Genomic DNA, 53,248 nt, shown 5'->3' with positions numbered 1-53,248 from the left:
GCTCCCCGCGCCCGCGGCCCAGGCATGTCCAGCCGATCCCCGCAGTCTCGATCTCCACAGGCTCTGCAAGTAGACGCCAGAGCGATCGATCTTTCCAGCTCAGGGAAAAGCTCTCTCCTAGGCTAAGGGCTGAAATCCGGCCTCGTCCTTCCTTTGACACCTGTGGGGACGGGGCGGGGGTGGAGGATGTCTGCTCAGGGCGCCCCGTCCAGGCCGTATATTATACATTATGTATTATTTATTCTAGAAATCATTATATAGAATATAGTGTTATATATAAAATATGTATTAAAAAGCATGCATGTTACATAATATGTATTATACCGATATGTTTTTATACTACAATATTACATATTACCATATGTAATGTACATTATATATTACTTATATTCAATACAATTATATATCAGTAACAAAAAGGATAGGAGAATCAATGTTCAAGAAGTCAATGCTCAAGGATCTTGGGTTTTATATCAAGTATAGCATTTAAGGACTCATTAAATTTGTAATTTCTTATACAACTAAGTCTTAAGGCACAGGAGCAAATATGCTCATAAAGAATGAAAATCAAGATCAGTGAATTGACTGATTTGGTTAAGGAGGCAGGAAAAAGGAGCAAATACACATGTACTCATTACTTGACTTACCTCTCTGTACCTCACCTTTATAATAATTTAAAACAATAAAAACTTTAAAGAAAACAATAGTAAAAACAAGTATAATCAGGTTAATGCATTAAATGTGTACTGACTATTCCAATTATGGAATTATTTTTCTTCATGAAATTTTAATACTAGCAAAATTAATAAACGGTCCATGGGGACTTGTGTATGTGGCAAAACACATACAAATGTTAAGGAAAGATCAGCACCCACTTGGAGAGGTTAAAAGTGAGCCCTCTCTAGAGATCAGCCTTCCAAATGCTGGGATTACAGGCATATACCATCATGCTAGTACCTTTAAAAATGTTCCTTCCATCTTTTGTACGTGTGTATTTGGGTGTGTACTAGTATGCAGATCCTAAGACTTGAATTCATGCTTTGCATTCTTGCTCAGCTTTCTTGCTTATGGCTACCCCTGGAGCCACTGCCTCTTCAGTTTTGCATGTTGCTGGATAATTGGAAATGGACTCTTGCACTTTCCTGTCCAAACTAGCTTTGAACCATGATCCTCTAGATCTCAGCCCTCTGAGGAGTTAGGATTTGGGGTGAGCCATGGTGCCCAGCTTCCACCTTTTCTTTTCACCTGGCAATGGGGATTAAACCGAGTCTCATGTATGCTAGGATAGGTAGGAACTATCTGCTCAATTTATCCCTCCTACTAACAGGGATAAATTGCAAAAATGCTAGGGGGAGAGCAAGAATCTTGAGTATAGAGCAAACAGACTGAGGTATCTCCCACAGATATAAAGACATCCCCAAACCCAGATGTGAACAAATTGTCCTTCATATACATAATGAATCATCACTGATCTATATGAACTCTTATGAAATAATAAGGGAAAGAGAATTACATGGAGACTGGAAAACCACAATTTTAAAAGAATTGCCAAAATAGCAACTCCCAGGGAAATGAAAACTTCACAGGTTTCGGGAAACCAGGGAATTCTTTCGAAAAAATGATTTTTGCTGAGTAGACTAGTGAAGAAAGAGAATTCTACTTGGTCTAGAAGTTGGGACGTTGCATTTCTGTATTGATGGGGAGCTAAATGTAAATAAATGTTGGCCCCCAAATGTTCTGGGCCCCCAATTTACTGACCAGTGTAATAGAGGGGGCGGTTTAGCCAAGGGTAGAACCCTTGCAGATATAATTAGTCTTTTGTTTTATTGTGCCCGTCCTGGGGCTTGAACTCAGGGCCTGGCCAGTATCCCTAAGCTTCTTTATGCCAGGCTAGTGTTCTACCACTTGAGCCACAGCTCCACTTCCTGCTCTTTAGCATGTTAAATAGAGATTAAAAGGTCTCAGGCTTTGAATGGTGATCCTCAAATCTCAGCCTCCCAAGGAGCAGGACTTGCCAAAAGATGCAACAGCAGGGTGCCATCTTGAAGCAGAGCCTCAGCCCTACACCAGACACCAAATGTAATAATGGCTTGTCTTAGACTCCCTGGAACCCGATACTGGAAGAAGCAAATTATTGTCCATAAATTGTCCCAATTTGGTGGTTTTGTTATAGTAGCCCAAGCAAACCAAGAGAATGGATGTTTCTTCCAGCCCCACATAACCTGGTTCCATCCTGCCACAACCAGCTTCTGCATTGATAAAGAAACCAACACGATCTTCTTTCCCCACTGATTAGTTTCTGCAGATGAAAAGCCAGAAGGGAAATCCAGGAGTGGTGACTCACACTGATGTAACTCCAGCTTCTGGATTGGGGGAGATCAGGAGTATCCAGGTTGGAGGACAGCTTGGGCAAAAAAGCTCATGCGACTCCTGTGTTAATAATAGGTGGGCATGGAGGTGGCCACCGTAAGCACAACTACAAAGGAGGCTTCGGAAAGTAGTTCAAAGCCAGGTTGTGAAAAACATGACTCTATCCACACAAGTAACTAAAGCAGAGAGGAGCTGGTAAGTGAAGAGGTCCTGAGTTCAAATCTCAACTCTACCAAATAAAAAAAGTACAAGGGTTCCGCTGAGTTTTGCTCTCATTCTCTACCCAGCTGGACTTACGGGCTGCATTGCATATATGCAACTAAGCATCTCACTCTGGACAGTTTTTTTCTTCTGTTGGTTGTGGGACTTGAACTCAGAACCTGAGCACTGTCCCTGAGCTCTTTTTGTGCAAGGGTGGTGCTCCACCATTTGAGCCACAGTGCTGCTTGCAGTTTTCTGGTGGTTCATTGCAGGTAAGAGCCACTTGGTGTGCCGAGAGGCTGGCTCTGCCCACTGTGTCCTCCGCCTGCTGGCCAGCCCACATCGCTAGCGTGCCCACAGCGGCCTGGCCTCTGGGCAGGCTGGGACCATGGGGATGTGTGTGAACAGTTCTGCCAGCGCCAGGTCTTCAGCATGCCAGACACCCAGGCAATCTCTCCAAATGCACTGCAGACTCTATCACTGCACACTGTGGAAACCTCAAAGAGTGACCATCACGCAAAGAAAGGTCTCAGACGACAGATCATAAGCTTACACATTTATATATACAATATATTTCCAATATATTACAGCTTTAACTTGTGAACAGAAATATCCTGCATTTTCTTCTTTTTCTTTTCTGGTTTCTTTGCATCATTGATCTGCATTTTTACTTGATCTTGTAGTCTAGAGAAGAATGCTTGGGAAGACTTTAAGGCCTTGTCTTTCCGTTCATCCTGCCATAAAAAACAAAAATACACGAGCTGCAAATATGCTTATGAGTGGGGAAACCTCAAGTATAATATTACAGCACAGTATAGAAGAATAAATGACTAACTACTAGGGTTATAAAGAACTCAAGCAGTTTGCATAAAAGATTCTCTGAGCCAGGTGCCTGTGGCTTCCATCTGTAATCCTAGCTACTCAGGAGGTTGAAATCTGAGGATCAAGGTTCAAAGCCAGTCTAGGGAAGAAAGTCCATGAGTCTTTTACCTCCAATTAATCAAAAAAGCCAGAAGTGACACTGTGGCTCAAGTGGTAAGAGTGCCAGCCTTGAACAAAAAAAGAGTAGGGACAGCACCCAAGCCCTGAGTTCAAGCCCCAAGACTGGCACCAGAAAAAAGAGAGAAAGAGAAAAAAAAAAAGGTTTTCTGTACTTTCTGCTACAACATTCTTGTAACTTGTGGGGGAAAGAAGTACAAGGAAACTGCTGTCAGCCCTCTGGGCTCACCCCAGAAGCACACAGCAAGTCACCACTGGGGCCCGCAGTGGGCGACCCCAGGCTGTGGCCTGAGAGGAGTCAGTGGACACCGCACACCCCCAGCCCCCGCAGCCCTCCTCCCTCCCCACCCTTACCTTTAACAAGGCCACTTTGCCGGTCTTGGTCAGATGCTTTAGCTTCTCGGAAGCCGCTGCTCTGCTGAATTTGCCTGCCTGATCTGGGTTGTTCTTCTCCAACAACCTTCGCCGCTTCTCCTTCTCTTTTATTTTCCAACGCTTCTGGAGTTTCTTTCTCCTCCGTTCCCGTTTCTTGTCTGTAGCTGTTTTCTCAGCAGCAGTTTTTAGATCTCCACCTTTATTTTTCTCCTATTAGAAAACAACCCCCAACACACCAATTAAATCTAACTTCACATCTTCGCCTGGAGGCGAAGAGGGTGGGCAGTGCCAGGCCTGCACTAGAGCTTTCTGCTTTCTAACTCCAAACTTGAATGTGTTCTTGGGCAGGGCAGATTCAGCAACAGCACAGAGCTGAAGGAAATGGAGAGCCAGCGGGGACAGCTGGGGCAGCGTGCACGCGTGAGGTGCACAGCCTCGCTCTGGGCTGCTAATGGGGTCCTAGAGACCATGAGAGAAGCACAGAGAAGGGGGAAGCTTGCTGGCACCCGTGGCTCACGCCTGTCATCCTAGCTACTCAGGAGGCTGAGATCTGAGGACTGCAGTCCAAAGACAGCTTGCAGATAAGTCTTTGAGTCTCTTACCTCCATTTGATGTAGCAAAAAGCTGTGGCTCAAGTGGTAGAGCACTAGGTTTGCACAAAGATCAGGGATAGTGCCCACACACACACACACACGGAGAAGTAGTCTGAAGTAAGGGCAGATACCACTTCTGGTTTTCTGCTGGTACACACACACACACACACACACACACACACACACACACACACACACACACACACACACACACACACACACACACACACGGAGAAGTAGTCTGAAGTAAGGGCAGATACCACTTCTGGTTTTCTGCTGGTTCACTGGAGATAAAGTCTCACAGACTTTCCTGCCCCGACTTGGCTTTGAACCTCAGAACCTCAGATCTCATCCTCCTGAGGAGCTGGGATTACAGGCATGAGCCACCAGCACCTGGCCTAAGGATCTGGCTTCTTTTTTTGCTCAGGACTGACCTGAACAACAATCCTATTCACACTTCCCACATAGCTGGGATGAGATATGCACTACTGCACTCAAGTTACAATCCCCCCTAATCTCAGTGGGCTGAGCAACTGAGATCCAGGGGCAGGTCACAGTGCCTGGCTTCGCCTATAATTTACATCATTCTCAAGTTTACTTATAATATAGTTAATGAAATATAAATCCTATGTCCTAGTTGCTATACTATATTTAGGAATGACAGCAAGAAAAAAATTACCTGTGTATATATTCAGGACAGATGTGATTTTTTTTTGTTTTTGGTCTATTTTTGATCCACAGCTAGCTGAATCTACAGATGTCACACTCACAGGTATGGAAGGCCAACTGTACCTAAAACCCACTTGAACGAACTAGAATAAAAGCTGCGCACTCAAGGGAGATGACAGGACTAGAGATCTGGCTGTAACAAACCGACTTCTAAGCAGGGTGAGTTTTCAACACTGGCTAAGTTCTTACCTTGATTTCCTCTGGGGCCAGCAAAGCCGCGTCACTGACGCTCACCGGGGCCACTTCCTCCATGGTTATGGCCGGCAGATTCGACACAACCTTGATCTCAGGGACAGGCTGGAAGACACAGTGCTCATTAGAGGCAGTCAGAGAGCCCTTAGCATAGTGGTTTCTGTGAATCTCATCTGGCCTTCATGGGGGAATTGGAGAGGGAATGAGTAAAATGACAGACCACTTGATAAAACAGCATTTCTCATCTTCCAGCTCCCAGAATATCTTTATACAAAATGGCACTGGACTAACATGAAAAACTGGGAGAATTTCAACATAAATGGGAACAAAGGAAGGAGGGAAGCACACAACACCAAAAAGGGCTGAGCTATTTGGTGTTCTGCTAGGTTGGTTTCTTCTGTTTGTGAGGAAATTGCCCAGGACACGCAGAAATTACAAACGTGTCTCATGCTGGCCAGGACAATGGCTTATGTTCCTCATGCTGCATTCCTGCATGTCCCCCTGAGGATGACGGTTGAGCCCATGTGAGGAAGTGGCTGAGAAGCGGAGGGGAAGGCTGAGATCCACGCGCCCACAGAGCCTGTCACCCAGCCTCTGCCCACTCATTTCCTACCACAGTGATGTCACCAGGGAGGTATTCGCCTCAGGAAACTTCATAGAGAATAAGAGGGACCCAGAAACACGACAGGATCCCGGATCCCAAGGAAGAGAAAAATGCCAGTGGGAAGAAAAGAATTTCCCCCACAGGACCCGGCTCAATTATTGACTAGGAACACCGTGTTCCATTCTATAGTTTAAAAAGGAAGAGAGAGGGAGTGGAGACGGTCCAAAACACAATGGGAAAGGGTGGCTGGTGGCTGGTACATGCAGTGTGTGGAGACAGCAGGTAAACTGCAGACCTGAGTATGAAAAAGTCAACAGTGGGGACAACCCACTGGGACAATCATTTTTCTTTCTGAAGAACAGATCGGAACCACTTTTGAAGTGGGGCAAGTAGACACAAGTGCATTTGTTCCTTTAACCCACAAGATTCTGAAACTCTGACTGAGGGCTTGCTGCTCAGGCTCTGCGCTGGGGCAGGCACAGTTTGTACTCACTTGGGGAAGAAGAGTAGAGATGATGAACCACCAGCCAACAACGGCAATCGGGCAGGGACAAATGCAGGGAGGAGGGAGGGGGCACACTGCTCCAGACAAAGGGCAGGGAAAGTCGGCAAGGAGCAGAGAGGCAGGTGTGCAGCTGAGGGGAGAGGGGAGGGGCCAAGGTGCAGAGAACAGAGCAGAGGTAGAGCTCCCTGAGAATGTGCCAGGAGGGGAGGGCCTGAGCCTGCTCAAAATCCAGAAGACCAGGGCATCTGGGTGGCTCACCAGGGCGGACAGAGGGGAACATGGAAGCCAGAGGAAGCAGCTGTCAGGCTGCCAGGCTGGAGGACTCAGGTCATCTCAGAAAAACTCCCTCAGTAAGAAGTGCTGGCCAAGAAGGCTCCAGCAATCCCACTCATCCCTGGACAGTTAATTCCAGGCACCTGGGGCTCTAAAAATGGTTCCCACCACTGCAAGTTTTTGCAACAGTTTAACAGCTTGAAAAGCAACAGTTTAACAGCTTGTTTTCTGTGCAACAAGACAAAATATTGGTCCAGAAACAAGCACCTAGCCATCAACAAATCAGAACGGATCTTGGAAGGGACCTCTCTGGACAGCGGAAATGATTTGCCTATCACAAAGCCAGTGAGCAGCAGAAACCGTTTCAAGTTTTCGATTCCTAGACTACTACTCAGTTCCTTTCAGACTCCACAAAGGAGAGCCAAAAGCAACAGGCAAGCAAGTACCACCAGGGTGGGAGAAGGGGCTGAGGATTCTAGATCAGGCAGGTGCTGAACCCAGCCTGGGTCAGTCAGTGACAGGGAGAAGGGCTGGGCCAGACAAAGGAGCATCATGCTGTGGACAGCAAGGCCCTGTGTGTGGGACTTGACAAGGCTCAGAGTGGGCTCTGTGCCGACAGGAGGGATCATCGCACAAAAACTCAGTGAGGGTCATTTCTGCTGTGTCTGCATCCTGAAGGGTTCACACACGTACCGGTTTAGGGATGAAGTGGAAGTTTGACAGAGCATCCAGTTTTAAGAAGAGGGAATCCATCATCTTCTGAATTTCTACGTGCTCAGGATTTTCTTCTTCCTCTGTTTTTTGCTTAGGGAAAAAAGTCAATCTCATCAGATGAAGATAGTCATGCCCAGACTCTACCACTTAACAGAAAGAATGGAGAATGAACCTACATAATCCTGCCTGGAGGTCTTCTTACCTGGCTGAGTTTGATGTATTCTTGTTCATAAATTTCAGCGAGACTCAACTTGCTCTTCTCGTGGTCTAATGTTAAGCGCTTTTTATATTCGTATGCTTCCTCTTTAGGCTTTTCTTTCCTTACAACATCATCCCAAGCCTGAAATATAAAAGGTAGTTGGAATTTAAAATCAACAAAATCAGTCATTTGTTTCTAGGTTCATATGAGAATTATGGCAAACAAATGTATCACTGGTGCCCACTGGATACTACATGGAAAATGAACTGTACAATTTGTGGGTTGGAATGGGAGGGAAAAACTGGGAGAGAGCGAGGGAAGGGGGTGATGTTGTCTAAAAAGAAATGCACTCACTACCTAACTTATGTAACTGTAACCCCTCTGTACATCACCTTTATAATAACCATTAAGAAAAGGAGAAATATGTAGTTAAGTACACCCTTAAAAGAAAAACAAAAAAGAGTTATAGCAAAAACAAAGTACCTTTTTGTCAGGTGCTGGGAGCTCATGACTGTAATCCTAGGAGGCTGAGATCTGAGGATCACAGTTTGAAGTCAGCCTGGACAGAAAAGTCCATGAGACTTATCTACAAGTAACTACCCAAAAGCTGGAAGTAGAGCTGTGGCTCAAGTGACAGAGCACTAGCCTTGAGCTCAAAAGCTTAGGGTCAGTGGGTGCCCTGAATTCAAGCCTCAGGACTGGCACCAAAAAACCAAATGAACAAAAAACCAAGAAAGTACTTTTCAACTTGAGGAATGATTTCTCAAGTCACGAAAAATAAGCATTATGAAAAGGAGAGTGGCATTAAGTCCAACATTCTTTCCTTTTTTTAAAGGAGTCTTTCTTCTGGTTACTAACCTTAGTCCCACATTTCCTCCACACACTATTGAGTGTATCTCATTTGATTTCAGCTGTTCAGATTGGGTGCCCTCCCCCTCCTTTACTTCAGACACCAAGCAGCAGCTGAGAAGGTTATAAAGCCATTTCTTCCGCGCATGTTGGCATAAATCTTAGGTTTATTCTAAGTTTACAAGATCAGATCTGTTCTTAGGCAGCAATTCTTTGCTAGGTTATGGACACTGGAGAAAACACACTGGCTATGGTGCCTAGATCAAGGGTCACAATGGGACCACTGCAAGTCAGACATGGCCACCGAGACAGAGAAGGGCGGGCACAGGCCACAGCTTCCGGCTAGCTCTCTCCTCACCCATCCGCCTGCCTCTACACAGTCTAGTCTTAAGGCTTTAAGTAGAAAGAAAGAAAGCATGATTCCCACTCTCCAAATGCTTTCATATCATTTTCTCTAAGTTAAGCTTGATGTCACTGTCACTAACCTGATCTCGTATCCTCTGCTTGATAAGGTCTTCCAGCTGCAGCGTGGTTTCCTCCGTGATCACAGGTGCTAAGGGAAACACAGCATGCCTTCACTGGAACGTGTACATCAGCACAGTGATTCTCAAACTGCAGTCGGTCCGTGGACCCACACAATCAGTAAGACCTCAGAACTTGTCGGCCAACCCCTTGCTCCTAAGTCACGGTGTGGAGGGCAACTGCTATCTGCATTTCTTTTTGTGTGTGTGCCAATCCTGGGCCTTGAACTCAGGGTCTGGGCGCTGTCCTGAGCTTCTTTTGTTCAGGCCAGCACTCTACCACTTCAGCCACAGCTCCATTTGCCTCATTTTTTGGTAGTTTATTGGAGTTAAGAGTCTCCTAGACTTTCCTGCCCTGGCTGGCTTTGAATCTCAATTCTCAGCCTCAGAGCCTCCTGAGTAGCTAGGATTATAGGCATGAGCCACTGGCGCCTAGATCGAGTTTTTCTGAATAGAGTTGGGAAGACACAAACAGCATTGGATTCTATCAAGAGAAACCCAAGAAAAAGCATGGCCGCCAAGCCTGCAGGCCAGCCGTGCCTACCCATGCGGACGGCGTGGTCGAAGTGCAGCGTCTCCTCCAGGAGGCTGTTCTCTGGGCGCTTCTGGGCTGTCACTTCCCCCTGGAGTTGCCAAGGCTTCTTTTCCATCAACTCTTTCTCTAAAGAGGCGATTTTTTCATTCATCTACGAAAAAGACAAAATCAGACATTTGTTTAGGGGATAAGTACAGACGTAAAGAACGAGTAATATTTTAAAGTGGTATTAAAGTAGTATTTGAGAAAATGGAAAAGCAAGAACTGTTCTGCTCTTGCCAAGATAGAAGGGTGCTAACGAGTTCCTCTTCCTGTTGCTTGAGTGAACTGCAGATCTTTTCCCCATGGATTTGAAAAGCCATGGCATACCCAAATTCTACTCATTTCCAACTTCTAAACAATGATTCAAAAGACCTTAACAACGCTTTTAAAAAGCACTGACACTCAACCAGGCATCAGTGGCTCAGGCTGTTCAGGAGGCTGAAATGTGAGGCTTGAGGCAGAAAAGTCCATGAGACTCCTATCTCCAAAAAAAAAAACCCAAATAAGCCTGAAGTGGAGCTGTGGCCCAAGTGGTAGAACATCAGCCTTGGATGAAGAAGCTAAGAGGACAGACATTCACATCCAGAGTTCAAGCCCCACTTGGGTCACCAAATGAAAGCTATTGGCTAGGAAATGTACACAAGTCATTAGATGCTCTCCTGGTGGTATCTACACACAATACAGAGCAATAATTTTTTTTTTTTCAGGGCTGGCAAGCAGTTCTAACAGGTAAACCCAGGTATAGATTAGGGAGTTCCAGGGTCGTGGTCCTAGTAGTTACCTTCTCCTGTCTTTTCTCAAAAGAGGATTTAACGTCATCAGCCTCTTCCTTGACACGTGGTACTTCTCCGCCTTCTGTATCGTCATCATCCGGCAAAGCAAAGGTGACTCTTTTCAAGCTCTCTTTCGGTGGCTTGTCATCTTCACTATCAAACTCACTATCTTCATCCCTAGGAAATCAAAATGCTCATCAAAGGAAAACACCACTCTCCCTGGAAATACATGAACCAAATATCTAGTCATGTTCTCTTCTATTCCCAACTGCCACCAGATAGTCAGAACTTCTGAAATCATTAAGGTACTAAAGAATATAGCAGGAATTGTTTAGGTGAGATGCTATGTAAAGACAGAATATATTCAAATGCATGATTCATCAATCTGTATCACAAAATTCTTTTTTTGGTGGTACTGGGGAATGAACTCCAGGCTTCACACGTGCTAATAAGCAGGCAATCTATGCCGGGTTATTTTCCAGGTGGGGTTTCGCTCTATGCTGTCCTGCCTGCACTGTGATCCTCCAGTGTCACTGGAGATAACAGGTACATGCAACTGCACTGAGCCAATGGATGAAATGGAGCCTCTTGAACTTTTCTGCTCTGGTCAGTCTTAAAACTGTGATCCTGTGAGCTGGGCCCAAGTGGCTCAAGCCTGTAATCCTAGCTACTCAGGAGGCTGAGATCTGAGGATTGTGGTTCAAAACCAGCCCAGGCAGGAAAGACTGTGAGATTCTCATCTCCAATAAGCCACCAGAAAACCAGAAGTGGAGCTGTGGCTCAAGTGACAGAGCTCTAGCCTTGAGCTCAAGAGCTGAGGGATAGCGCTCAGGCCTAGAGTTCAAGCCCCACAACCGACAAAACCAAAACTGTGATCCCCTGACCTCTGCCTCTCCAAATAGCTAGGATTACAGGGTGAATCCACTGAGGCTGGCCAAAACTCTTAGCTCACAAAAATATCATGGCTTTACTGGAACAAATCCAAATCCAAGGTCCTTCACTGTAACACAGGTTTGCTACTGCTAGTGCTATTTTTCGTTATGAGATAATCCTCAATGTTCCTTTAAATTCAAAGACTTTCTTCTGGCTATCTTAAGACAGTGTGATGGTAGAAAATCTACTACTTTACTTTAAGGGGGGGGTTGGTTGGTTGGTTTTCTGCTTAAACTCAGGGCCTAGAAACTATCCCTTAACTTTTTGGTCAAGGATGGTTTCCCTACCACCTGAACCACAGCTCCCCTTCTGTCTTTTTGGGGGAGTTGGAGATAAGAGTCTCATGGACTTTCCTGCTTAGGCTGGCCTTGAATCACCTTCCTCAGATATCAGTCTCTTGAGTAGCTAGGATTACAGTTTTGAGCCATTAGTATTTGGCTACTATTTAGTTGTAAAGTTTAGGACTCCAACTTGCTATCAGATGCTTTATGTTCATTGGCAGGTACCCTACCGCCTGAGCCGAGCCATGCCTCCAACCCCTGGAGTCTTAACTTTGGAGAATCCATTACTATTATGCATATACACACATGACTGGCAATTCCATCCAATGCAGAGGATGATTTGCATTACTCACATTTCAGAAATGCTTCCTTCTGCCTCTTCTGCCTCTTCGTCAGCAGTGTCTTCCTCTTCTTTGTTTGAACCCAACTCATCACTATCAGCACTTGCCATGTCTCCATCACTTCCGACTGGATCAAAGAAATCTTTGTATTTCAAATCACGGGAGCTTTTACCTGCCTAAAACAATAAAGAACATTTGAAGACATAAAAATATATAAATAAGTTGATGTTAGGCGAGATGAACCCCAAGATAAGGACTCAAATAGTTTTTCTCTCTTGCTATTGTTTCTAACATATTTATAAGATGATTTCTTTGTTGCTTTCTATGTCCCTCCCCCACGGTATAACCCCTGTTTTCACTGTATTTGATGTTGGTATAATTTGGGGAGGGGAAGGGAAAAAACAAATTGTGGCTCAAGCAGTAGAGCGCTTGCCTTGAGCTGAAGAACTCAGGGAAAGCGCCCAATCCCAGAGTTCAAGCCCCACAACCACCACCACCAACAAAACAAAACAAAAACAGCATATAAAAACAATGCTATGTTTTCTGACTTTAACAATTCCAACCAGAAATAGTCATGAATAATGCTAGCAACTAATAATAGTTCCCTAAAACTGTAAGAATAACTGGAATATAAACTGGAAACATAAAATAAAAATACACTATTTCAGAGCTGTAATTACTTCCAAAAATACCCCTGCCTAAATCAGTATTAAATCTCTCCTTTTCACTTGTGTTTTGGAGCCAATGTCTCACTGTGTCACCCAGGCTGGCCTCTTATTCATGATCCTCTTGCCCCAGCCTCCCCAGTGCTGAGATTACAGGTGTGTTTACTACCATAGCCAGCTTTCAGAATTTTTAGTGTCTGTTGAAAACACATGTTTGAGGGACACATGTGTGATCATGGTTCTTGAGCTACATAGTTTAATTTCTTCAGTTAACTTCTAGATCTAGAATTTCACTTGGGCTTTGGTAAATTTGGTGGCACTTTCGTAGGGAAGACACCTAATTTGAGGAAGGAAATCTACTTTCTCCAAACTTTACCTTACGTTTTTTACTTCCAAACAATTCTCCCTCGTCATCAGAATCAATGTCTTCAAAAAGGTCCACATCTTCCTCTTCCACCTCTTCATCTTTTTCCTCTTCTTTTTCCATTTTGTCTAAAAAGGTCTCCATTTCAGAGAGTTTGAAGAATTTGTCATCAACCACAGACTTCTCGCATGGTTTCCCAGGCAGTTTCTTTGGCACCTTGCTCTGCTGTTCCAATTTGCTCTGCTGTTCCAATTTGCTGATATCAAAGTCAAGGTCAGAATCTTCATCACTGAACACGGGGCTTTCCCTGAGTTTATGTTGTCTTGATTTTTTCACCTTGCCATCCAATTTAGGATTGTCATTATCTACCTCTGACAGCTCCTCCTCCTCCAAATCTTGTTCTACGTCCTCCTGGCCGTCAGCCTCTGTGTCTGAGCCATCCTCTTCACACTCCTGCTCTCCACTCTCAGGGAGAAGGCTGATGTCCTCATCTTTCACCGTTTCATTGACTGCATTCTGGAAGTACTGTAAAACTGGCTTGTTTTGCAATTCCAATTGCTGCCAAATCTGCTCATCATCAAAACTGTCTATCACAAGTTTCTGTAAAGGACTCCCGGAGATCTCACCGTTCTCTAGTACTTTGTTGAAGTCATAAAGAACTTTTGTTAAAGAAGTGAAGTTTGTTGCTAATCCATCTTGAATCCTATTGGGGAAAAGGATTAAGTTAGAAATTAACACATAATAATATGACAGCACTATGAATTAGAAGAAAAACAAAAACTCCAACTCTTATACAAAGTAAAATAGTGAAAAAATTAAATACTATTTTTTGTGGGTGCCGGTACTGGGGCTTGAGTTCTCACTTGGTTGTTTAGTTCAAAGCTGGCACTGCACTTGAGCCACACTTCCACTTCTGCCATTTTGCTGGTTAATGGCAGATAAGAGTCTCACAGCGGACTGTTCTGCCTGGGCTGACTTTGAATCGCAATCCTCAGATATAAGCCTCCAGAAGAGCTAGGATCACAAGCACGAGCCACCAGCGCCCAGGCAAAATATTGATTTTTAAGTATAAGTTATAGCTCCCAACATCATATTTTGCTGATGAGCCAGACTGATATAGGAAATGTCAACTAAATGTTTGAGTTAACTGTATAGATTTTAGACAGGAAAACAACGAGATATATCTGCATAAAGAATATTCATAAGGAAATGCAAAGACTTGGAAAAAAAATTATACTAAGTGAAATAAGCCAGACCCAGAGAAACAGAAAGTTACATGCTTTCCCTCATTTGTGGTAGATACAAAGTTCCCATAAACCTGTAAGTAAACAACTGGCGGGTATGAAAGTGGTTGCAAATGAGTTAACTGAAGTACAATATACTCTATGGGAAGCTCAGATAGTGTAATTCTTTAGAAAAACTCAAGGCCCAACAAAATAAGTACCACAAAATGGGTACTTGCAAGAGAGAAACAGGGCCAGGGGAATAGTAGATAAATATAGAATTCATTGTATGTACCACAAAATTAAGAAAAATATGCGAAAGGATGAGTCGAAGGGGGGTGAAGATGTTCAAGGGATGATACAGATTAAGATGCATGGTATACATATAAACTCCTTTGTTAAAATGACAAAAAAAATTCAATACATATCCTAAAAAAATTTAAGAACAGTGAAGGTAGGGATGGGAGGGGGGAAGGGTGGGTGAGAATATTGAAAGCAGTGACAGTGATCAAGATGTCCTGTATTCATAAACTGCTTACATGAATGGCAACTCCTTTGTGCAACTATGTAATGATAATGACCTATAGTAAATTAGACTTACATTCTCAACTCAGCTACATTATATACTACTCCATTCATTCAGCTAGTGGCCAACATCTGCTCTGGCTAGAAAAATGGGGGAAAGCATCTCTGGGGAATGTGATACCTGACAGATTAAAAAGGTTACTGTTACGAAGAGCTAGTAACATGTACTCTGGGTGGAATAACCAGCAAGAACAAATTCTCCAAGATAGAATCCAGCCTGAAAAGCTTGAACAAGAAAACTGCCTCAGCTTCACTGTGGTGAAGGAGGTTAGGAGAAACTTAACTAAGCAGGTTTTTGAGGTTAGAGTCTGCCACTTTAACTGTACCAAGAAAGAATGATGATTTTTAGGTCAAAAAATGAAATGAGCTGGGTTGACACTGGCTCATGCTGGTAATCCTAGCTACTCAGGAGGCTGAGATCTGAGGATTGAGGTTCAAAAGCCAGCCTAGGTAGCAAAGTCTGTGAGACTTTGAACTCCAATTAACAATCAAAAAGCCAGAAGTGAAGATGTGGCTCTTAATGGTAGAGCATCAGAGATGTGAGCAAAAAATGACAGTTTAAGCCCCAGTACTAGCACACACGTGTATGCCCACACGCGCGCGCGCGCACACGCGCACACACACACACACACACACACACACAGAAATGCAATGATGATGACATACTCTGGAAAGTCGACCAGCACAAAAAGAATGAAGGTAGGGTGATTGAGAGGTTGAAGTAGCAATCCAAGCAAAGGAGGACAGAGGTTTTTGTTGGGAGTCAGAGCAGTGCATATAGCGACAGAAGAATCGCAGAACCTACTTTATAAAGGTAATACTGACAGGAAGGACGAACGGGCTTGCCGAAGAATCAGAGGTAGAACAGAGAAAGCAGAAGGCACCACAGAAGCAGTCTAGACTCCGAGTAACTAGAGCGACAGAACTATCACTCTGTTTTCCATCAGATTTGGGTATGTAACGTCTGTCACACAGCATCGAACAGTTGGAACTCTAGGAAGATCTAGGAGATCTTATTTAAACTCCTTCAGCAAAAATTAAGTCCGAAACATTGCAATGGCAAAGAAGGGTGGAAAAATAGTCGGAATACTCAAGATGCTAGGTCATGCGCGCGAGAGTGGGGGAGTTGCACAGAAAGCAGCAAGTTAGTGCGTTCAAGAGATCGGGGGGCGGCGGGCAATTCGAGGGGGGCCTCTGGGCCTTCAGGCCTGAGCTTGGTTCGATGTCCACAGCACTAACTGGGAACCTAAGATCTTGACAGATCACGGAAGCAGAACTGACTGAGATTTGGAGGAACAGGATCTAAACCCCCCTTTCATTCCCCCCAGTCCGGGTTCGGCCCTAGGATTTGCAACCCATGCCCGGGAAATCCGAGGCCGCCCCCGGGCCCCGGATCCGCGCCACTTACGTGAGGAAGCTCTCGGGCCGGCTGGTGGCTTTCCCGGCCTCCCGCAGACACCGTTCCAGGGTCCGTCGGCGCCAGGCCGGGCGAGCCATGGCAGCCAAAGCCCTCCACGCACCGCGCCGCGTGCGACCGGAAGAGAACCCACGCGAAGCCGCGCGACGAAGACGCGCCCGGGGAAACCCGAGCTCAGAACCAAAGGTTCCGCCGCACACTGCTTCCGGACCCACAGCTAAGCCGGAGCCAATGGCAACGCGAGAATTTCCATTGGAGGCGGGGACAGGGGCGGAGCAGGAAACGGAAACAGTACTGGATCAACCCGAGCACGCTTGCGCTTCCTCTAAATAGTGTTTGGGGCTTCCTCCCCACCACGGGTGATGCGTAGTCGCTTTGTGCTTTAGGTACAGTAAGTGGTCTGGCGACATTATAACAGAAGAGCGGGCCGCTTCCTAAATCCTTCGGAACGTAACCACGCTCGCCTTGCCCTCCGCCTCATGCCCCGCCCCCAGCCTCGTGCCCCGCCCTTCTATAGGATGCCCCGCCCTCCGCACCCTGCCCCGCCCTTCTATCTCACGCCACGCCCCCAGGCTAATGCCACGCCCTCTCGATACAATGCCTCGCCCGCCCATCTCATCACGCACCACGCCCTCCACCTTGCGCCACGCCCCTCTGTCTTACGCCACGCCCACTCCTCTGGCCGCGTCCCGGAGCCGATTTCCTCGCCAGCTCCTCCGGCTCTCGCGCTTTAGCCGGTCTCTTCCCCAAGATGGCGCGCGTGTTGAAGGCCGCGGCGGCCGCGGCCAACACCGCAGCAGGTGAATACGGGGCGCCCTCAGATCCCCGTGGGGCTGGGCGTGTGGGGCGGCAGGCCGGGGCGGAGGAGGCCGCGGCGTGGTCGGGGCATGTGGATGTGACGCGTCCGGGACCCGGCGCTGCGGTTCCCCCCGGCCCTCGGCCCCGGACCCGAGCGCGGGATCTCTGCGAGTCTGCCCGGCACCCCGGGAAGTTTTCCAGGGCCTGTGGTCCTTCTTCCCGCGGGCCCGAGAGACGAGGGGAAGCTGTCCGGGGACGCACAGGTCGGGGACAGATGTGAGGACAGGTTCTTGCCTGTGATCCAGCTGCTCAGGAGGCTGAGATCGGAGGACTGCAGTTCAAAGCCAGCAACAAACAGCACAAACAAGGGGGAAACGTGGATCAAGTGGTAGAGCACCAGCTGTGATCGAAGAATCCAAGCAAGAGTGCTAAGCCCTGAGTTCAAGCCCCAGTACCAGCACAGACAGACAGACAGACAGACACACACACACACACACACACACACACATAATGAAGGAAAGAGAAGAGACTGTTACTGTCTTGTACACCTTAAGGAGAAAACAAAAGATTTGATGGGTTTAAACTTGCTTGGGAACACCTGACTGTTAGCCAAGTATAAGATACAAGGAAAGAGTATTTTACTCATATATCCCAATATATGTATCATTTTGTACATAAACAAGAAAAATAAAGGCAGAGGGATTGGATGTACCTTAAGTACTCTTCACCTCGATTTTTTTTTAATAGTTAGAATCAGCAGTTAATGTCAGTTGTTCAAGTTTTCTAACTCCTGCACTTTCTCCTTTCTGTTTTTTCTTTTTTTTTTTTTTTAAATCTGAGCTTTCCTGTTGGGAGAAAGTGCAAAGCCATAAAACCTCAGAGTTACTCCGGAACAGTAGTGACAAAGCCTTCAACTAGTGTGTTTTAAAAACGTTGGAGGGAATGAATAAAGCTTTGTTAATCCCAGACTTTTCTCCTAAAAGGAAAAAATAAAATAAAAGGGATTAGCATAGGTGGCTCACACATAGTCCCAGCGACTCCAAAGGCTGAGATTTGAGGATTTAAGCTTGAAACCAGGAAGAGCCGACAAATCTGAGACTCATCACCAATTAAATAATGAAAAGCTGGGGTGGAATTGTGGTAGAGCACCAGCCTAGAGCACTTACTAAGGCCCTCAGTTTAAACCCAAGTACTGGCACAATTTTATTATTATTTTTAAATGCTCTTATCCCACCTGTTTTATCAGTTCAAGTCATCTTTTGAGACCCATCTCAAATTGAGTTAGTTACTTGATTACTTTAGTATTTTCCAACAATCACAACTTTGCTGAATTATCTAAAAGTTTACAGGGGCTAAGTGATGAGCCACACAGAAAGCAAAGTCTCACCCTATTAGGTTTAGCTATCTCCATACTTAATTCAGGTTAAAGAGACAATACATAACATCCGCCTAGATAGAAACAAATATTGTAATGGTCTGAAGCACAGTTGACACAGAATTCCTGAATAACATTCAATATTCAAGTTTTGATAATACGCTTTAGCCTTTGGTAAAAATCTAAGTCAGGATCTTAGTTTACATACCTTTAGGGAGGGGGTGGAGGAAGTACTAGGGGTTGAACTCAGGGCCTGGACACTCTTAGTTTTTGTGTTTGAGGTTGGCACTGTACCATACCACTTGAGTCGCAGCTCAACTTTTGTTTTTTTTTTTTTTTTGTAATTAATTAGAATTGAGTGTCTCCTGGACTTTCCTGCTGGGAAATTGTGAGCCTCAGATCTCAGTCTCTTGAGTAGTTTAGAATTACAGGCCTGAGTCACTGGTACCTGGATTCACATACATTTTGGGGGAAGGAAACACACACACACACACACCTCATGAAGTAATCTCTTACCTCTCTTATCAAGTAGTATTGCTCAGAGGACATATACCAGTAATATTAAAAATAGGGAATTGAAAGAATTATAAAGGTTAAGAGTGTAGATGGGGGAAATAGAGCCTTTCTAGAATGTACAGGGTCTGTGTTCAACCTCCAGCCAAAACAAATAGTTCTAAAGGAGTGAGAGTTTAATGATTGACTAACTCAACTGTGGTATTGACACATCTCAGCGTTGCTACTTGGTATGGCATTAAGGAAATGACTTAAGATCTGTCATAGAATTATTGGGGGAAGTAAGTGAAATACAGTGCTCACTGAACTCCTAACTGCTACCTCAATTTTTTTATGGCCTTGAAGACTGGTAGGACTATATCATTACATGGAGCCTTCCTATGACAAAATACTTGGAGTTTGTGACTTCACAGTTAAACATGATTCCAGATTGAAGCAAAGTTACATAGTAGCATCAGCATGTAATTCTAACTGAAGTAAACCCATAGGCATTATGGGAAATGTGAGGTAAAATCAAAGTTTTTGGGTTTTTTTAACCCATGAGATTCTGCCCTCTACTGACTATAAATCCTAGCAGGTAACAAAGTTAATATTTTTACATAATATACCCCAGTACATTTGACGATAGACTCTTGCAGCTAGATGTTTACTTTTATGCTTGGAGAAATTGACCTGAAATGCCAAATCTGAACAGGAAGAAAGACAGTACTTTTAAGTCAATACAGTAAAAGTGATTAGTAAGAACATGACTCATGAGACCCAATACTAAGGGAGAGGTAAGAATTAAGAGTGAATACACACTTTCGCATAACAGATAAGCTACAAAATGTTTGAAATGTTGGCTTCATGTTATGTCACAATGCGTTCATATATAAAATTGTCCATTGTGTGTTCAATATTTTTGTCATTACTCAAAATGTTTTTCATATAATATATAAAAATATAGCACATAATATAAATATAAACATATTATATAAATATACATTTAGATATGTGTGTATAATTTAAAACACTGTTCTTTACCCAGTTTTTGCTTGATCTGTAGGATTCCATCCACAGATCTTTCAATGCCTAGTGTCTCTTTTTCCTACTCCTTTAAAGTTTAAGTAGCATAAAATTAGCCATTAAAATGTATAAGTGAACTAGCATTTATTACATTTGCCATGTTGTGGAGCTATCACCTCTATCTTGTCCCGAGACGTTTTACATAACCCCAAAAGGAAACCCATTTGTATTAAGCAATCACTCTGCATCCCTCCCCTCCCCTCCCCTCAGCAGCCAATATTCTGCTTCTGCCTGTGTGTTTCCTATACCTGATATTTGATACTAATGAGATCACATGCTATAGGATCATTTGTGTCTGGCTTCTGTCACTTATCATAATGTTGTAGCACTTCTTAATAATAGTCCATTGTAAAGGTATGTGTAATGTTTCATTTTTTTGGCTGTTGGGGAATACTGTTGCTATACATATTAGTTTATGAGATTCTAGTTGCGGTTGCTGGGGTACTTGTTGGGTCATATAATGTTCTAATTTTTTTTTTTTGAGAAACTGCCACACCCTCTCTCTGACATACACCATTGTACATTTTCACCAGCAAGATGCCAGGGTTCCAACGCTTGCTATTTGGGGGTTTTCTTCTTGAGTGTAAAATGGTATCTCTGTGGTTTGGATTGCTAATGTTATTGAGTATCTGGTGTGGTTGTTGGCTAGTTTTATTATCCCTTTGTTTTAAAGGAACTGAATTGGTGAAATTTTAATGGTGTCATTGTATTTTTCTGTCCTGTTCCTTGAACTTACAGTGTAGAGACCAAATGAAACCAATAAAAGCCATTACCCTTCCCCAAACAGTTACACCTCTAGAGATAACATAACCCTCAAAAACCATAAATCTTACAGTATATGAAGAGGCTGCTGTTTCTGTCTTGATTGCATGTGAAGGAGATCTTTTTAGATTAAAGAAAAAGAACTTGTTCTAATAAGCCAGATGTTAAGAAAGAAAAAGTGCAGTGAGTTGCTTGAGCTTCCTGTTCAGGGCAGTTTTTGAAATGTCCCTAAAGCAATCTGGTGCCAGGTTTATACTTTGTTTTTACTTGGGCATCCTGCAGTCCGTCCCTTTGGACTAGGATGTCTGCTTGTTGTCCTTAGTAAGACATTTATGGAGTCTTCTGGTTGACTCATCTTACGTAGGCTAAACTCATGCTAAGAGAAAATACTGAGTATTTGGCAGAGCCTTAAAATCTTACAGGCTCAATAGCTTTTTTTTTTTTTTTTTTTTTAATGCCTGAACAGGGGCTTGAATGCAGGGCCTCAACATTTTTACTCATGACTGGTGCTGTACCACTTGAGTTATGGCTTCCACTTTCAGCTTTTTCCTAGTTAATTGGAGAAAAGACTCCGATAATGACAGCATTGCATGTCAGTAGTAATTAAGAATGAGGAGATTTATTGTGGCCCTAGTTATACATACATGCTTAGGCACCAACTACCTATTCTTCACAAAAACAGGCAAGTTCTTCAATATTTAATGGATAGTGCTAAAGTGTTTTGAAAACATGGGAAATACAAGATTAGAAAATAATCAGGGCATATCACTGACAGCAGGGACTAAGTATTCTTTTGTGGGCTTTAGTTTCAGTTGTACATTTATGTCTATGTATACTGCATTTAGGCACATTTGGATTTTAGAATACAGTGTGTCCATAAAACCAGACTATATTAATCTATTGAATATGAAAATCTTTGAGTATTTCAGCAATCAATGTAGGAGCAGTTCTGCTCAGATTGTATAATTATGAAAGAAATAACCTTGTCCCAAGCCAGGAACTGGTGGCTGGTGCCTATAATCATAGCTGCTTTGGAGGCTGAGATAGTCAGATCTTCAATTCAAAGCCAGCCTGGGCAGGAAAGTCCTTGAGACTCTTATCTCAATGTTAATTACCAGAAAACCAGAAGTGGCACTGTGGCGCAAAGGTAGAGCACTAGCCTTGAGCAAAATTGCTCAGAGATAGTGCCCAGGCTCTAAATTCAAGCTCCAGGACTGGCAAAAAACAAACAAAAAAACCCAATAAAAAAAACCCTAAAACAAAAGTAAAAGCCAAACCTTGTCCCAGAGGAAATAAGTACTTCCTCAGACTTTGCTTGTTTCCCCCAATACTTAGAAATTTTCCTTAGCCGTTACTGAAAAAATAACCCATTAAAAATACTGTATAGATATGCCTTTCATGAACTTATGACAGGCTAGAAATGGGATATGTGTCTGGTAACAAAGAAGATGATTTGCCCTTATAATCATATATGTGTGGTATGTGTTCCGTGTTATCTTACTACCATATTCAAATTCACCTCTCCATGAAGTACAGAGATTTATGAACAATTCTCAATATGCACCCATCATTTTAGTATTACCAGGAAATGTATGTTATTATGAAAAGCATCATTCTTTAGTATAACCTTGTTGAAGCTCAGAATTAGTTTCTTTAATTGTGTGTGTGTGTGTGTGTGTGTGTTTTGTGGGTCATGGGGCCTGAACTCTGGGCCTGGGCGCTGTCCCTCAGCTCAAGGCTAGCACTCTACCACTTGATCTACAGCACCACTTCTGGCTTTTTCTGCTTATGCAGTGCTGAGGAATCAAATCCCGGCCCTCATGCATGCAAGGCAAGCGCTCTACCACTGAGCCACCTTCCCAGCCCAGTTTTGTTTTGTTTTGTTTTTTAATTCTAGACAGCTTTTTCATCCTTGGCAGAGCAGAGGGGTAGTTTTGACATAAACTTTTCCCTGTGTCTCTCCTAACTTAATTTCAAATTATTATTTGAAATGATTCAAATTATGATTTATTTCTTTAGATTCACAAATTAAAAGTACAGTAATTGTCCCTGGGTCCCATCTTCCAGGGTTTTATTTCAGACTCCAGACTCCAATTCAAGCAGGAAGAGCTTTTTCCACTTGGCAGTCCCTGCGTCAGGCAGCCGCTGATGTGTGGAAACTGGGTCGGCTCAACCATGTAGCCATAGCGGTGCCAGACCTGCCAAAGACCATGGCATTTTATCGGGATGTTATGGGGGCCAAGGTGAGCGAGGCGGTCCCTCTTCCTGAACACGGAGTCTCCGTTTCTTTTGTCGACCTGGGAAATACCAAGATGGAACTGCTCCATCCGCTGGGAGATGAGAGTCCGATCGAAGGTTTCCTGAAGAAGAATAAGTCTGGAGGAATACATCATATCTGCATTGAGGTACTGGCTCTCCAATGTCCAGTGTTTTAAATCTCTCCTTTCCCAAAATCCCTCGTATTTTGGGGGGATGGGGGTCGGGGTCAGTACTAGGGCTTGAACTCAGGACCTGGGTTCCATCCCTGAGCTTGTTCTGCTCAACACGAGTACTCTACCACTTGAGCCACAGCTCCATTTCTCCCTTTTTGGTGGTTAGTTAGAGATAAGAGTCTTAACAGACTTTTTTTCCCAGGCTGGCTTCGAACTACAATCCTCACTGGCCCCTTTTAAGGCAATATATAGTTTTTATCATTAGAAACTTATTATGTGGGCCTGGGAAGGTGGCTCGGTGGTAGAGTGCTTGCCTTGCATGCATGAGGCCCTGGGTTCGATTCCTCAGCACCACATAAGTAAAAAGAAAAAAGCCGAAAGTGGCACTGTGGCTCAAGAGGTAGAGCACTAGCCTTGAGCTGAAGAGCTGAGGGACAGCGCCCAGGCCCAGAGTTCAGGCCCCACTCCTGGACCAAAAAAAAAGAAAAGAAAAGAAACTTATTATGTTTCTTAAGGGGACTGATAATAGCAGTCCTTTTCAAAGGTAGATCCATAAGTGTATGTGGATTCATATATTTTCATGTATGAATGCTCTTTCTCTAGAAAGCTATTAAAATAATATTAGTGTATTTTATTAAAAACTTGATTGAATAGACACCGAAAAGGCCACCAAGTTGTAAAATATGGAGTCTTCACTCCAGTCTTTGCTCATGGAGCAGTTAGGAGAAGCAGGTTGAAAGGACTGGACATAAAAGAATTTCCATACTGACACTGAAAGGTTTTCTTGTTATTTGGTTTTTCTTGGTTCTGGAATTGAACTGTGGACCAAGGTCATACTAAGGCCACACTACACTGAGCTACACGCCCAGCCCAAAGTATTCTAGTTATTTTCTGTCCTTGAAATTCTAATAACTTGTTCCCCATTATAAAAGCAATACATTTTCAATTACCAACTGTAGTTTTGGTTTTAGTATCTTCTAAATTGAATTTGCTAGCACATTCCAAAAAAACATGAAATGTTAAGACAAGAGCATTCTCATTAGAGACCATTTATCTGTAGATGTTTATGTTCAGTTAACTGCCTTTTTGAATACTAGCAATACCAATTAGGCTTCAATTGAAATTAATTTGTTAGGACAGTTGTTTTGCTAGAATTAATGCCATACTTAATAGTAAAGTCTCAATCTACTCCAGAAGAAAGGTGGGCTGATTATAGAATGAAGTATTCGGATAGGAGAACCTACATTGTATACTCTGCACACTTGAGGTTCAGCAATGAATAAGACGTGGGCCATGTGAACAGTAACCATGGAAAGATATTTAAATAAGCAACTACAGTGAGTGTTCCAAGTAGAGTTACAAGTAGGGACTTCTCCAAAAGAGACAGGGCTTGTTCCTGGTGGCAGGTCATGTAGATGGCATGGTCTGATAGGGTGTGAATCAACAATGGCTGTGAAGAAATTTCCCAGATGAATAATAGGAAACAGATATGCCAGACAGTAGAGAACAGTAGTAGGTAAAAGGCATAGGGTAATCATCAGCAGACTATTAAGTACTACACGTGCATTGTGTTTGTTCATTCCCCCAGCTGCCGCACGAGGGTGCTGTGGCCTCTTTTGGGTGGGGTGATCACTGATAGCTTGCACTGATTGCTTCCTTAGTGGCCTTAGGTGTAGCTGGTTAGGGCAAGCTCAAACCCAGATTCACACTGGCTTTTGAACTCCATGAATAGAATGAAGGCAATTGACCTGGTAGCTAAGAATGCCCTATCAAATTAAATGTAAATTGAAGCCTAATTGGTATTGTTAGTATTTCAAAAGACAGTTGCCTGAGGGCCTGCCCTCTTAACCTCTTATTGTGAGGCCAACCTTCAGTCTCTTGACCTAGTTTAACATTTTGAGGAGGGTTAGCTTCTGGCGATTAGACCAGGTAAGTGGGGCCTGAAATGTAGCCTGTCTTTCCTTCTTGGGTTACCTTGGGCCTGCAGGCTTTATCAGTGAAAGTTGAAGAGAAGCAGGACCGTGCCCCCCCTTTGAACCCCACTCTGCTTCCTCCCACACTGCACTGTCTGGGTTCCACATCAAGAGAGCCCATGGCTTCAAAGCACACAGGCTGTGAGAAGTTCAGTTCAGTAAAGTAACAGCAAGTTCAAAAGTAGAGCTCAAAGGCAAGTGTCTGAGTCGAAAAATGGAGGTAGGAGATAGGAGGAGGTGTGGAAAAGCGGGGAGTTGCTACTTGAGCCCCACATCATCATCATCTTGCAATAGTGACTTAAATAGTGTCTTAACCAGAATAGTGACTTAACCAGATAGAGTTTTCTTTTCCTCTTGGGAATCTAAAAAGGAAGCTGCAAAGCTGATAGGCCAGCTCGGCAGCCTGTAGCAAGTGGCTCCCAGGGGTTGGTCACACATCCGTGTTTACCAGAAGAAGACAGAGAGAGAAAACAGGGCAAGCGCCTTTAAGAATCTATCCCCTTTTGCTCCTATTCCATTGGCCTGAGCTTCGTCACGTGTTACACATGGGTGTGAGGGAGACAGACATGGGGAACACAGCAGTGTGTGCCACTAAACCTCGAGGGAATAAAAGAAGGCCTTCAGTCCGTGCTACACTTGGGAATTTTCAAAACCTATTATTGCCAGAAGAGCGGGATATTCTTCCTGAATAGAGAAACGCTGAACGACAGGAACACTCATTGCTCTTTCTCCCCTGCTGTAGCCGTCCACAGGGGCGCCCAATGAAAGGGGCCACTTGGTTCCCTGACCCAGCAGGTGGAACAAAATGTCTTGCCTTTCCTTGATCAGAAAATGCATTCTTGTTGACTGATCCTGCGTAGCTTGGTCTATTCTTCCTTCATACAACTTGAGTCTGGCCTTGTCTCCCGTTGTTCGCAAAGGGATTGTATCCAGCAGAAACTCTTTCTGTAGCCATTGCTCTATTTACCACATTACCACGAGATAAGACTGTCAGCAACCGGCATCCACTCCGGATTTTGTGGACCAGAAAGCTCAGGAGAGCTCTGCTTTTGCTTTGGATCTCTTGTGAGGGGACAGCTGTTGGTGGCCACAGTGGTGGCCCAGGTGAAGGCACCTGGTGGCTGGCAGCTGACATGGAGGCTCACAGCTGAGGTCGGCAAGCTGGAAAGCAGAGACACACCTTCAGAGAGGGTCCCTCTGCTATCTGAGTTAAGCAGAGGTCTGACACTAAGTGGTAGACCTCTTACTCAGACCTCTTACTGGCCGCCCCAGAGCCAGTGTCCCGAGGAAACCAAGCAAGGATGGCAGTGACTTCTTCTGACCAAGCTGTGGTCTCTTGGGCAAAGGCAGGTTCAAGGCAGGTGACACACAAGGGTGAGTCCCTACAAGGATGTGTGGCCATGCTTTAGAAGCACTTTTACAGCATATCAGTGGCAAAAGGAAAGCATCTGAGACTCAATGCTCCCAGTACTCCACATAATAGAAGGACAATAAATGCTACATCTGCAAGAGAGTTCTTTAGTCCTTTTTTTTTTCTGTTTGTTTTTTGTCAGTTGTGGGTCTTGAACTCTGGGCCTGGGCGCTGTTCCTCAGCTCTTCAGCTTGAGGCGGGCACTCTACCACTTGGGCCACAGCGCCACTTCCGGTTTTTTGGTGGTTAATGGGAGGTAAGAGTCTCAAGGACTTTCTTGCCCGGGCTGGCTTTGAACCACCATCCTCAGATCTCAGCCTCCTGGGTAGCTAGGACTACAGGCATGAGCCACCAGCACCTGGTTTAGTCTTTTCGTAGATGTAGTTCATAGGCACTATTCAGAAACGTATCTTTGCATATGACAAAAGATAGAAGATAGAGATTTTTCTCAGAAATGGGCCGGTGCCAGCAACCCAAAGAATGAGATTTAATGGGGGTTACTCAGTAACACCAAACCATGGGGATATAAGGAGGGCTACATTTACTCAGAATCTCCAAAGTGCCAATCCCTAAAGCCACAGCAGTTGATGGAAACTGAACTAGAGCGCCACCAGGTGTCAAAGGGGCCGAGTAACCACAGGTTCAGATGATAGGCGTGTACTCTGTCCTTGCTGATGAATCAGGGTTTCTGCTGACCTCAGCAATCACTGGCCCACTACAGGAAGGATTTTTTTTTTTGGTCTTCAATCTGGCGCCTGAAACAGCTAAATGGTGGCCAGCTGCAATATGGAGTTGCCCTGGTTTACCATTCAGTAAACTAATCTGCCTACTCTACCGTACCCCTGAAAATGCTCACATTTCTATAGTGTTATGGTTTATTGCCAGATATTTCTTAATGCCAGCTGTTTTTATATTATGTTAAATTCACCTGTGGCAGAATTTTCTTTCCTCTGTAATATTTCTAGCATCTTTGTTCTTTCTCACAGAGATCTGCTTTCACGGTTTCTGTTTGGGCATGTTTCACACCTTTGGGCTATTTTTTTTTTCTCATGTTAAATATCCTTTTTCTCATGAGTGCTTAAATTTTGTTTTGACATTTTTTTTCTGTCATTCATTGTTTTTTGTTTTGTTTTTGTTTTTTCTTTGGTCAATTGTGGGGCTGGGCACTGTCCCCTGAGCGCTTGTGCTCAAGACTAGTGCTGTACCACTTTGGATCCCCAGCACCACTTCCAGTTTTCTGGTGGTTAATTGGTGATAAGAGTCTCATGGTCTTTCCTGCTGGGGCTGGCTTAGAACTGTGATCTTTAGATCTCAGCCTCCTGAGTAGCTGCTGGGGCTGGCTTAGAACTGTGATCTTTAGATCTCAGCCTCCTGAGTAGCTATCAGATGAACATTTCAGAGGAGACAGCGCTTGGGGAGTATTGTATGTGACTACTACAGCAAATAGGGAAGCTTTAGAAACAAGCACCCTGTGAGGTCATTCCAAAGAGCACACTGGAAGCCACCAAACCCCAGGCATGATGAAAGTACTGCTGTGTTCCTGCAATTCACTTAGTTTTAGCTGTAGGGGGAGAGACAATAGAAACATAAATATTTAATCCTGACTTTTTGTTTTAAGTGTTAGAGATTTAAATCAAATTTAGGATTGAATTATTCATTATTGGCATCAGTTAACACCAGAATAATTTTATGTAAAATAAAAGCCTGTTTTGTTAAGTCGATTGACATACCCTGTGGCACACTGTGACTTGTTCATCACATTTTACTTGCTCATAAAAGTGGAAGCCACCTATATACCTTCAGGTTAAAAGCTGCTGTTTACCCCACAGCTTGCCTTCCAACAAACAAAACGTAATGGGCGTAGTCAGATCAGGCAGCTGAGCACTAAAGAAGATAGAAAATTTACCTGCAGATAATGAATTGTGATGGGGACGGTCCACATGCTTTTTATTTGAATTTATTGCCACTCTCACTTTACAATGACAGGAAAATCAACAAGAACTTTCAGTCACACATTCAGACATCCGAAAGCTGGCAGGAAATTGAAGTGGAAATCATATAGCTCAGAGTTTCACAAATATACTCAAGACCCTACAGGAGCTATCTATACACAAGTGTAATTGTTTGAAGAATCATAAAAGCTGTTTTAAAAGACTATAAAAACCTATTTTTTAAGATGGGTTATTATTGACCATATTACTTTCATTACTTAGGGGGATAGATTTAATTTCCCAAAACAAATCGACTTGCATTTCTTATATAACTATTTTGGATGGCCTTTCAATTCAGAAAATTAAGACATTTTTATTTCATTCTTTTTATTACTTCCAAACAAACCATTCAGAGTACTCCTAAAGAATTCAAATTTTATATAGCAACATTAACAGAAGAGTAGATCTTTAAAACCAAAGTTAGCAAAAGAAATAGTAACAAAAATAAATTGATGCCCGTCCAATATCAATTAGTCATTTTACAAAAATAAATCGTCACTCACTACATCTTGGATGTTTTTCTTGTTTTTTGAATTATTTCTTGGATTAGCGGATATTGAATAAGCAAAAATTGGGGTGCAATATTAGAATTGTAAGTTTGTACTTGGGTAGAATACTCTATAAAATATTCATGATCTGATGTAAAATAGAAGTTATCCAAAGGGCTTATAATTTTAAGTAAATGTTGTTGGGTGGTATGCAGGTGTATACAAATGCATTAAATAAATACAGTAGATTCAAGGGAGAACTCGGAATGTAATTCCTTAAAAAGGCAGTCAAAGTTCAACAAAAGAAAACATCAGGGATTCAAAAAGTATGGGGTGGAACCCAGGGGAAAGCAGGTAGGCAAATGAAGAGAAAGAGGAAAAACGCAATCAAGAGGGAAGGGGCGGGTAGTTAGGGGAAGGATGGGTAAGGCCCTGATCAAGAGGCACTGTATTCTTAAACTGCTTTGTTAAATTGCAACTCCTTTGTACAACTACTTAAAGATAATTTTAAAAGAAGAAAAAAATTAAACATAGAAGTAGGGAAACCATGGGCTGGGAAGGTGGCTCAGTGGTAGAGTGTTTGCCTTGCATGCATGAAGCCCTGGGTTCGATTCCTCAACACCACATAAGCAAAAAGCCAGAAGTGGCGCTGTGGCTCAAGTGGTAGAGTGCTAGCCTTGAGCTGAAGAGCTGAGGGACAGCGCCCAGGCCCAGAGTTCAGGCCCCATGACTGGACCCCCCCCCAAAAAAAAAGAAGTAGGGAAACCAACTCAAAATGTTGGGAGTTGAGTCTACTCCCAGATGCCCTCACTCAGAGCCAACAGTTTTCAAGATCTTGCCATACCTACATCATCTGTCTTTTCTCATTTATTAAGCCATTTTAAAGTAATTTCAACATGTTATTCTGCCCTATTGAACTCGTGTGTCTAACAAAGAACCTCATGGCATATCACGCAGATGTAAAGGTAAATCTTTGCAGGCACCAGGTCTATACAGTCCATAAATCAGATTTACAAGATTGAGTTACCATTATCTTTTTACAGCTGACTTATTCTAATTATTCTAACAAGGCCCAGTGATTAATCTCTTCAGGCACTTCCTTCCCCCCCCCCCCCAGTTACTAACATTTTAACATTAGTAGGATACATTTGTCCCAATTAATGAACCAATGCTGATCCATTATTACTGAAGCCAGCATTTTATTCAGATTTCCTTAGATTTGACCCAGTGTCCTTTTGAATTTCATCCAGTATCCCAGAGCCTGTTTAGACGTCTCATGTCCTTGAATTTTTTTTCTTGCCTGGTTGTTTGATGACCTCATCAAGTTGAAGATTTCTTGTCAATTACTTTGTAAACATAAATCTGGTTTGAGATTGGTCTGATGGTTTTCTCCTGACTATACTGTGATTGCTGGCCTGGGGAGGAAGAATACAGTGGTCAACTGCATTCTCTTCAGAGAACCTTCAACATGATCTATCATGGTTCATATTAACCTTGACCCCAAGGAGGTGCGGTCAAGTTTCTATACTGCTCAATGCTATATATCTTAGGGAGATAGGCATTTTGTGATGTGTACTCTGAGAAAATGGAGAGTTATATGTTGTGACTATCATTTTGTGTGTATATGTATGTGTGCACACATGCGGGTCCCAGGGCTTGAACTCTGGGCCTATGGGCTGTCCTTGAGCATTTTTACTCAAGGCTAGCCTTCTACCACTTGAGCCACAGCTGCCCTTTTTTGATAGTTAATTGGAGAAAAGGGTTTCTCAGCCTTATTGACTTTTTTCTGCCCAGGCTGGCTTTGACCCACACTCCTATCTCAGCTTCCGGAGTAGCTGGGATTACAGGTGTGAGGCACCAGGACCTGGCCTGTCTAGCTCTTAGCTGTTAACACATGGAGCACTCTAGTTTTTTTCCCGTGAGAGAAACTTAGCTCTCACCGTCAGTGCTCTTAATCGTTCAATTTCAGTATGCATGCATGTGTGCCCTAGGACTTCAGTAAAGAAGTACAAAGCAGGCATAGTGGCTCATCCCAGCACTTGAGAGCTTGTGCAGGAAGACTGGTGAAGTGGGCATTCATGTCTCCTGATCCATGGCTGGATTCACTATCGAATGACTGATTTCCAAGGTGGAGGAGGGGCATTTCTTCATCAAGTACATAAACCACAAATAAGAGACTTGTGAAATCATAACGTTGAGATTTTTTATGATGGACAATAACATTTTGATAGTTTAAAAATGACTTTCATGTGTTGGATGAATATCTCAACGATTATAACCACTTGATTTGAGAGGGGAGAGACAAGGTACTCACATTTGCTGTGTGCAGACTGGACTGAGCTTATCTGTGACCATTTTGATTTGTAGTTTCTATGAGAGGCCTCTGTGTTGACTGGCTTCCCATCACTCTAACACATATCTGCAGTGATCAGAGGTTATTTCTGGTTCACCATTTTGGTGATTTCAGTCCAGGATTGGTCAGCTGGAGGCATCATGGGAGGAGTGCATGGCAGAAAAAACTGCTCACCAGGGAGGAAGAAAGAAAGAGGGAGGAAGGGAGAAGATGAGGGGGTGTGGTCTCTCTATTCCCTTCAAGGATGCGCACCCCATAACTTGAAGATCTCCCTCTAGACCTCCTAAAAGCCTCCTTCCCATATTCCTTCCCTGGAGAGCAGCATTTACCACAGGGACTTCAGGGACACTTACGACCCAAATGACAGTAGCTTCCATTTTTTGCTATAGATGAGGAACCCAAGTCTCTGGAGGGAAAAAACAAACAACAACAAAATCACTTTTCCCAGTATCATCAAAAGGATATAAGTGCCAGCTAGGTGATTTGAGTTAGAAATGGAAACCTTTACTGGTGATGAGAATTCGTGGGCATCGCAGTTGGTCACCCAGAGATGTTTAGACTACTTACTTTTCTGAAAAAGTTAGGCCTTGTTTGTGTGTACATGTGTTTACATGTGTGTGTGTGCGTTTGCAGTGCTGGGGATCAAACACGGGGCCTTCCTCCCTTGCTAGGCAAGTACTGGACCACTGGTCTGTACCCCCAGCCCAGTGATGGCTTATGAATGGCCCTGTCCAAAGACAGAGGACATTGCAGAAGCTCTCAGTGTCTCTTGTACATCTTACAATAATGCAACTTGGCATTTTTGTGATCTCATATGTGTTCTTGCTTCTTCTCTCAAGGTGGATAATATAAAGGCAGCCGTGATCGAATTAAAAAAAAAGAAGATCCGAAGCCTGACCGAGGATACCAAAATAGGAGCACATGGAAAACCAGTGATTTTTCTCCATCCCAAAGACTGTGGCGGGGTCCTTGTAGAACTGGAGCAAGTGTGACTTCAATGTGCAAGAAACATAATCGACCTGAAAAACTTTTACCAAACACTATCAAATGTATTATGGTACCGATTCCACCTCTTTGAAAATTTCACAGTGAAAAATTAAATCACAGAAAGACTAAAATGTATGTAACACATGCATACATATTCGTTCATCTGAAGTAGGAGGAAACTGATTACTGGATACTTAGAGAGCACTATGGAACACTTATTCCTAGAAATGAATTATTTCTCTTCTAAAGTGGGGTGATTGAGGAGAGTGTGGGAGTGGAGTGGGGGGAGCAACCTGGCAGTCATATGATGACTACATACTAGGTGTTTTCTTTTTTCTTATGTGGTGCTGAGGAATCGAACCCAGGGCCTCAGGCATGCAAGGCAAGTGCTCTACCACTGAGCCACCTTCCCAGCCCATACTAGGTGTTTTCAAAGTTGTTTAGGGCTGTGTTTTCACTACAGTTTCTTCAAAGTCTACAGTTTATTTTATCCTCAGGCATTCACTGGGCATGTTATATGAATGGGTCTCAGTATAATATAAGGTCTCCATAGATGAGTAGAAGAAGGTACCACTAGCAAGTCCAGCCTCCCATCTCCTACCCTAATAATATTCTACTCTTTTTTTTTTTTTTTGGTCAGTTATGGGGCCTGAACTCTGAGCCTGGACACTGTCCCTCAGCTCTTCAGCTCAAGGCAAGCACTCTACCACTGAGCCACCTTCCCAGCCCCACAGTATTCTACTCTTACATAAGAGAATATATAGCCCAGCTTTCTCACTTTGGGGTAAATACTCAAAGGCAATGAAGTCAGCACTCCTCAGACTAGCTATGATACAGAGTCTGCTTAGCTGCCCAGCAGCACATGACTGAGTAAATAAAATGTAGCAGGTGTACACAACAGAGTATTATTCAGCAATAAAGAAGAAGGAAATTCTGTCACTGTGACAAACTGGAGGACATTATGTTAAGAAATAAGCCACACACTGAAAGGCAAGTACTGTATCTCCCATATATTGTAAACAAAAAGATCTGGAAGGGCTAGGGTTTTTTTTTCTGTTTTTTATTTTTTTTCTTTAGAGCATATCACTAAGGTTTAAGATTCTTGCCTCAAAATATTGCCACAGGTTCCTTTGGGACACGGCGATGGAATGCTTGCATTAGGTATTGAAACTTTGGGGGAAGATGACAGGTGATCTGCAGGTGACAGGCAGTGAGATGCTATTTTGAGTAGTAATGTGTAGTTGCTGTCACCTGCCTAGAATGGCTCGACCTGATCCTGGGGGAGTATTTACAATGACTAGAGAGCCACTGGTGAGAAGCCTGTGGAACAGTCAGGAAAAGTTATATATGAAATAAATATACATGGTTACAAAATAAAAGATGGATTAATTGAGAAGGAAACGTTTTTGGTGGTGGTGGTGGTGGTGGTTTGCCTTTGTTTTGTCAGTTGGTTTGGGTGTTTTTACATGCATGAGCTTGTAAAAAAAAAAAAAAAGACCTCTCCATCTTTCCCTTCCTCCCTCCCTCTTCTCCTTCTCTCCCTTTTCTCTTCCTTTTCTGTATAATTTTAATTTTCTTGTCTTCCAGGATGATCCAAATGAGAAGTGGGAAGGACAAATTTGCCTTGTTTCCTGATAACAGAAAACCTACTTTTCATCTTGACTATGGTGTGAGCACCGTAGGACTTTTGTAAATATTCTTTACCAAGTTGAAGAAGTTCTTCTAGCTTGTTGAAAGTTTCTTTAATTTTCACAAGGGGGTATTGGTTTTTGCTAAATAGATTTTTTTCTTGTGTATTGATAGGATGGTATAATTTTTCTTATTTTCTTCCTTGATTTTTGGATGTTGAACCAGACCAGGGATACCTTAAGTAAATCCTACTTGGCTATGATATATAATTCTTTATATCTACTATTCAATTTGCTGGTATTTTCTTGCAGACTTTTCATTTGCTATCTGAATCCATACTTCTTTTCATAATGTCTTTCGTGGCTTTGATCTTAAGGTAATGCTGGCCTCATAGGATGAGTTAGAAGATTCTCCCTCCACTTGTATCTTCTGGAAGAAATTATAGAAAATTGATATACTTTATTCCTTAAATGTTCAGTAGAATTCACCAGTGAACCCTGGGCCTGGTACTTTCTGACAGATTGCTTCCTTCCTTCAGCTGTAAATTTTAGCAGATTTTTTTTTTCTTTCAAATAATTCGTTTAGCAGAGCACAGTGACTCATACCTTTTAATCCCTGGGATCAAAGGATCATAGTTCAAACCTAGCCTGGGTGGGAAAGTCTGTGAGACTCATTTCCAACTAACCACCAAAAAGCCAACAGTAGAGCTGTAGCTCAGGTGGTAGACTGCTAGTCTTAAAAAAAAAAAAAAAAAAAAGCTAAACTAAGGGACAGCATCTAGGCCTTGAGGTCCAGCCCCAGTACCAGCACCAAGAAAAAAAAATGGCTCATGTCATCTAGGTTCTCAAATTCTGGGTGTAGAGTTATTCATATTCTTCTTTTACAATCATTTTAATGCTCAAAAATATCTGTAAGGATATGCTCTCTTCATTTCTGATATTAATAAATTCTATCATATCTCTTAATTAGCCTGTGTAGGGGCTAATGGATTTGATTTGTTTTTCAAAGACTTTAAGTTTTAGTTATACTAGTTCATTTTTCTCTATTTCTTTCCTGTTTCCAGAGTCATTCACTTCTGATTTTTGTTTCGTTTTTTTGGGGGGTCTGGTCGTGGGGCCTGAACTCTGGGCCTGGGCACTGTCCCTCAGCAATTCAGCTCAAGACTAGCGCTCTACCATTTGAGCCACAGCACCACTTCTGGCTTTTTTCTTTCTGCTTATGTAGTGCTGAGGAATCGAGCCCAGGGCCTCAGGCATGCAAGGCAAGCACTTTACCACTGAGCCACCTTCTCAACCCCTCACTTCTGATTTTTTTTTTCCTTTTGCTTACTTGGTTTTAATTTACTCTTCTAAGTGTTTTTAAGACTGTTGATTTTAGATTTTTTTCCTAATACATGCATTCAGTGCTGTCAATTTCTGTGTAATTGCTGCTTTTGCTGTAACCCACAAGATTGTGTAAGTTAGGTTTTCATTTTCATTCAGTTCAGAGTGATTTTTTTTTTGGAACTTCCACTTGAGATTTCTCACTGGCTTCTCCGGCGTTATTTAGAAATGTCTTTTTAAGCTCTATTGTGCTTCGCAGCCATCTTTCCATACTGATGTCCATTGTGACCCGGGCACGCACTGTGTGACTTGGATTTCTCCCAACTTGTTAAGGTGGGTTTTACAACCTAGAATGTGGGTCCGTTTGGTGTCTTCCATGTGAGCTCAAGAAGAGTCTGCATTGTGCTGCTGTTGGATGAAATAACTGCCAGGCATCAGCCCCATCCAGTTGATGGATGGGGCTGTTGACTGATTCTCTGCCTGCTGGGATCTTCTGTTTGTGCCACAGTTGAGTTCTCTTAACTGTAATAGTGTGCTCATCTCTTTCTCTTTGAAGATTTATCCTTTTTTTTTTTTTTTTTGCCTCATGTGTTTTGATTCTCTGTTGTTTCTTAGGTACCCATTAAGGATTATTGTGTGCCTTTGGAGAATTGCCCTTCTGCAACCCTGCCCATTTTTACTGAGCCAAATTTATGAATTAAGCTTTAATCATAGGTATACCTGTGTATCAATAGGAGGCTATAAATTCAGTCCGAAGTTTCAGGCATCCACTGGTGGATCTTAAAATATAATCTCATGTGGATAAAAGGCTCTTCCATCCTTAACTCCCATTGATGACTGACTGATTGACTTTGGCAGTGCTGGAGTTTGAATTCAGGGCCTCCCATTGGCTAGGCAAACCCTCGGCCACTTGAGCCCATGTTCCCAGCCCTTTATTGGCTTTATTTGTTTCATAGAGTCTCGTGGTTTTTGCTGAGGCTGGTTTCTACCATAGCCCAGCCATGGCCTCCCCGGGTAGCTGGGATCACAGGCCCACCCCACATCCAGCTGACTGGTTGAAATGGGGTCTTGCTAATGTTCTGCCCAGGCTGGCCTGGCACTGGGATCCTCCCTATCTCTGTCTCTCAGGAAGCTGCACCCAGCCCTTAGTTTCTATTTCTATTCCCAATTAATGTCCTCTCCTGGCACTTTTTTTTTTCTTTCTGGTTTTGAGGCTTGACCTCTGGGCCTGGCTGCTGTCCCTGAGCTTTTGTGCTCATGGTTAGAGCTCTACCACTTGAGCCACAACTCCACTTCTGAATTTTTGTGGTTACTTAGAGATAAGAGACTTTCCTGCCCCAGCTGGCTTCCAACCATGATCTTCAGATCTCAGCCTCCTGAGTAGCTAGGATTACAGGTGTGAGCCTCTGGCATCTGGCTATACTTCCCTTAAAAAAAAAAAAGCGTACATAGTAATATAAGTTTGAAGAATGTTCAAAGTGTGTTTATCCACAAAGGTATGTAATACACACAGTCTGAGGACCAATCCACTTCTCCCTTCCTGTTGAAGACAAGGAAGGAAGAGGGCTTATGTGGAATTGGCCCATTCCCTGACCCCTCCCCGCTCACTGTCAGCACAGGAAGGAGATCCCCCTCGGAGCAGCAGGGCATCCAAGCAGCTCTGAGCCACTGCACGTAGTGAGAAGCAGAGACTCATCCACCCAGAACTCACGGAGGCTGCGTGGGTTCTGCTCATCGCCCTGGCTTGCCCGGGCGCCTTCTGCACCCTGCTTAGTACAGCTTACGCTGCCCGCCCCTCACTCGACCTCCCTGTCTTCAGGGCTACTACCTCCCTTCTCTCCCTTCTAGTTTCCCACCCAGGTGGATAGAGGGAAATCTAAGTGGCTGATGCTAAGCATTTCTAAACTCAGCTCTGGTATCCAGCTCCCTAGAAAAATTCCATTTTACAAAGAAGGAAGCAGTTGCGGGGGGGGGACCCATGTTTGCTGCTCTCCCCCCAAACCGTCTCTGCCTCCAAGAGAGGTCTCTGCTTACTCAGAGACTACAGGCCTTAGATTCTCTAGATCTTCTAGGGTTATGCCCAAATTGCTAAATGCTGGCATGGTAGGCTGGGGGGTACAAACCAAAGGAAGTGGCATGTCCAAGGAAGTGGCCTGCACAGTCGACATGTGCTGTGGGCTACGTTTGGCATGAGCTCTAGTGAAAGACCATGAAAATGAGGTCAGCACTGCACTGGCTTTGCCAGCCTTGTGGGCAACACTACTCTGTGCCACAAAGATGCACCATGTGCTGGTAGCTCACGCCCGCTGAGACTTGAAGATCGAAGCCAGCCCAGGCAGGAAAGTCTAGAGACTCTTGTCTCCAATTAACCACCAAAAACAAACAAAAATCTGGAAGTAGAGCTGTGGCTCAATTTAGTAGAGCACCCACCTTGGGAAAGGTTAAAGGGCAGTGCCCAGACCCTGTATTCAAGCCCTAGTACCAGCACACACACACACACATACACACACACACACACACATACAAACACACACACATACACACACACACATATACAAACACACACACACACATACAAACACACACACAAACACATACACACACACACAAACACATACACACACACCAAGAAGTTACAGTAAATGGAAACTTCAGGGTAGGAAATGCAACACATTTCCCAGTGCCTGTGCGCTTTCACCTCACACACGTCACTGATCCTCTTGGAAGCCAAAAGACACAGGAACACTATCCGTTACAAATGTCACAGCCTCCCCAAGATCAAAGCAAGCTTGTAGTCTGTGACCTGCCAGCTTTGCCTCGTGGTGAAACCTGAAAGACATTTTTTTCCTTAGCTTCCCTAAAGAAGGCTCTTGGTGCTTAGAGAACGTCCTCACCAGTATTCCCACAATAAATAAGGAACATGTTCCCAGCAATTCTTCCTTGTAATGTCTCTCTTGGCGCAGACTAATGGCAGAGCGCCAGAATGCAGCCCAGGAAAAAGCAATTACAGGAGGCACCATGCATCCTCCATCCACAGGAAATAAAAGAATTGGCACACTCGTGGACTCCGGGGGGTTACTCCGTGGGAAAGAGGAGCTGGCACTGTGGCCAGGGTGGGGGAGTCAGCTCAGCTCTTGGGCACTGAAGTCAGATATGCCAAGAGGGACCCCTGCAGTATGTGGAAGAGAGAAGAGAGGGTTCCTGTACAGAGGGCACAGCGAGGAACCCCAAAGATAGAACATGGCGGGGTGGGGGGTAAGTGCTTGGCAGACATTGATGATGAGGACCTTGCAGAGTAGACTCAATATAGACTTAGAACGGATCAAGAAAATATGGTATATACACACAATGGATTTCTACCAAGCCACTAAAAAGAATGATGAGAATGGTACTGTTCATAAGGAAGTGAAAAGACACAGAAAAAAAAATACTAAGTGAAGTAAGCCAGACCCAGAGAAACACAGGTTACAAGGTTTCCTTCATTTGTGGTAGATAGAATGTGCCTATAAATCTATAAACGTTGGGTGAAATGCTCATGATTACAACTGAATTAACAAGTATAATAGACTCTATGAAGAACTCAAATAGTATAATATTTTTTGGTACCAGTCCTAGGGCTTGAACTCACAACGTGGGCACTGTCCCTGAGCTTTTGTTGTTGTTCAGGGTTAGCACACTACCACTTGAGCCACAGCTCCACTTCTAGCTTTTTTTTTTGAGATTTTTATTGGCAATGAGTCTCACATACTCCCCTGTCCAGGCTGACTTTTAAGCTTCGATCATTAAATCTCAGCCTCCTGAGTAGCTAGGATTACAGGTGTGAGCCACTAGTGCCTAGTTAGTATAACCATTTAGAAAGACTAGATCAAAGTCCAACAAAATCAACACCAGGAAAATGGGGGTACATCCAAGAGGGGAGGCCAAGAGGAGAGGGATAGATGAATGAAGGGAGGAAAGTGGGGAGAGCACCGTCAAGAATTCATTGGATATACCACAAAATTATGGAAAAGTAAGGGAAGGGGGGGTTGAAGGCAAGAATGTTGGAGATTAAGATGTGTGGTATATATAAACAGTTGTAGGACTCTTCTTTGTTACTTCAAGATAATTTTCTTTTTTGGTCTTTTATTGGGTCTGAACTCTGAGCCTGGGTGCTGTCCCTCAGCTCTTCAGCTCAGGGCTAGCACCCTACCACTTGAACCACAGCACCACTTGCGGCCTTTTCTGCTTAAGTGGTGCTGAGGAATCGAACCCAGGGCCTCATGCATGCAAGGCAAGCACTCTACCACTGAGCCACCTTCCCAGCCCCACTTCAAGATAATTTAAAGATTTTTTAAAAATCCAGAAGTGGAGCTGTGGCTCAAACTTTGAGAAAAATAATCCCAGCTCAGGGACCAGGATTTACACACATACACACACACACACACACACAATAAGTCAACAACCACAAAACACTACAGAGAGATTAAAGATCTAAACAAGGAAGTGATAGACTGTGTTTATGGGCCAGAAGCTTCAAGGTTGTTAAAATGTCAATGCTCCCTAAATTGATGTACAGATTCAACATAAACCTAACCAGAATCCTAGCAGTTTTATGTTGAGATTCGTAAAAAGATTCTAAAATGTTATTAGAAGGAACTGCAGTCGCCAAAACAGCTTTGAGACCCAAGGACAAAGTTGACCCTTTTTAAGAAAAAAAGCTTCCTGCAAAAATAGCAGCCATTAAGACAGCTGTATGGAGGTAAAGTTAGAGAAATAGATGAACTGAATAGACATAAATAAACCCAGATATTTACAGACAGCTGATTCTTAACAAATGTGCAAAGAGAATCCGTCAAGATGCCAAAAGATGAAATTCAAACCATACCTTGCACCATCTAATCACAGACCTTGGCAAAAACCTGAAAAACCACAAAACTTATATAAGAAAAATCGTGACCTTGGACTAGGCAGCAATATCTGATCATAGAAATAATTGATAAAATTGACCACAAGTCTGGTGCTGGTGGCTCACATCTGTCATTCCTAGTTACTCAGAGGCCTGAGATCTGGAGAATCTCAGTTTGAAAGTAATCATGAGCAAAAAAGTCTGCAACTCATCTCCAAAATAGAAAAGAGAAAAAAAGGCATTGGCCTTAAATAAGAAAGACTGGGTATATAGCTCAAGTGGTAAAACACCTGCCTGGCAAGTGCAAGGAAACTTGTGAGTTAAAACCCCAGTCCTGGGGCTGGGAAGGTAGCTCAGTGGTAGAGTGCTTGCCTTGCATGCATGAGGCCCTGGGTTCGCTTCCTCAGCACCACATAAGCAAAAAGAAAAAGGCCAGAAGTGGTGCTATGGCTCAAATGGTAGAGCGCTAGCCTTGAGCTGAAGAGCTGAGGGACAGCGTCCAGGCCCAGAGTTGAGGCCCCACAACCGGACCCCCCCCCAAAAAAAAACCCAGTCCTACCAAAAAAATAATAAAGGAATCTGAGGAAGAGCTCAGGTCCTGAGTTCAAGCCGCAGTATAACCAAATATAATAATCCTATTTTGCTTATAGCTTAAATAATGATAATTATATATTAATATGTATGGTATTTCATGTATTTTATATATTTAATTTTACTATTCTCATTAAGCAGTTGCACAATGGAATTACAGTTCTGTAAGTCAGGTTATGAGTACACTGCTCCTTCATTAATGCCACCCCTTCCTTCATTCTCCATTTTCTCCTTCCTGTCCCTACTCTCAGATTACATAGTTCATTTTTTACATAATGTACATTGAATATGACTATTTGCTCACCTTTCTCTCCTTTATATTATTTACCTATTTACATATCATTTATGTTATATTATTATATTGTTTATAGTGTAATATCATTAAGTTCTGCTTAAGGCAACACACTTCTTTTGTTTGTTTATTCCAGTACCAAGGCTTGAATTCACGACCATAGGTGCTCTTCTTCAGCTCTTTCTGCTCAAGAAAGCTGATCTACCATTTAAGCCACAGCTCTACTGCTGGTTTTTTGGTGGTTAATTGGATATCAGAGTCTCACAAAACTCCTGCCTGGGCTGGCTTCAAACCTCAACCCTCAGATCTCAGCCTTCTGAGTAGCTATGATTACAAGCATGAGCTGCCAAGACCTGGCTTGCAGTGTTGTATTTTTCTTTTCTTTTTTCTTTTGCCAGTCCTGGGGCTTGAACTCAGGGCCTGGGCTCTGTCCCTGAGCTGCTTTTTTGCTCAAGGCTAGCACTGTACCACTTGAACCACAGCGCCAGCTTTCTCCGTGTATGTGGTACTGAGGAATTGAACCCAGGGCTTTGTGCATGCTAGGCAAGCACTCTACCACTAAGCCACCTTCCCAGCCCTTTGTCCTTTCTTTCTTTCTTTTTTTTTTTTTAAGAACTTATACTCTTTTCTCCCTGACAGACTGCTCTTAATCTCTGATGTCCTGAACTTTCACTGCATTTGGGGGCTGGGGGGGGGGGAAGGAGGGTACAGGGGGAGATGTAACTGCACAGGAGAACAAAACAAGACTATTTGCAAGTTCTGTTCAGAACTGTGTACGTTCATCCAGTGTATTGAACTGTTCATTCCAGTATAAGTTCTTTTTGTTGTTGTCATTATTGTTCTCCATGATCCCAAATGGTTTGGGTTCTATTTTAAAGTCCTTACCTGCTGTTCTTCTATCAGGATGCCCTTGGCTCTTCTACTGATTGTGTCGTGTTGCATTTATGGGTCATAGCTTCCTCTAGTATTGTTCATTTCTGGTTCTCTCCTTGTCCTCTCGTGGGGAAATTCTCCAGCTGAGTTGTGAGCCGTGTGCTGCTCCCTGCCCATAGCCACCCCGCCCAGCGGCCTCCCTCACCCGGCTCTCAGCCCAGGGCGCCCCCCACCCCCCACAGCTGCCTCTGCTGCCACTTCTGTTTTCAGAGCTGCTGCCTTATCTCTCTCTTTCAAAGAAAAAAAAATTACCATTTCAAAACCACATAGGGCTTTCTCTTTTGACTCCAGTCTCAGCTAGGAATTTATGAGTTTGCTTTCATGTTTCCTAAGCATGATGTGGAGATGATTTTAGTAGGTGGTCCTGATATTGAGTTGATTGTCGCAGGTGTACGCCTGTTTATGCCATGAAATAGTAATTCTTCCCAGGTGAGGGGCCAAATCCAGCTTCACACCAGAGTGGGGTGCCCTGCAGAGCACTGGGCCTTAGTTGGGGTTCCCTATCTCATGCTCGAAGCAAGGTGAGTGTCTTGTCTCCCATACACTCCAGCCTCCATGCTGGTGGCTTCTGCCATGTCACGTCTTCCTCTGGGCCTGCACTTTTGTTGTGGTTGTGGTTGTGGATGATGGGGCTTGAACTCACGGCCCCAACAACTGTCCCTGAGCTTGTTTGCTGAAGGCTAGTGCCCGTCCACTTGGAGCCACAGCTCTACTTCCAGTTTTCTAGTGGTTCATTGGAGATAAAAAGTCTCATGGACTTTCCTGCCTGAGCTGGCTTTGAATCACGATCCTCAGATCTCAGCCTCCTGAGTAGCTAGGATGACAGGCATGAGCTACCAACGCCCAGCTGGGCCTGCTCTTTGTGTGTCTTTGTGTCCTAGGCCCCAGCAGGTCCTGTCTGTATCCATCAGGCTTTCAGACTTGAAGGCAAATATGAAGTCCATGCTGGGACCCGTAGTTCCTAGGGTTTGGATGTTCTTTGTTTGGATGTTCTTTTGTGCTGGACATTTGATCAGTAATGTGACAGTACTGAACCGCGTACCACCTTTATGCCGTGAAATCTGGTGGGAAGCAACAGTCATAAGCACCCCTGGGAGGGTACTAGGGCTAGCTCTCACAGGGCTGGATATCCTCCACCAGAGTTGGCTGTTGGGAGATTGAGCCTGTGACAGCCTACCTGCCCCAGCTGGCTTTGAACTGTGATCCTCAGAGCTGAGCCTCCGATGTAGCTAGGATTACAGGTGTACTCCAACTTAACTGGTGTTTTTGAGGTAATGTTTTGTTTTTTTTTTTTTTTCTCCAAAAAGATATGTGTCCAGGTGATTTTTGAATTTGATTTTCTTCCTCCTGTCTCTGGGAATCACAGACTGGGAACTGGTTGGGATCCAGTGCAGACCCCAGAACGACATCAGCCACATGCCCCCTATTGCAGGGGGAGGAGAGTTAGAAGTGGAGACGTGGAGAACTCCCATTGTCTCCTGTGACTCCCCAGAGGGCAGACCAGCCCTTCCAGGCAACCCTGTCTGTCTGTCTGTCTGTGCAGTGGCCACGCCACCACCACCGCCTCCAGGGCCTGAGCCCTCTACAGGTGGCCCTGCTCTCCCCCTCCTGCTCATAAAAACAGCCCCTCCCACGTCCTGGCAGATCACAGAGATAATGAACACGAGAGAGGGCCTGGCATCTTCCTTTTGTATCTGTGCCTTCCTAATTTGATATTTTAAAGATGGTTAAATCCTAGGAACGAGCAAATGTAAGACACCACTCAGATGGAGGAGGAAGGCACAGCTTAGAGTAATTGCCAAGTTCAGAGTTCTCACAGCAACTGTGGAAAACATATTTGAGCCTCTCTTCTTCCTCCCCCTCCTTTGCCCTCCCCCCCCCACTTCCTCTGCCACAAACCTGCCCTGTCTGTCTCAGCCAAGGGCATCTCCATCCTTCACAATGCACCAAGCCAGAGCTGAAAGATGAAGGCTTGCATGGCCGGGAATGCGCATGCGTGGAACACACACACACACACACACACACACACACACACACACAGAGCTTACAAAGGCCTCTTTCTTCCGCCTTTCAAATAGTTCTCCATTCCATCTGCTAATCCCTCTCCCTCTCATCCCCCCCCCTCCACATCCAATCTGTTCTACATTTGGCAGGAGGAATGTTGTGTATGTATGTAGTTATTGTTTTCTTTATGGCATACCTGTATTTACCAGGAGCACAGCAAAAAGACTTTACCTCATTGGGAAAGATGGGCTAACTCAGAGCTCCCCGAGATGCCATTTCTCACGGGCCAGATGGATGAAGAATGAAAACAGTTTGATGGCATTGTTAAGGACCATAGAGCAAGCCGACTCTTATCCGTTGCCCATGGCCATGTAAATGAAGCCCGCTCTAGCCAACAGTCCCATTGCCATAGTGATTGGCAAGATTAAGAAACATTATACATTCTCAGACAGTTTGACCCGCCTGTCGACATGTATCTTCCAGTGCAAAATGTTAGATGCTGATGATTATTCATTGTATCGTCGTTTATCACAGCAGCTGGTTGGAAATACCACAAATGTCTCATCAGGAGGGGCTGGGCTCAAAAGGATGAGGGTACATTCCCATGATGCAATTCTGTATGCTCAGGAAGAACATTAAAGACATCCTTAGAATATTCCATAAGAGCAATGCATATGTGGGGGGGGGAGGCATTTCAGAATGGTGTGCCAAAGTGTGTGTGTGTGTGTGTGTGTGTGTGTGTGTGTGCACACCAATACTGGAGTTTGAACTCATGGCCTGTTCTTTAGCTTTTTTTTTTTTTTCCATTCAAGGCTGCTGCTCTTAGACTACTGGAGCCACAGCTCTACTTCCAGCTTTTTGGTAGCTAGCAGACTTTCCTGTCGTGGGTTGGCTTTGAACTGAAGATCTCAGCCTCCTGAATAGCTAAGATTACAGGCATGAGCCACTGGTGCCTGGCTGACAAACCTAGATATTTGCTAAATAAGTAAATAACTAAGAAACTTATTTGCTTGCATATACATAAAATCTTTGTGGAAGGAAATACTTTAATCCAAATAAATTTAAATCCTTTCAGGGAGATTTTTCCCACCACGTTCCTGTCTTATCCATTTTAAACCTAACTACATAAGAATTGTAAGTGGGTAGCTATAAGCACCGACTATGAATCTGGCATTTAGTAGCACCGTGGTATTTGCTGAATAAATGAAATATTCAGCAGCAGCATGAAATATGATATATATTAGCGCTGTGTTTACTCTTTTTTTTTTGGAGGGGGTCCACTCGTGGGGCCTGAACTCTGGGCCTGGGTGCTGTCCCTCAGCTCTTCAGCTCAAGGCTAGCACTCTACCACTTGAGCCACAGCACCACTTCCAGCTTTTTTCTTTTTGCTTATGTGGTGCTGAGGAATCGAACCCAGGGCCTCAGGCATGCAAGGCAAGCGCTCTACCACTGAGCCACCTTCCCAGCCCTAGCGCTGTGTTTGCATCGCTGGTGATACTGGGGTTTGAGCTCAGGGCCTCGCGCTTACTCAGCGAGCACTCTACCACTGGAGCCATTTCTCCAGCCTTTTTTTCCTTTGGTTGTTTTTGAGGCAGGGTCTCACTGGACACCCAAACTGGCCTGGACTGCCACCTTCCTATTTGTTCTTTCATTCCATATGACAGGGCTAATGCTGTGCCAGCAATTGGTTGAGTTTTATGTCAGGCCTGACCCTGGACTGCGGTCCTTCACTTCTGAAACTCAAAAATGGCTAGGATTACAGGCTTGGGCGATGGTACTTGGTTTGAACATGTCCCCACAAAAGTTACGTGCTCAAAACTTGGCTCTGGCTAGGCACTATAGTGGTGATCATCTGTATTCTAGCTATTCAAGAGGCTGAGATCTGAGGATCACAGTTCAAGGCCAACCCCGGCAGGAAAGTCTGTGAGACTCTTATCTCCAATGAACCATCAGAAAACCAGAAGTGGAGCAAGCAAAAATAGCTCAGGGACCATGCCCAGGCCCCTAGTTCAAGCCCCACGAGTGACAAAACACAAAACCAAAACCAAAAATCTTGGCTCTCGGTGAGTGACACTCTGGAAGGAGACTGAGAGTTCCAGAGAAACCACTAATAATCCTGCCCTCACTCTCTCCATTCCTCCTCCCTCCTGTCCTCGAGATTAAGGAGAAGCTCACAGATGCATTGGACAGAGGTCAGCTTCCCGGACACAGAGCCAGGTGAGGATTGGTTAATGAAGGCCACATGTTCTAACACCATTGTGTAGATTCAGTCATTTCTCCCAGAAGGAGGGGGCAGGGTGGCGGGTGGCGGTGGTGGTGGAGAAACAATTCGTTAACACATAGCATGCCAGGGACCAGGTTGATTTGTAGCAATCCGGACCCACATCTGCAAGGTTCTGGAACTCCAGCTGTGGCTGCAGCTGGACCCACATGGGTGACACTCCATTGCCATTTTCCATACTTCGTATCCATCTATATGAGAGCAAGAGAGAAATCAAACAGGGCTGTGACCCACCTTCTACCTTGCCCTGTTCCTCTTAGCTTAGTGACAGTGTTCTCGGCCGGTTCCCTGAGTTTACTAGTCCCACAGGGAGGAAGGGAAGGAGGGGGAGGAAAGAAGGGAAGGAGAGGGAAGGAAGCAGGGAGGGAGGGAGGAAGGGAAGGAGGAAGTGAAACAATGATGGAGGCAATCAAGGAGGGATAGAGGGAAGGAGGGAGGGCTACTCATGCTGTGGATGAGAGGAGTCCCTGGAGACAGAAAAGCCATGCAGGTCTGCTCTGATGACACATTTCAGACGCTCCTCCCCCTCCCTGCTCCCACCACCGCCCTGAATGACAAGGGAATTCTGCTGAGACAGCTTTGAGCCCTGATTCCATCTATCCCCCGACTACCATAAACCTCACTCTGTGACAGAGCTCACTGACATGTGGCTCTCCAAATAATGTTAAAAATGTTCTCCGATTGGATTTCATCTCAGAGCTCCCTGTCTGGAAATCTCTAGAAGGTCTTGCCGTTTCTCTTTTCCCCATACACGTGTGGGGCTAGCAAATGACCTCTGTGGGGAAGAATGGAAGCAGGGCGATGTACGAACTGTCATTGGGACAGTGTCTCAGCACCAGTGTGTGTGTGTGTGTGTGTGTGTGTGTGTGTGTGTGTGTGTGTGTGTGAGACATTCCCAAGGTACCTTTATCAGAGGACTTCGGGGTTTGGTCTGGACATTTGTTTGCTCCATGTCTCCTCCTGGGAATATAGGACAATCTCATTTAGGACCAACGGGGGTATTTTTCAGGACAGAAATTATTTCGTGTCCTCGGTCTACGGGCGTGGCTGGACTCTGGTCTGAATGCTTTTGTCCCTGAAAAATTCATCGGTTGAAACCCCATCACCAACGCGATGGCATTTGGGAGGTGCTTGGGGCTCCCAAGAATGATACCAGTGCCCTTATGGAACAAGCCAGAGCTCGGTGCCCCTTCTTTATCCTCAAGTGAAAATGGCAAGAAGGTAGCACGGTTCCTCACCAGACACCATAGGTAATGGCTCCTTGATCTTGGCTTCCTAGCCTCTAAAACTATAGGAAATAAATGTTTTGACCAGGCACCAGGGGCTCATGCTGGTAATCCTAGCTACTCAGGAGGCTAAGATCCAAGGGTCGTGGATCAAAGCAAGCCCAGGCAGAAAGTCCATGAGACTCATTACCTAATAAACTATTCAGAAAAAGCCAGAAGTGGAGCTGTGTCTCCATGGTTAGAGCGCTCGCCTTGAGCAAAAGAAGCTCAGGGACAGTGCCCAGGCCCTGAGTTCAAACTCCAGGACTGGCACAAAAAGTGATAGATAGATAGATAGATAGATAGATAGATAGATAGATAGATAGATAGATTTGTTATTTACAAACTACTTTGCTTATGGTATTATGTTATAGCATACAGCAGGGGCCGAGACAGGCTTGTGGTTCTCTGAGGGCTGACAGTATAAGAGGCAACTTAAACGATGCCTTTGTTGGGGCTTGTGAATTAACTCAGATTCCTCGAGTGTGTGTCCACGCCCTGTAACCTGAGTTCTTCTCTGCTGAAATCAACTGCTGAAATCACCATGGGCTGCAGGAAAGACCAGATTCACACATACACCAATCTCGTGTGGAAGGCAGAGGTCCTTCACACAAGCAATGTCTTATCATGGTTTGTTGTTGTTGTGGTTATTGTGGTGGTGGTGGTCATGGGGGCTTGAACTCAGGACCTGAGTGCTGTCCCTGAGCTCTTCTGCTCAAGGCTAATTAGTGCTCTACCACTTTGGATTACAGCTCCACTTCTGGTTTCCTGGTGGTAGAGATAAAGAGTCTCATGGACTTTCCTGCCCAGGCTGGCTTTGAACCACGATCTTCAGATCTCAGCCTCCTGAGAAGCTAGGATTACAGGTATGAGTCACCAGCACTCAACTCCTTTTCATCTTAAAGTAATAACCTCTTCAAAACTCCTCCTGGGACAAAGATAGAGCAAAGAGTCAACCAGGCTACAGCTGCAATCTGACTTGGTTGTTTCTTTTTGTAACTTATTGTTATTATCAAGATGATGACAAGTCAGGTAATGAGTACATTTCTTTTTGGACAGTGTCACCCCTTCCCTCACTCTTTCCCAGTTTTTCCCTCCCGTCCCCACCCACAAGTTGTAGAGTTCATTTTCCACCTACTCAACCTGGACTGGTTCAACCATGTATTGCTGCCCACAATTCTCGCTATTTAACTTGAAGCCAATGTCTGTACCCACAAAGATGGCAGAAGATGTCCTGAAGTGCTGTCTTCCCATGGCTGCCTTGAATAAACCTCCTTTCTCTGCCTTTTGCCATGTCTCTCTAAGTGGCCTGTGCAGGTGAGTGGCAGGACCTAACTTGGGACTCCTGGACTTTGGGCCTGAGATCTGAAACCCTGATTTCAGTGGCATGTCAGGGGCTCAGCTTGGCTGGAGTCTGTGCCTGACAGCTCTCCTTTAGTGAGAGGAAACCCAGACTCCTGGAGCACCCCAAGCCTCCTCACCCCCCATCATGGCTACTCTTTACCAACCCCCTGTGACCCTGGCAAGTAACTCAGGGGGAGTCCTGCCCATCCTGTTGGCCTGGCCCCTGCTCCATCCTGGGGCGCCCTCTGGTGGCCGCCAGTGTACACAGCAAAATCCTCCTGGTGATGGTCTGGCCTGCAAACCAAGCAAGACATTTGTTACTGTCCATAGAGAAATCGACTCCCTTTCCTTTTCTAGAGGGCCCTGACTCTGGCCCAAAAATGAAGCTGTGAACCCCTCATCTCTTCTCTGGCTTTGAGAGATGCAAAGATAAAAGAAGGAAAGAGGAGGAGGGCAGAAAGAAAGAAAGGGAGAGAGAAGAAAAAAGAGCAAATGAAGGGAGAGGAAGAAAAGGAGAGGGGAGGAGAGGGATGGAGAAGAGGGGAGGGGAGAAAAGCAGAGAAGAGCGAGGGTAAATGAAAGGAGAGGAAAGGAGAAGGAACGGTGAGGAGAGAGCAGGGGAGGAACAAAAGGAAAGAAAGGAGAAAGGAAGGTAGGGGAGGAGAGGAGAGAAGAAGAGAGAGGAGGAGAGGGAGAGAAGAGAGAAGAGCAGAGAAGAGTGGCAAAAGAGAGGAAAGGAGAGAGAAGCCAGGCACTGAGGGCTCACACTTGTCATCCTAGCTAGGCAAGTGGCTGAGATCTGAGGATAAAGGTTCAAAGCCAGCTTGGGCAGGAGTCTGTGAGACTCTTATCTCCAATGAACCACCAGAAAACCAGAAGTGGCGCTGTGGCTCAAAGTGGTAGAGCTCAGGGACAGTGTCCAGGCCCTGAGTTTAAATCCCATAACCACCACCACCAACAACAAAAAGAAATGGGGGGAGTGATGGGGGGGAGGATCTTGGATCAGCAAAGGCCCAGGCAGGACCGAGGCTATGGTTCCCATGGTTCCCCAGACCCGGCTGCAGAGGAGCTGGCACAGTGAGGAGGGAAGGATCTAGAAGGCCAGGCTTTGAGGGGAGGGGCTAGAGAGAGAGCAGCCTTGCCAGAGCAGAGCCATCTCTCCAAGTCCTTTGTCTGGAGGCCACAAAGCGGCTTGGTGAACTGTGGGAGGATTTCCCACTGCTCTAAGATGAGCAGTAGCAGAACCCAGAGCAGCAGCTCTTCCCCCCACTCCCCTGTGCAGGGTGGAGGTGGGAGCTGGGAGGGGCGGGGGGGGGCGGCGCTGGGAAGGTGATGGAAGCAGCCAACCTGGGGAATAGCTAGGTGGAGTGTGTGCACGATTCCTGCTGGCTGCTTCCAGGACACCCACCCAGCCATGCTGTCCTGCAGCTGTGACACACAATGTCACCTCTCTTCCATGCCCCTGTCAGAGCGGTTGTGTCTCCGTAGCAATTGAACTTGGCTCTCCTCTGTGTGCTGGCAGCATTTGCTGTGTGTGTGCATGTGTGTGCGTGCCAGTCCCGGAGCTTGAATTCAGGGCCCGGGTGCTATCACTGAGCATTTTCACCCAAGGCTAGTGCTCTACCCCTTGAGCCACAACTCTACTTCCAGCTTTTCTGGTGGTTCACTGGAGATCAGTGTCTCATGGCCTCTCCTGCCTGGGCTGGCTACTAACTGCAATCCTCAGATCTCAGCCTCCTGAGTAGCTAGGATGACAGGTATGAGCCACCAGCTCCTGGGAGCATTTACTGTGGAATTCAGGATGGTGTTTCCAAGACCTGGCTTCTGGGGATGGACAGGGGGCAGGACTGTCATGAGTGGCACTGGCATTATTTTTAAATGTCATTCTTCTGCTCAGAATTAGCTGGGCAGGATGACTGGGCAGGCTGGCTGGAGACCCCATGTCTCCCCGTGTTAGATCTTTGGGGACTCAGGCTGGGCCCACTAGGCTCTGCTCACAGCCTTATCAGTCCCTAGGTCTCTTTCACGCCATGGGAATAATAGCGATTTTTTTCTTTGTTCTGAGACGCTCCCTGCTTGTGAGTCACATTAACATATAAGATTGTTCCATGTAAATTAGTGAACACACTACCGCCCTCCTGGCTTCAATCACACAATTGCCTCCATGGACCCTGCTCTAGTGTCTCATGCCTGTAATCCTAGCTATTCTGAGGATCGTGGTTCAAATCCAGCTTGGACAGGAAAGTGTGACACTCTTATCTCCAATGAACCAGCAAAAAGCCACCAGTGGAGCTGTGGCACAAGTGGTAGAATGCCAGCCTTGAATGGAAAAAACAGCTCAGAGACAGCACTAAGGCTGTGAGTTCAAGTCCTGGGACCAGCACATGTGCACAGGCAGACACACGCTCATACACACACACGACATTGATTTCTGCACTGGACATCGTGATGTTAGCAGCAAGCCTGCAATTTGCATATCCTGCCACCAGGTGGCAGAAGGCAGTGCGGTGGTGTGGTCCAAAGACCATCTCAGGGTTGCCTCGTTAGGTTTCTGGATGGTGGTGGTGGTGCGGCACAGGGGAAGAGGTCTTATCCTCCTTCCTCAGGGAAAAAGAGGCTGGAGATATCATGTGTCTCCCAAACGGCCTTGCTCCCCAGATTGGCGCAATTGAGAGGCAGTAGAAATTTAGTGGGGGCCTAAAGTTAGGTCTTAGGTCACTGGACCCTGATCTTCCTTCTCTCTCACTTCTGGGTTGGGAGGAGGTGAGCAGATTTCTTGTGGCTGCTATGAAGTCCTGTCTCACCAGAGGGCAGGGACACTGCCAAGTGGCCATGGACAAAAACTCCCCAAACGGTGCTAAAATAAACTCACGGCTCACACCTGCAATCCTAGCTACTCAGCAGGCTGAGATCTGAGGATCACGAGTCAAAGCCAGTCTGAATCACCAGAAAACCAGAAATGGCACTGTGGCTCAAAGTGGTAGTGTGCTAGCCTTGTGCAAAACACCTCAGGGACAGCACCCAGGCCCTGTGTTCAAGCCCCATGATTGAAAACAAAACAAAACAACCACAAAAACCCACCTCATCTCCTTTCCTAGGCTGTCACTTAGCCAACACTGTGACCCAAAGTGACAGCCTATGCCCCCAAAAGGAACACAGATCCAATCCCCCACCCCCATAGCAACCCTGGCTCAGGGCAGACTCTCCCCACTTCCGGTCGGTCCCCCTCCACTTCCCTATAGTCTATGCCGTCTGTGCCCTAGTTCTTAGATAGACATCCAAGAGTTGGGTCTCTTGTTGGGTTTTTGTGGTTGTTGTTGGCCATGGGGCTTGAACTCAGGGTCTTGGCCATGGGGCTTGAACTCAGGGTCTGGGCGCTGTCTCTGAACTCTTTGGTGCTCAACGCTGGTGCTCTACCACTTGAGCCCCAGCTCCACTTCAAGTTTTCTGGTGGTTTATTGGAGATAAGAGTCTCATGGACTTTCCTGCCCTGGCTGGCTTTGAACTGTGATCCTCAGGTCTCAGCGCCCAGCTCTTTGTCTATTCTCGTTTTTTATATGTTCTTTTTGCGCCTTTCTGCCTCTGATATCTTCTCCTCAGGGCATGAGGAAGAGGGGTTCCCCTCCTCCTTCCCAGAACCCCGCTTCCTTCTGTGACAAAGCATGTCAGAACTTTCCTCATGTCAGCCTGATCCTCCAAGGGAAGCAAGAAAGAGAGAAAAGAAAACAGAGGCTCAGGGGGGCTAAGGGGGGCTCAGGGGGCTCAGGGGGGTGGGGTGGGCTCAGGGGGGGCTCAGGAGCCCCTGCCCCGATGACCCGGCACCCTGGACGTTTCTCCTGGTGGATCACCAGTGGTTGAGGAAGGCGACACAGCCTGGCTTCCGGAGGGGGCAGGCTCTGTTTGGGGGGCCATGGGTGATTCGGGGTCTCTCCACTGGGGACAGACAGGAGATGGGGAGCCAGGCCCGGGCCAGCGCGGGGTCCTAGGGGCCCAGCGCAGACTTGGGGCGTCCGCGGTGAATTGGGGCTCTCTGAGCTCACGATCCTCGAGGGGGTCATGTCCGGTGTCCCCCCCGTGCCCCCCCCGTGACCCCGCGTGGCACTGGGCTGGCCCGGCTGGCATGGGGCCCCGGACGGGTTGCGGACACCGCCAGACCCCACTTGCTGGGCTCAGATGCGGGCCTGGAGGGTGTGGGGGCTGGACCCCCATGGCTGCAGGGCAGGGCGGGTCCCCACTGGTGGGTGCAGGCGGGACACGGTGGATGCGGGGTG

General features: G+C 45.1%; 2 protein-coding genes across 2 annotated transcripts; one reads left to right on the top strand and one right to left on the bottom strand.

Moving 5' to 3' along the window:
- Positions 1-3,115: 3,115 nt before the first annotated feature.
- Mphosph10 (M-phase phosphoprotein 10 (U3 small nucleolar ribonucleoprotein)) lies at positions 3,116-16,389 on the bottom strand. The gene is made up of 11 exons (XM_013012146.1): positions 16,275-16,389; positions 13,071-13,761; positions 12,042-12,205; positions 10,483-10,651; positions 9,669-9,810; positions 9,089-9,156; positions 7,758-7,895; positions 7,535-7,645; positions 5,457-5,564; positions 3,925-4,155; positions 3,116-3,305 (listed from the first exon to the last, which is right to left on the bottom strand). Exons 1-11 carry the CDS (start codon positions 16,361-16,363, stop codon positions 3,156-3,158), a joined length of 2,061 nt encoding a protein of 686 aa, XP_012867600.1. The 5' UTR covers positions 16,364-16,389; the 3' UTR covers positions 3,116-3,155.
- Positions 16,390-16,970: 581 nt separating this feature from the next.
- Mcee (methylmalonyl CoA epimerase) lies at positions 16,971-32,571 on the top strand. Its single transcript, XM_013012199.1, has 3 exons — positions 16,971-17,083; positions 22,864-23,201; positions 32,284-32,571. Exons 1-3 carry the CDS (start codon positions 17,035-17,037, stop codon positions 32,434-32,436), a joined length of 540 nt encoding a protein of 179 aa, XP_012867653.1. The 5' UTR covers positions 16,971-17,034; the 3' UTR covers positions 32,437-32,571.
- The last annotated feature ends 20,677 nt before the right edge of the window (positions 32,572-53,248 follow it).

This window comes from Dipodomys ordii, unplaced genomic scaffold, assembly GCF_000151885.1.
Source record: "Dipodomys ordii isolate 6190 unplaced genomic scaffold, Dord_2.0 Scaffold15, whole genome shotgun sequence".
Lineage (NCBI taxonomy): Eukaryota > Metazoa > Chordata > Mammalia > Rodentia > Heteromyidae > Dipodomys > Dipodomys ordii.
This window is presented reverse-complemented; position numbering and strand designations above follow the sequence as displayed.

Coding starts and splice junctions, on each gene's coding strand:
- Mphosph10 (XM_013012146.1), bottom strand. CDS start 16,363: ATGGCTCGCCCGGCCTGGCGCCGACGGACCCTGGAACGGTGTCTGCGG. Junction 7,646..7,757: donor AATACATCAAACTCAGCCAG/GTAAGAAGACCT, acceptor TTTTTCCCTAAG/CAAAAAACAGAGGAAGAAGA. Junction 3,306..3,924: donor GCAAAGTGGCCTTGTTAAAG/GTAAGGGTGGGG, acceptor TTTTTATGGCAG/GATGAACGGAAAGACAAGGC.
- Mcee (XM_013012199.1), top strand. CDS start 17,035: ATGGCGCGCGTGTTGAAGGCCGCGGCGGCCGCGGCCAACACCGCAGCA. Junction 17,084..22,863: donor CGCGGCCAACACCGCAGCAG/GTGAATACGGGG, acceptor CCCATCTTCCAG/GGTTTTATTTCAGACTCCAG. Junction 23,202..32,283: donor TACATCATATCTGCATTGAG/GTACTGGCTCTC, acceptor TCTTCTCTCAAG/GTGGATAATATAAAGGCAGC.